General features: G+C 39.8%; 1 protein-coding gene across 1 annotated transcript; it reads left to right on the top strand.

The window, feature by feature from the left end:
* Nucleotides 1-20,031: 20,031 nt before the first annotated feature.
* Nucleotides 20,032-47,157, top strand: LOC114103270 (zinc finger protein 420-like). The gene is made up of 3 exons (XM_071601779.1): nucleotides 20,032-20,166; nucleotides 38,369-38,495; nucleotides 44,264-47,157. The coding sequence occupies exons 1-3, from the start codon at nucleotides 20,164-20,166 to the stop codon at nucleotides 46,456-46,458; spliced, it is 2,325 nt and encodes a 774-aa protein (XP_071457880.1). The 5' UTR covers nucleotides 20,032-20,163; the 3' UTR covers nucleotides 46,459-47,157.
* Nucleotides 47,158-72,089: the final 24,932 nt, after the last annotated feature.

The raw sequence follows: 72,089 nt of genomic DNA, 5'->3' as shown, positions 1-72,089 counted from the left end.
TATAGTTGTATTATTAAGAAAATTTGCAAAGGTAATGTTACATTTATGAGTGATGCAAATGTTTGCTTGTATTTTATTTTTTAAAATTATGAAAGTACCTTTGATCATCACGAGATAGTAAAAGGCCAGCAATTTGAGATAATTTTCTCACAGTCTCTCACGAGGAGCAAATCACATAATTCTTCTTGGTTTCTAACTATGTAAATATAAAATGTAAACAGATATGTGCACAGAAATTTTGTGATGTCACATAAGGGTGTGTGCACCCCTAGTTAAAAGTAAGTTAAAATGGATCCAAACATTAAAAAAGGGGGTTTCATAAGGTTTACATAATCATAAACTATATCTTTACTTTTTAAAAAATATTTATTTAGTTGTAGATGAACACACAGTATATTCATGCATTTTTATGTGGTGCTGAGGATTGAACCCAGTGCCTCACACATGCAAGGCAAGCATTTTACCATTTATACATGCAAGGCAAGCACTTTACCACTGAGCTACAGCCTCAGCCCCTACCTTTATTCTTTTTTTTTAGTTGTTGATTTTTTAATTTATTTATATGTGGTGCTGAGGATCGAACCCAGTGCCTCACAGATGCCAGGCAAGCCACAACCACTGAGCCACAACCCCAGCCCCCTACCTTTATTCTTAATGTATATTTTCCCAGATATTTGGATAATCTATAGTCCTTAATTCATAGAATAATTAAAATATGTCTATTTGTTTAATTATTATGTGTCTGTTTGCTTCTAATCATTTTCCTTCAACAGAAAACACATAATTTATATATTTCTTATACATGCATTTACTGATACTCTGCCTTTTAGTTACAGATATTTGAGATAAATGTATTTTACTATAAAATTTTTTTCTTTCAAGAGATAAAACAACCATCAAGTAATTTCTAATTCTCAAATTATGGTACAAACTTTTGTAAGATGATAAACAAATATGATTCTGTCTACAGAAATATCCAAGGGCTTTAACTATATTTTAATTGAGCTATTTCTTCTTATCAAGGTACAACTATTTATATTCTAAGATTTACTGGAATTATTCCAAATATAGCCCAGGAAAAATTCTAGAAGGAGAACAACATGCTTTAACAGACAGGAAACACATTGGAGGTCCTAAGAAGAAGAAGAAATCATCTTTGGGTAAAACAAGGTCTTTATATTCTAGATTTTAATGATAAAAAATTCTTAAAAAAGAAATTCTTATGTCATTATCTACACAGATAATATAGAAAGTTAAAAAAATTGAGAAACAGATTTATGTATAACTGGACTGACTGTAAATATAGACTAATCAATTCTAGGATATTTCAGGCTATTACCCTGATCTTATTATGCTGATGTGAATTAAGATTTTGTCCATATTTTGACTCAATAAAGACCTATAAAATGTCTTAATGTTTAAGACAAGGATTAATTTTAGTGAATAAATTCACATCCTTAATTAAATAATAAACATTTTAAATACTGACTCAAATTCCAATTTTGACATTTCTCCTTGGAGACTAAATTTGATTCTTGCATATTACTTCTGTTTGTTGGATAGTTGTAAGATTTGAGAAAACATTTTATTAGGACTGATCTTCTTCAAATTAAAGTCGTATGTTAGTTTGGAGCAGTAAAATTTGCAAACTTTGTTGGAAATTCATTGGTATTATATAAGCTCTCTGACTTGGATATGGATACTCTCTGACTTAATATCCATAAAAAAATATGGTAAGATTTATATACTACTCCCTACACTGGGAAGTAACCTTAATCATATTTTCTAAAAGACAATTAAGAGACATCTATTTAAAGGATAATATTCTGAGATACAGAGATATTTTGAGATATGATATCTTCTCTCAGAAAGAGATTGAGGGTTCTTTTTAAATTACCAAGATGGATCAACTAGTGTATATACTAGAAAATTACAATAATCAATAAAAGATATCTCATTTTCATATCTAGCCTCAATTACTATTAACAGAGAAGGCCTTAAAAATCACCTACTTGAAACTAAGATCAGAGGGGACCTCTCAAAATTAATATAAACTAGAACAAATTCAGGGAGATTTTCAAAAGATCCAAATACATGTATTGTAATATTTCAAAATTTATGCCAGATGTCTAATCTTACCTAAAGAAATATTATGGTATTACTTATCTAAACTTTGAAATAGAAGACCATCTTGAAAACAACTTTAAAGGAAATTTATCTTAACTATGTCCCAGTAACACAGAATAGGGACAAAGCTGATTGTCTGTCTGAAACACAGACAACCCCCCAAAACAGATATCCAACAGATAAACAAAATGCCTAAAAAATAATTTTAATAAGCCTTTAGAAAAATCCTGATATTTTCATAGAGAGACTTAAAGAGAAAATACAACACCTAAACTTATAGGGCCCACCCATTTTCTAAAGAATCCAGTTAACCCTAGACATTCCAAGGGATTTACAAAGGGTTAGCATAATTCTAACCAAGTTTAGTCATTACACCATAATTAAATGGAGCTCAAATGAAGAAAAAGAAAGGTAAACATACAGAGATTAAAATGCTAATCTTACCCCAAGAAAAATAAGCTTTCTGATTAAAAATTTTACTCCTCTTCTAAGTTAAAAACAGATTTTAGAAGCCTCTAAACATTGAAACAGGGCCTTACTTCAAGCCCCTATCAACAGTTTGTCACCTGAGGAAAATAACACTAAAAATAGTTACCCCTAAAATATCAGACAGCTATAAATAAATCAGCTCAATAGCTGATAGATAATTTTAATTAAAAAAATTTTAAAAATGATAGACCCTTTTCAACTTTAATAATATGAGATGATGCCCTACATATATTGATATTTTTAAATTAGCAAAGTCATACATAATTATTAGAGCTAATTTTACTACATTAAATAAAGTTACTAAGGATACTCATAGAGCTATTTATTTATACACAAAAATTGTTTTGACAATAATCCCTCAAGATGTCATTGCTAGGTCAGTGTAACACAAATTCTAAATTAGATTATTTTCTTAAACAACACTGTTAACTTGTTTTTACCCATTAATATTTAAAATACTAACTCCTCCTCCTTAGGTCAACACTAAACTTGATAACAGTAATGATAGTTTTTTATAGATTCATAAATAAAAACTATTTGTTTCTCTACTTCATTCTTTTTTTTTTAAGAGAGAGAGAGAATTTTTTAATATTCATTTATTTTTTTAGTTTTCGGCAGACACAACATCTTTGTTTGTATGTGGTGCTGAGGATTGAACCCCGACCGCATGCATGCCAGGTGAGTGTGCTACCACTTGAGCCACATCCCCAGCCCTCTATTTCATTCTTTATTAATGATAAAAACCAAAACACTGTCTCTGGACTTATTTAACATATATACTTCCTATTTTGGATGTTTATATAATTTCTCATTGCCCCTAGTAAAAGCCACCATTCCTAAGTTAAAAAGTCTGTTTCTCACTTCATTCCAAATTAAGATAATTAAGTTAATCTAGAGCTAATTTCAAACTACAAATTTTTATATACAAATTATTATATTCTTTATTTTTGGTAATTCTGTTAAAGTCAAAATCAAGTCATACATTTAATAAAGGCTAAATTTTTATTTATCATGATACCTTTAAGTGACTTTTGCCAAATCTCATGACCAATTAGAGATAATAAATCTTTTCTTATTTAATTACTTGTACTATTGTCGATAATTTAAACTAATGATATTATGATTTATACCAGCCTTTCACTCGATGTTAATATAGTAAAACAGGGGGAAACAGGACCCATAGGCACATAATACGTCTTACAAAATATTTTTAAATTTTTTCTTAAATTGTAATATTGAGAGTCTTACTGCTGCTGAACATGATTCAGTAAATTAAATTAGATTTCAAAGATGGAGCTGAAACCGGTCATCAAGGAAATGTTGAAAACACAGGAAGGTACATCTCCCAACTGCAGAGTTTACAGCCATGCTGCTTTACAGGCTCGTCAGGTAAGTAAAAATTATGAACAAAGTTCTATGGACCCATTTCTCAGGTCCACCTTTAATATACCTTGCAGTGTGAACTTAAAAGTCCACCTATGTAACTAGATTAATCATACTGACTGTAATGGTCAGTTATCCCTATATGTTGATCCTATGGTAAACAGGTTGTTTGGGAGTATCTTTTGAGAAAAAGACAGCATATGAGAAACCTCAACCAGCCAATTATGCTGGTCCTTAGAAATTAAGACTATGTATCTGGACAATTGTCAAAATAGAGAGGTTATTGAAATGGAACTTTCTTATGCAGGCCAGTTATTTACATAAAATATCCACCAATGTATTATTGCCCTAATCATTCTATAATAGAAATTGGCATATTTCCTAAATTGATAAATTGTGCAAATGTCTTGCAAGTACAACATAAAATATCTAGAAATGGTGGATATATTTTAGGCTGGTCTCCTAGAATGGACAAGTACAATTGCAGAAGGTTGCAACGACTCCTAGAAACCTTAACCTGCAGTGAGATGGCACCCAAAAGGATGTTTGATGTTTGACTTTTGCCTTCAGAGTATTTACATTACTGACAGACCTAGAAGACTCCTTAAATGTGAGAAGTGAGAGAAAGGATGATTAAATATTCTGTGACAACTTACTTAGTTTTATCGCTAGTTTTAGTAGAGGAAAAGGACATTGATGCTTCATCAATTGCCAGCTAGCATGCTGAAGTTAACATTCAGGCCTTGAAACAGGTGCATGTCAATTAACCAGACCTAGGCAACCTCTTGATCTTATGATCCTTGAAATGACTACTCGAAATATATTCATTGTTCCTACAATTCATGGCTATGTTTTAAAACTTACAACATATGGATTTTCTTAATAATTTGACTTAAATTACTTCCAAGATCCTTCATGGTCAGATAAGTGCTGATGGAAGGATTGGAACTAAGTTAAAATTCTGTGGAAGACACAGTGATGAATAATGTGAATGAGCCCTCTGCTCTATGGTTTGTGGAAAGGCTTAAATGCCATGGCAAATAAATATGTCTATGTCACGGGGCCAAACACAATGCTTCCCAGTAAAATTGGGAAAAGATTAAGAATCTTCTGATGAGTGTTTGACAGAGTAACAATAATAACCTGGATCTTCCAAGTTGGTTATGTTATTGAAATGATGTTTTCTACTAATTCCTTTTGTGTTTCAATAATAGATCGTGATGACCTCAGACCAAGAATCCAGTGACTGGAAGATATAATTCCCCAGTTGCCTTTTTTTTTTAAAAAATATTAAGAAGATGGGAGGATGTTGGGAGCTGCCCTGGATGCAATCCTGATGCCCCAGCACACTGATCAATTATTTCCTTTGGTGCCAGGCCTCACTGTAACTTGGGTGTTACCCCAGCTCGGGTAGCAAGGCGTGCGTGGCTCCAGGTGTAGGTGTCATTCTCAGGGGTTGAGCTACACTCACCTGATCCTTTGTAATCCTATTCTTTTGCCCTTTTTGGGATAGAATGTTCCATGGACCCTCCCCTTGTGTGTTCCCTGTGTAAGAATAAAGAATTCAGTGGCTCGCTCTCTTTCCACAGAACTTTAAGGTTGCAGAGCCATCTCCAGAATATTGAAAATGGCATTTCTGTGTGGTCGCATGCTTTCTTTGTCATTTTCTTGAGTTATTGGAATAGTCAGATTTTGTGAACCCAGCATTAGGTTGCCAGCTGGGACAGATGGTGAAAGCCTGCTTTCAATCTGACATTAAAATTCAGGCTCATCTGGAATTCCAGATAGGTGACTATTTTACAAAACTGAGCCTTTTTGGTGGACACCTCATATCCACATGAGGTGGGTTGTTTTAGTGCAGCAGCAGTATTTGAGAGGCAGTGTTCTTGGTGGGGGCTGGCTGTAAGCAGGTCATCCACATAGTGCTCGAACCCTCACAGCTAACACTTGTGTTAGACACTCATTATAATATATAAGAATATAGAAAAGATTTTACGTCCCTGACATGACGCAGTCTGGAGATACTGGATGTGTTATTTTCATATTGAAGTCTTGTCACTCAAAAGCAAACCATAATTAGAAATTTCTTTTTTAATGGAATGCAAACAATTCATCTCTTCAATGTAGTGCTTTGAACCACCGTAGTTACCTGGCCCTGCAAATAGCAGAGTGTATGAATTAGAACCTGTGGGCTGAATATTATAAACAATGTTAGTTATATCAACAAGACCCTTATTGCACAAATTAGTATTCATCAGTGTGAGGTTTTGTTTTTGTTTTGAACAAGCAGGGCTGGAGTATTGCAGCAAAGCCAATTCCATTCTGTTTTAAGAATTTGTCCACAAGAGGCTGGATCCCTATTAGCACTTCTGTTAAGGGGGTATTGTTTCTTCCAGGGCAGGTGACCTCCTCCTTAAACAGCATTGTATTGGTGATGACATTGATCCTCCTCCTCATTGTCCCTTTGGCCCACACAGCCTTACTCACTTTTTAGCTGAACTCCAGAAGAGCTGGCTGTTTCCTTTCCTGAGACTGAATAAGTGCATATTCTGGTGGCACTTGCAAGTGGAGTTATGACTTATTTGGGTGACGAGTTCACCTGAGAACTTAATTTACACAGCAGATCTCAACCAGGAGCTGCATTGGAAAACCTGGCATGTACCTGCTCTGTGGGCAGATGGCAGGACCCCATTCAGAGCCATCTCTTTCAGGAAGAAGCTGAGGTTCAGTACACACATGGTGGGGGAGCTTGCACTGAAGGCCCTGTTTGTCCTCAGCCACCCTGGCCTTAAAGTGACAGTCAGTGCCTGGGTGGTTGGACCTGGGCTCTGAGGCCAAACATGTGGCTCCTATGTATCTCCACATGGGCATGAGCCCTGTGCTTGTGGTGCGGCTGCAGTGCAGCCTGGGGAGCCCAGGGTCTTTGGCCTTTTTAACCAGAACTTAGCTGCTGCTTTTGTCCAGAGCTTATGAGGCTGGAGATTTCTCTCTACTATAGCCATCTGCTTTTCTCCACAGCTGGTTTTCCTTTCTGCAGTTGTTTTTCCTTCCTCACTTCAGTAAGTGTTCATGAGAGAGTGGTATGAAATCTCAGTCTCCCTGGCTTCCTGAACAGCAGTGGGGCCTCTGAATCCCCTGTTTTCCTCCGTTGCCACCCACCATGATGGGATGCACCAAGAGAGCCCTTAGCAGAGCTGAGGTGGTCCAGGTGCCATGCTGTGGAATCTTCAGAACTGTGAGCAAAGGAAACCTCTTCTCTTTATAAAGTTAGCTTGCATTGAGTAATTTATACCAAAGAAAGCTCTTCTAATAGGTATGCTTTTATGAACAAAAACTTACCTTCACTTCCTCCTTGACCCATCTAAGATTTAAATTTTTTTCATAATTATTATTTTAGGGGTATGCATTGATTTATATAAATCCAAAAGCATGTGTTTCTCCTCATAACAGAATACAATTTGAAACCTTAGTTATATTACCAACATGTTCAATGGGATGTCATATTTAAATTGTTAACAGGTTTTTTAGAGAATGTTATACTTGAGTCTGTATGGCTATCTAGCCACAAGAGACTTTTAAAAGAACAATCAGAGATTATTATGTGGTCAATCACTATTCTTCCTGCAATTTCACAAATAATCAGGCAAAATTGATAAAATTTAATGGGCCAAGCCAGGATAAAAGGATCCTATGCCATGCACTCCCTGTGGAGGTGACTGGTGGCCTGGGATGTAGGATATCTGGACCCCAATCCTGTAACATGATTCAATGAGAATCATGAGAATCACAAGTTTATTACATACTTTTTGGTAATGTTTTATTTTAATTTCTGTTTGAAATCCCACTTAAAAGTAATCTAGACCATATTATTTATCCTTTCATTATTGATACATATTTGAATGGTTTCCAAATTGTACATAATGTTGCTGTAAACATTCTTTCACATGGTGAACACAGGTCGGCATTTCCACTGGGTGTATGTCTTAGAGCAGGATCTCTGAGCATCAGCTACAGTCTACTTCCATCTCAAGAGAGGCCACCTTGGAGGTTTTGGAAGTGGTTGTACCCATTTGCATGCATAGCAGCGTGCAAGATTCCAATTGCTCTACAGTCTTACAACTCCCATCAGTGGTTTTAAGCCATTGCATATTTGTATCATATCGTGGTCTTTCTTTTAAATGAGCTAAACCTCCAGCCCTGTATTGCAGTTTTAATTTAAATGTAATTATTAATGATGAGGAGCAGCTTCTCATATACATGGGGGTAATTTTGTGTTGTTCTGTGAAATGGCTCATCAGATACTTGATTAAATACTTGTCCATTCCCCCAACCCTCAATCATCTCTTCTTATTCACAGCAGGAGGAGTCTGGATGTGGGGTAAATGCATAGGGATTGCCCTAAGGCCAAGACCTTTGTGCTTGTGCAAAAGTGTATGGTGCTGTAAGAGACCTGGGTATTCCAAAACTCACGTCCATCTGCAAAAGCCATGTGAGAAGACTGGTAAACCTGCACGTGCCTGCCTGGCCCAAGTTGGCACATCATGCAGTATTTATGGAGCCCAAAACTATGTCCTCATTCAGTATGTAGATATGCTGGTTCACATCAAACCCCTCATTGTATTATCAGAAACTGAGGCCCAGACATAAAAAGGGACTGGTCTAGAAACAGGACAACAGCTTTCAGTAGGGTGCTGTTCCCTCCCATAATGTTTATTTTGGAATGATATCACCTGTCATCCTGGAAATCTCTTCCTCATGTTGTTGTGTTGACCTTGTTTTTTCATTGAGAATACACTGTACTTCTTCACATGAGCAATTTTCCACTCCTTACTCACCTATGGGTAAGGAGTGCATACACACATACATACGTGTGCATGTACACATACGTGTGTGTACATAACACATGCGCAACTTCTAAGGTTGGCACCCTGACATTGGGGACAGAGAGGGAGAAGACAATAAGGGAGTAACTAGTGGGAAAATTCAGCTTGTAGGTATGCCATCCATGGGGCAGTGACATCTAAAAGGTTTTTAGGGATCTAAGGAAGACAGGGTAGGATTTTATATTCTTTCTACCTAAAACTAAGATAAGTCCATCTACCCTGTGTAAAAAAGAACAAGAGAAGATAGAACTTCAGTTTCTTCCCATATGAGCTGGGTGTTTTAACTGGATGACTTTATGCTTAGAATGTGTTGACCTTGTTTTTTTCACTGAGAATACACTGCACTCTGATTTTTTAAAAATATTTATTTTTTAGCCCCTGCACTCTGATTTTATGGGGAAATCAAGACTGAGTTCCCTATAAGTCCTTCAGAGTAATGTGAGTCTCTTGAAAGAGAAATATTTATTACTGGACCCCCTCCATGCTCCAGAATTGTTGAGAGTAAATTGATGTTGTTCTTAAGCTACGAAGCCTAGGGGACTGTGTTGCAGTGTCCACCATGCGACCAGCGCACTGGTTTCATTAATGAGGTTCTTGGCATAAAAGTTAACTAGTGAGATCGAAATAAACACACAGACTCAGTTACCTTTTTCTATGACCAGGTCCGAGATGGCTCCCCTCTCTGGTTCCCACCTCGAACCACCCAGTAGGGCAGCAAGGATTACTCAGGGCTAGCAGGAGAGAGAGAGAGGGAGCACGCCAGGGAGTAGCCTTTTATTGGGGAACAAGAAATTCAGGGGAGAATTCCATCCAATGAAGGTTGAGGGGGGCCGCACTCCAAGGTCAAGGTCAGTGATTGGCCCCCGGGGTCAGTGGTCAGTCACACCCCCACACGGACAGGCTCTCTCATCAGGAGAGGGCCGGAAAAGCTCCCACACAGTTAGCCAGAGCGCCTCAGACCCAAACCGGGAGTTGCCTAGTCACGTGTGAGAATGGCTTCCCACAGCAGTGAACTGTATTTTCTGGTAGAGAAGCAGTATCCCTTCGATTCTATTGCACATTATTGTTAAGAATTGAGTCACTAACTGCCTAGTGTTGGGACCCACTGTGTGTGCTGGGCCACACATCCATCTAATTCTAAACATAGCAGGATAACAGGGCAGGGTTTATTGTCAGAAGATAATTGAATGTGAGCTTCATTTGATTTCAACAACTATCTTGCTGATGCAGAATGCAGTTAGTCCCAGAGGAGGAGGACCTGCACAAGATCTGCTAGAACTGTGACCTCTAGATGTTAGTCTCTGGTGTTTCTCACCTGTCGTGAGCCATCCACGGGCTGCATGTGGACTTTGTTGGCATTGCAGCTGAGTGGATAGGAACATCTGGTGTCTGGGAACGTCCAGCGGACATTTCCTCTGTGTAGGACTGCCTAGAGACATTGTGCAGTTCCTATTCCACTCTGCCATATCCCACACAGCACCTGAGATGGGTGTGACCTGACAAGATGCCAATCAACCTGCTGACTGCAAGACATCATGAAGCAAGACTTTACCCTGGCAACTTTATCTCTGCCTCTGATCCACCCCCTTAAATAAACCTCTGGAGCCATTTTCTTTGTCTAGCTCCAGCACTTGTGTGAACTAAAGCTATCAGCAGTTCCACTTTTGAAAATAGTCTTTTGTTCTTTACTAATTATTGTTAGAGTCTGTAAACAAGTCAGGATGGCTCCTGGCATTTTGCCAGAGAAATGTTAGAGTCTGTAAACAAGTCTGGATGGTGCCTGGCTGTCGCGACCCCTTGCCCACAAGGAAGACGCAACTCAGGAATCTTCTTTCAGCAGTTTATTCAGGCCCTTGATATTTCTTCTTCTCTCTCTCGGATGCCCCTCCCAGCCTTAATAAAGCATCTCAAGCTCCAATGCAAAGCTGCCACGTGGAGCTTTCTCATAGGGTGATAAAGGATTACGTGCCAACTCTCCAAAAAAGGAGTTGTTTATCACAGGCCACAGTGGAAGCCGGCGCCATCTTCTAATGGCGGCCACAGTCTATAGGAATGGCTCACCACAGTTCCCCCTTCTGTTTTATAAAACAATGCAGGCGAAAGTAGAGGTCCTATCCCACTGTGCAGAAGTGGCTGCAATGTATGGTTCAGTCCTAAGGAGGCGCCTTCCCCAGACCTGATCCCATATCAGCCGACGCCTTTTTTCGTAGGGCGGAGCGTGGACGTCAAACCCGCATGCAATAGGACATGCTTTCCTTGAGGTCCGTTGAGGGATCACTCAAGTGCAGTGCCTTGCCTCGCATCCTGCATCGTGACGACGATGAGAAGTAGGATAACACAGGTAGCCTGGTAATGATGACAAAATTTAAGTTGGCAACACAATCCCTAAGCCCCAGAGGAAGGTAAAGAGTCTGTAGCCGAGAAGAAAGACCAGTCCTGAAACCCATCTGCGTGCAATGGTAACAAGACCTGCAGAGTGCAAGGGCTATTCAGTACCGGGAGAGCATAAAGAAGAGGACATGCCAATCCCAGTGCAATGTGAAACTAACTTGGGGTGCAATGGCCATGCCCAGAAATCACTGTTTAAGATGTGCAAGCCAGATTTGTGGAGAAATGCCATTTTCTAAAGCTGCAAGAGCTTGTACAATCATAGCTTTCTCTTGCGCATGGCGAGCTTTAAGGCGACAGAGAAGCCACAAACAAAGTACAACACCGAAGCAACACATTGCATCAAAAATGCCTACCCCCACCCACTCTTTGAAGAAGGAAAAAGCAGAAGATATCCAATCGGTGAATTGACCCAAAGTCACGGGATCGACACGGGTACTATTCAAAACAGCAATCTGAGTTAGTTGAGACTGGATCAAGTCTTCCGCTGCCATGGACCAATTTCCGGCCAAATATTCGCCAATGATGCGGGAGGCATTCCTGGAATCATTAAATCTGACAGAGGTTATGCATAAATGTGCACGTTGGTCAACACAACCCAAAAGCACCAAGTAGGCCAATTCTTCTACCTGAGCTTGGAGTAAATCTATTCTTTGGTTGGCAGCTAAAATCCCTGACAAAATATGTTGATTAATTGTATTTTGGGATTCAAGTATGGTGGAAGTTTGTTGAACAACTTGATTAATGGTGGCAGCAGTTTGTACTTGACTGGCCATGGCCACTCCGGCCGTAACCGCTGCAGCAGCAGACACTGCCACAGCTGTCACTATAGCTGCCGTAATTCCAAAATCCCTGCGGACTCTAAGTAGCTCAACAATGGGGAATTTATCTGGGTCCGCAGTGACTGGGATTGGGACAAAAGTTGGAATTTTCATAACCACTGCTACAGTCCAAGAACCATTCCAACACTCAGATAAGAGACAGGTAACACTAGAACAATTAAGCATCCCCTGTAATGTAACATTAGCCAAAAGAAACAGGAACGGAGATTGGAGACAGACTGCTGCGGAGGGTAATGTAGCATTAGATAATTGTGAATTATTTGCAAAAATTTTAAGCCTCCTACCTCGCTCCGAGTCTTGGGTACTGCCAGAAACATTAAACAGCCAACTTTGGACTCCTAATATTTCCCTGGGGAAACACAAGCGCGGACTAGACTAGCCCAATCTGAGGGAGTCATACAAAATCTAGTAAGTCCCTCCACCTGAGTGAGAGTGAAAGCGGCATCTATGCCATAAGTGCGGACGGATTCTGCCAAGGTTTTAACTATCTTAAAGTCTAAAGGCTCATGATATCTTCCCCTATTATTGTCCTGAAATACAGGGTATGCAAGTCCCATATCTATATTAACTGTCCTCCAAACTTGCGCATGAAAAGACCTCCCGGAACCTTGGCTCCCCCCCACATATGGGGGTGGGGCAACAGGCATCATATCTTCTTCTAAATTTTCAACCTCCTCCTCCTCAGAATTCTGTTGACCAATATTAGATCCCTCCCCCTTCTTACAGTAGGCATGCGCGCCTTGTGTCTCCTTTTTCTTCTTTTTCATTTTTATCTTATGTAGTTGTTGCAACAATATATCAAGGTCCTCAGAACACTCTGAGCCGCTTGTGTCCTCAGATGTTTTGAATTCGGTCAAGTCTGGATAGAGCCTTCTCCTATTTTTATCTTCAGGCTCTTTTGCCTTCTCACTACTGTTACTTTTGATACTCTCTGCCACTTCACTATGTGATCCTTCAGATTTTTCCTCATGTACTTGTTCAAGAACGGCCTGACCCTCACTCACAGCCTCTTGGCATTTACCATCTGTTATACATCCTCTAACTAACTTCCAAAGTGGTATAACACCACCCTCTAAGGTGCCTTGCTCACAAGCAAAGTCAAGATCTTTGCCTAATTTATCCCAACTAGGTACAGTAAGGCTGCCCGAAAATGCAAACCACGGTGCAGCGATATCTATCTTCTGTAAAAATCTCTGTAAAGTACTATGTTTCACTTCCAGGCCCTTGGAACGCAACAGGCCATTTAGGGCCAGGAGAAGCGGACTTGAAGATGCGGCACCCATGACACAACAACAAAAGAAGCACAAAAAACAAAAGCGAAATGACACAACAAAAGAAACACAGAAAACAAAAGCGAAAGTAGAAGCGAAAGTACACAGTGCAGCTGCAATAAAATGTAATGCTCTCTCTTTCTTTACAGAGGAGCTGCCCCGCTTTGGTCGCGGATCCCACTTACTAGGGACTAACCCCGCTTTGGTCGCGGATCCCACTTACCTGGGACTAACCGGTGCACCACCCCTGACTGCTGAAAGTTCTGGTTCCCGGGTCTTGGCACCACTTGTCGCGACCCCTTGCCCGCAAGGAAGATGCAACTCAGGAATCTTCTTTCAGCAGTTTATTCAGGCCCTTGATATTTCTTCTTCTCTCTCTCGGATGCCCCTCCCAGCCTTAATAAAGCATCTCAAGCTCCAATGCAAAGCTGCCACGTGGAGCTTTCTCATAGGGTGATAAAGGATTACGTGCCAACTCTCCAAAAAAGGAGTTGTTTATCACAGGCCACAGTGGAAGCCGGCGCCATCTTCTAATGGCGGCCACGGTCTATAGGAACGGCTCACCACACCTGGCAAAATGCCAGAGGGAGTGGTTTGTGAAGTAACACCAGCCAGCCATTAAGTGTGGAGATTCTTTATTGGTTGACTGATGTATCTAGTTTATGCTAATTAGATAAGCTGTGTGGAATGTATAAATACTGCTCCTGTCCTGCAATAAACGGCTTCCACTCCTGCTGTATCAATCTACACAAGTTCTTCGTCACTACCCGGTTATTTTGCCCAGCCAGCCGGGCTGCGGCAAATTATTCTAGACTTTAATTTCTCAGGTGGATTACAACCTCCTAGCTGGAAGAAGAACCCCCAACAAGATGCTGGCCATCACCCCATACTTACCCATTGTGATTCTCACCTAAGTTTCAGGATTTTCTATGGTTGACACCAAATTGTGAATTGAAAGGGTTTATTTTATTTATGTTTTGTGATCTCCCCAGGAAGTAGATGCCAATGTGATCCCCATTGTGTGTGGGGGGAATGCCTGAAAATCATGATCACTTCTCTAGGATCACAGGAATGGTAATAAAATGTAAATTCTGAAGCCAAATCTGTCCACTAAGGCCCTTGGCTGCATTTATGACTGCCCAAAGGGGTTGAAAGGCCATCTGTGTTTGCATACTTTTATATCGTTGAGAAGATTAAAAAGTCAGTACCCCAAAGAGTACTTGGGGAGTCCTAATTATAGGAAAAGGTTCACTGAACTAAATTGTGAAGAAGTGACCTCAAGCTTTTGGCATTAGAACCCAACAGAACTTAGAACTCTTTTAACCAGGCACACATTCTAGACACAGTCCCTTATCCAGCTCCCATGAAGGAAGATGCTCAAGAGAGCAAGCTGTTTTCTTCATGTTTCCAAAACTTCCAAGGTTGTAGCCACAAAAATGTCCAGAATGGGAGCATTTGTAGATGTTGACAAGGCCAAACACCAGACCCTATGGGCATCAATCAGGAAGCACCCACAGGTAAAAGGGGGTGGATCAGAGAGGACCAATCCAGAAAAACCCCTTCTGTGGTCACACCTGAGAAGTCCTTGTCCTTCCCCTTATGTGTGTGTGTGTGTGTGTGTGTGTGTATGTGTGGGGGAGAGGGGAACTGCAGGGGACCTGTAATGACAGGAGGAGATTACCAGATGCTGGAACTCTAGTGGTCTTCCACTGGGCATGGCTGGCCAGGGTGGATATTTAGGCATTGGATAGTAATTTTTCTACTCAGGTATTTATCCAGGGTTCTTATTCTGGTGTCACCCCTAGATGGAGGTCTATATGTATATTTGTAAATTCCTGATTTGGGAATAGATTTTTTCAATGGAAGTGTTTCCTCTGGGGCCAGCCAGGGTCATCAGTGTTATATGTTGTACTGAATGTCAGGTGATCTGTTTGCAGAGTGCCACGCAGATCATCAGGGAGCCATTTTTAACTGTGTCTACTTGAGAAAAGATCAAGTGCAACACATAACCAACAATAATATCTTTGGACTGAGGTTAGATGACCCTTCTGGAGAAGGGTTTCCACAGGCAGGTACTTGAGATGGCCAGGATAGGGCAAGTTATAATACCCGGTATGAGGACTTCTCTATATTCTGTTTGAGCACTTTACCACTTAAATGACCTGCATTTTCATTCCAAAACGAATCTGGACTGAATTTACTACCCTGGCAGTATAGTAGGTATAAATCTTCAGATCACATACTTGTAGAAATAACAGAGAAAGCATTTGGCATCATTTTCAATTTGTACTGGGCATTGGGTATTTTTTAAATTTTATTTTACTGTTACTAGTTTTTGCTTCAGTATCTGGCCCCAGGTAGCCAGTGTAGCGGTTGACTCCACTATGCTTCTAGTCCTTCTATAAGACCTAAAAACTAGCAGCCTTACCAGGAAAGTGTTTCCATGAGGAGGACTGAGGGTTACACAAACAAAGGGAGTCAAACTCTGCTGCATAGTTTTTGGAACTGTGATGTATCACAAATCACATTACTATGTTCCCACCAGGTAAGGAGCTGATTCCTCACCTGCCTTCAGAATACTCCAGTAAGAAAAGCCATTTCTTGCAGCAGTTCAGCCTTTCAGTGCTGGAGGAAGGTGATATGATCCAGTTGCATCTTCAGTCAGCCATGCTGCAGGGACAGTATGTGTGTCCTAGTGGGCTGCCTCCATTTCATAAGGCTGCCATAAGACTGCCACAATGGTGGGCTTAAGGACAGTAATTACTTTGGTCCTTATTCCAGAGGCTACTCATCAATGTGCTTGCTGGAATGATTTCTTTTTTTTAATATTAATTTTTTTTAGTTGTAGTTGGACACAATACTTTTATTTTTTATTTATTTATTTTTTTAAATTTTTTTTGTTTATTTATTTTTATGTGGTGCTGAGGGTCGAACCCAGGACCTCGCACAGCTAGGCGAGCACTCTACCACTGAGCCACAACCCCAGCCCCTACTTTTATTTTTTATCTGCTGCTGAAAATCGAACCAGGGCCTTGCATATGCTAGGCGAGCACTCTACCACTGAGCTACAACCCCAGACCTGAAATAATTTCTTTTGAGACCCACTCTGACATGTATCACCATCTTCTGTCTCTACATTTGCACAACATTATTTCTATGCTCCTTTGTGTCCTTATTGTCACTTCTTATAAGTGGGACAAATGGATTTAATTAGATTAGGCCCCACACCAAATAACTAGATTAACATTGATTATGTCTTTAAGAATCATATGTGCAAACAGTCACAGTCTGAGGCACTGGATGGTTAAAACATCAACGTGAGATTTAGGGAGGGGACACAATTCACCTGAAAACGTAAACTGGTTTCCTAATGAGGGTAGAATCTGAAGAAAGGGAATACTGAGTGAAAGAATATGCACATGTAACATTGCAGTAGCTACAGGCAGAGCATGGTCACATTGAAGCTGCAGCTCTTACATTGCCACCAGAAATCTCTGACTGTACCTGCTTCTCTACAGGCAGAAATCCCTGGGCTTTGGCCTCCTTTTTACTTTTGGCCAATCTCTTGTCCATGTGGCAAATAAAATCACACTGTTCCATTCATTTCCAATTTCCCAGCTGATCAGCTTGAGTCATCTTTCAGTTAATTCTCAGTCATTTAGGTTTGTTCTTCCCTGAGTCAGATTCTGGACCCTGTAATGTGCTCTGTTGCACCTGTAGTCTCCAAGCATCTGCCCCTAGGAGGAACCTGGGGTGACAGCTCTGTCTCTGAAGACCTCCCATAACATAAAAGGACAAGCAACTGTGCCTCTTAAGACAAAGGTTCTCCTGGAATGTTTTCTCTAGGTGCTCACTTCTAAATATGGAGGAGAGAGGTTTTCTCCCTACAGGAGCAGGTTTGAAGGAATTTCATACAGTCGTGTGTCTGGGCAGTTCCCAGTTGGGATGCATACTGCCAAGAAGCCATTTGACATGTAGAAGCCTACATTTTCCCTGTATTGGGGATGTTTTTGGAGGACTCAGTTGGATGAAGATCCTCATGGAGGCTATTAAACACATATGTGCTGTGGCTCCATCACTGACAAAACCCTGGAAGACACCTTGCAAATAATAATTATTTCACCACTATCTGCCACTCATACCAGTTTTCTTTTGCAAGTTTACTATAACCTTTTCTTAATAGGGACTAATGCCATCCACACACCCAAATACAACATGTTGAATCTTCCTGGTCTGAACTCCAGATTCCTATATCAGATGTTTCATGGCACTGTCCCCTTGCCCTCCTCTTATTCTATGCCTACAATAAAGAAGTTTTTTTTTTTTCCTGCATTTCTGTATAGCCCATGTCCACCTGTGTTTGAAATCATAGGACTTGGTGGTCTTTTACATCCCTCTAGAGCAGCCTGTTCCATAATTCATAAACCTACCACATTTTCAAAATCAGCCTATATTTTTATTTGCAAAGGGGAGTTGAGATTAATTCTAGCTGGTGTTTGCCCTTGATGTAAACTGAACCAAGTTTTCCTGGATCCTGGATTTGGAGTCTCATGATGACTCAGTATATAAGAAGGTTCAATTTGTATTATGATGTGTAACACATAGTACTGTGTTCCATATACATATAATCACAAGTGCTGGGTTTTTTGTTTTTTTTTTTTAAATATTTGTCACTTTCCAAGTTTTTTGAGAATAAGCAATGTTGCATGAGTCCTTTGGTCTGGTGGAGGGGTTTTGGCTTTGGAATAAGGTACAGCTCATGCTGAGTCCCAGTCCAGCTGCTAATTAGCCATGGGGCTTTGGCCACAGGATGAAACAGACATCATAGCCTGGCCATTAGGTCTAAGGCCAAATTGTCAAATAAAAAGTATTCATTTCATGTTTGAAACAATAGAGTCAAGTCTGTGGACAGATCTGAAGACATGTGTCCCCCACCTCCTAGGACCCCATTTTCCTTTGTTTGCTCTCTGATAGCTGCAATGGGAATGGACCTGTGGCCATCTTCCAGTGGGAGAGAGTGACCTACTATGGACACTTCCCTTTCCTCACTCAGGGCACTGTCTCCTGGTAGGTTGGGTCGGAGGAGAATTATTAATAAGAAACTGTGTCTCTCATCTCTGTCATAAAAAACAGGTAACCAGGCCCTTCACATTTCAGAGGACAGGGCACCTATAGCTGTCAAATCTTGAATGTGTTTGCTACAAAATGAGATATGCTGGAGGCTTTAAGTCCAGTGAGTTTGGGGATATACTTCCTAATCTACATATGCTTCATTGATGATTTCATATGGGTCACACTGATGCAGGACAGATGAGGCCTGAGTCTCAAGGAATTTGCACACCTCAGATTGATTAGCTTTAGTGGTCCAGAGGAACTAAGGCTGGATAATCTCTGATCCAGGGTTGATAAATCCTTTGAGATTCATCTTCAGTGGGTGTTTACATAACAGTGGGTGGTTACATAGCAGAGAGTCTTTGTCCCAAATTTTTGGGACAGGCAGGTTTTTCCAAGGAAAACAAATAATAACATTTTTACAGCAAGCTCTCTTGAGACAGAGCCTGTTACAACAGTCTGCAAACCTGGCATTTACAAGAAAGATGAAGCTTCAAACCATAATGAGCTCTCTGAAAGAAAAAAAAAAAAAAGAAGAAGAAATCCTGCTACCATTCTTTTGGGGTTACATTAGCACAACGATAATAATCTGGATAATATTCAGGATATATTGGTTTATGTCGTTACAATCAATTTCACCTGTTTTAATTTTTTAATGTGAATATTAGGAAATTTTAAATGACCCTTGTGATTCACATAGGATTTTCATTGGCCATTGCTGCCTTAGGGGATTGCTTCCCAGGCCAATCTGCAGACTCACAGGGCGAGAGAGCAGGAAAGTTAAGTGAAATTGCAAAGTGATTGTCATTATATTATTATATTATTTCCAGTGAATACAATGCAGACATATGATTCATAAGGTGAAGTCACCTTGTATGCGAGGTTCATCGCACACGACCTCTGGCGCTGCTAGATCACTCTTTTTTTTTTTAAATTTTTTATTGTTGGTTGTTCAAAACATTACAAATTTCTTGATATATCATATTTCACACTTTGATTCAAGTGGGTTATGAACTCCCATTTTTATCCCATATACAGATTGCAGAATTACATCAGTTACACATCCATTGATTTACATATTGCCATACTAGTGTCTGTTGTGTTCTGCTGCCTTTCCTATCCTCTACTATCCCTCCTCCCCTCCCCTCTTCTCTCTCTACCCCCTCTACTGTCATTCATTTCTCCCCCTTGTATTATTTTTCCCTTTCCCCTCACTTCCTCTTGTATGTACTTTGCATGGAAATGGAAGGAGACCCTCAGGGTTATACAAAAGTAGATCACTCTTTTAAGAGGAAAATTCGCCTAGGATTAGCTGTAGCCTGAGGCCCTCTTGTTCAATTCACAGACTTCAGGAGGAAACTGCCGCCAGGAACCTGTCATTCTGGCCTCACTGATTCCTAGGTTGGACGTCATCTACTGTCACTCAGAAAGAAGGTCTGTGGGCTCAGCCTGCGGGGCGGGTCTGCAGCCCTGTGCAGTGGAGAGCACTCGGGGAGAACCGTCCAATCCTGGCACAGCCAGGGCGGCTTCCGCGTCTGGCCGGGCCCTTTCCTTCTGAGCCGCCCTTCTCGCGATTTCGGCTTCCGTCGCCAGCCCTGGGGTCCCGCTGGCTTTGCCCTGAGGGTGCTGAAGATCCCTGGTAGCCGCCTGGCTCCCGAGCGCCAGGAAATGGTGAGTGTGGCGGGGCCTCTTGAGCCCGGGGAAGGAGGTCGCTGGAACCGCGGGACGGCTGCGGTGGGGCCAGAAGCTGCTGGGGACTCCGGGGTCCGCGGCCTGAGCCCTCCTCCTGGCAGCGCCCCCTCAGTCCCCCTGGCCAGCTAGGTCGGGAGCTTATCGGCAGCAGAGCTCCTGCCCAGCCTGCTGCACCCGCTCAGCTAGCCCTAGAGAGTCAGCAGCCCGGTCTTCCCAGGTGGGTGGTGATTGACAGGCGGGATGGCGGTTGGAGAAGTCTCTCCACGTGGGATTTTCCTGCAGGAGAGGAGCAGTGGCTCTGGGCTTCGCTGCCGCCGTCCTCCTAAGCTAGCTGGCTTTCTTGCTTTTTCTCCCTCCTTCCCAACCTTCCTTCCGCAGGGTGCTTTACCAGGAGCTCCATCCCTGGTTCTGATGTAGGGCAGAGGGGGCGGCACCTGAGGAATTCGCGGGCAGCAGGTTTACTTAAGTTGCAGCCGTCCAGATGGAGCAACGCAGGGACCCTGGTAGGGAACTTCTCTGAGATTTATAGTCAGTGCGTGGTTACAGGGCAGCTACTCCTTGTCCCATATTTGTAGGTGACACAGGTTGTTACCAAGGGAAACAAAAATGAAGCTTCTGTTCAGCAAGCTCCCTGAGACAGTCTGTGACATCTGTCTGCAAACTTGGCTTTTACAAGAAAGAGCAAGCTCAACCCACAGTGAGCGCTCTGGAGGAAAAATACTGCTGACATTCTTTATAACAATCTTGGTGACAAGAAGAGAAACTTAATTTTGCTAGTGGTTGTTTTGGGGCTACATGAGTACTTTTTATTTTTTATTTTGAGACAGGGTGTAGCTAAATTGCTGAGACTGGCCTAGATATGGTCGGATTTATACAGACCTTTCTATTGGATTTAAGAGTACAAGTTTCAGCCGTGAAAGGACACTTGCAATGTCCAGGCAAAGTCCAAACACCAGGCCACAGCCCGGAATCCCAAGCCAGAGCTTTATTGTCAGTAGCAGGAGGCAAAGCCTCAGCCCTCCCAGGGCAGGATTTAGCTGGAGGAGGAGTTCCTTAAGCTGCTTAGGGGTTTCATCATAAGCTGGGGTGGGGTTGGATCCTTCAGAGCTCACATGTTCTTGTGGGAAGCTAAGCAGTGTTGCCTCAAAATGGAAATTTAAAAGCCTCTAGATAAAATGGCTCCTGACCTAAAATGGTGAATCTGATGCCAATAAACTGGGCTCGGTGATGCGCACCTGTGATCCCAGAGGCCCTGAAGGCTGAGGCAGGAGGATTGGGAGTTCAAAGCCAGCATCAAAAACTTATCAAGACTCTAAGCAACTCAGTGAGACCACATCTCTACATAAAATTTCAGAAAAAACAGGATGAAGCTTTGTGGTTAAGCACCCCTGGGTTTAATCCCTGGTACCAAATAAACAAACAACAACAAGACAAAAACAATTATATGGATTCATCTATGGATTTTTTTTTATACTGTGAATCCTTGATTATTATGGTAGTGTTATAGTTTCATGATATACACTATCTAGTAATGATAGCTACTTCTTTTGCTCTTATAAGTAAAAGGTTTCTCTGCTGTTATGCTCAAATTCAGGACCCCCAAAAGACCACCAGAGACCAAGATCGATGTAAGCAGCAAAGAGGTGTTTATTGCAAGCTAGCTCGGTCCTCCGCGTGCACACAGCAACTGGTGACGCTGAGAGGCCCCGAGCCCAGGGTTTGAAGCAGTTTTATACATTCTTTGGAGAAGGCAGGGACCCCCACATACATCATAGCATCTCTTAGCAAATCATCATACACCGCAGGAAAATCAAATAACAACTCTAAAACATTATTAGTACATTCACTGGCGGGAACAAGTTGGGTAGGGGTGATTGGTCAGTACAAAAGGGGTATTCATTTGAACTGATTGGTTTAAGCCAAGAGGGGTGTTCGCGCTGAACTACATGGTTTCCCAACATATTATCAACCACCATAAACTACTGGGAGGGTCATCTGGCATCCCAGGTATTTCCCTGTCTCATGCTGATTGGTGGCTGCTAGGGGGTTGTTATGGATCCCCACCTAGCCTGACTGAGTCAGGGACACCTGGCACAGCAGATCTCTCCTGTTATTTGTAGATAAACAACTTAACAGGGTGGGAATGTGCCTAGGAGTGCTCTGTGGGTCCTTCCAAGGACAAAGGTGATGTCCCTTCCTTGGACAGGCTTTGCTCTGAGGTAGAGGCTGGTTTTTCATGCTAAGTCAACATGTGTTTAACTTAGTGGATAAATTATAGAAACTTATTCTTTCGTTCCTTATTCCATTACAAATAAAGCATGCTGATTTTTTTTATTAGTGCATTATAGTCATACATGCTGTTGGGGTTCATTTGCTGTAATTATTCAAGCATGAGTTTAATTTGCTCCATTTTAGTGGTACTTCCCCCTTTCCCTCTCCTCCTAGTTCCCCATTCCCCCTCCTCTCCTGGTCTTCCTTCTATTTATTTATATTTTAAACTACTGCTTTATAGATAAACTTAACGGTGAAATTCACTGTGATATTTTCATATATGTGCAGAGCAGTTTTGATGGGATAATATAGATAAGTATGGGGGAAATGGTCATTGCTGTAATGATGACTTTTGTTACTGGTGCATGGGATGTGTAATGGAGTCTTTTATGGACTTCTGTATATTTTAGTTTCTCATAAATCCTACACATTTCTCTTAACAAATATGTTCCCATGTGAGATACAACATTTATGTGAATCTTTATGAAAGTCACGTGGTGTTGGGCTTGGTGGCCCTGAGTCTGTTATAACAGTCTGTAATCCCAGTGGCTCAGGAGGCTGAGGCAGGAGCATCCTGAGATCCATCAACCTCAGCAACTTAGCAAGGCCCTAAGCAACTCAGTGAGACCCTGTGTCTAAATAAAATACAAAAAAGGGCTGGGATATGGCTCAAGGGTTGAGTGCCCCTGGGTTTAATCCCCAGCACCAAAACAAAACAAAACAAAACCAAAAAAACCTCAGGTAGTGTAAACTTGTGTGTGTCCATCCTCACCTTGTCAAGATGACTTTCCCCCATGTAGACTTTATGTCACTGGGTTCTTATTATGCCCTGGACCCATGTTTCAGAACTGCCTGATGTGAGGATCTCACAGCTGTCTAAGTTCTCTTGGAGTGTCTCATGAACATCAGTACCTGGGTACATTTCTTTTTTTTCTTTTCTTTCTTTTTTTTTTTTTTTTTAGTTGTAGATAGACACAATATTTTTATTTTATTTGTATATTTATGTGATGTTGAAGATTGAACCCAGTGTGCCCACTGTATACTGCCGCAGTCCGGCTGCAGCAAAATAACCGGGGGGTGACGAACAACTTGTGTATGTTGATACAGCAGGAGTGGGAGCCGTTTATTATAGGACAACAGAGGTAGTTATACATTCCACACAGCTTATCTTAATTAGCATAAACTAGATACAGCAGTCAACCAATAAGAAATCTCCACACTTAATGGCTCCTGGCCTTACTTCACAAACCACTCCCTCTGGCAATATGCCAGGCGCCATCCAGACTTGTTTACAGACTCTAACACATACGAGGCAAGTGCTTAACCACTGAGCCATAAACCCAGCCCTAAATACATTTCTTGATGTGGTTGGATGTGTAGGCCCTTCTGTTGCACTTAACAATACAAATGGTTTTGATATATATATTGATGTATCTGTGGAATGTTCTGTGTTGTGATTCTTGGGTCTTTATTATTGTAATAATATAGTTCACTCATATACATTAGAGTCAGGAAATGATAGCTGCTGCTTTTGCTATTGTAGGTCAGAGATTTCTTGGCTAATTGGACACATAGTTATCCTTCCAGAAGAATGTCAGAACTTTTTGCTGTGGTCCCTTCTTTTATTAAAATAAAGCATGATGAAATTTTGATGGAATATTATTCTAGATTAACTTGGGGAAATGGTCATCTTGATATTGAAGAGTTTTGTCATCTATGCATGGGGTATGTAATTGAGTCTTTTATGTTCTTATGTGTATTTTATTTTCTCATAAATTCTACACATTTCTTTAAAAATATGCTTATGTGTTAAAAACAACATTTGTGTGACATTTATTGAAAACTGACATGTTGTATACTATTTTAATAATTTTATGTACTATGACATAAATGTGTCTGGCTCCTGAAAACCATTATTTCCTACAGTTTGTTGTTCCTCTTTCTGAGTGTGCAGGCTCCTTAGGCACACCCCTGGGCCTCAGGCCTTTGAGCAATACAGCTGTGTCCTTCTATGTCATTAGGGTTCATGTGTGCTGCCATTTCTAGGAGCCTCTGTTTCTGGTGGGGGAGTATCATGTATCTTTAGTGGCAAAATAGTTTCCACAGATAGATAATGACAACTTAAACTCCACCTTCACTTCATGAGTATTCATTGACTTCATATGTTCTTTAATACTATTTAGTTTTGTGTGTATGATGTGATTTTATTTTACATTTCTCTAATTTCCAAAGAGGTTGAGTCTTTTATGATTATTGAACACTTAGATGTCTCCTATAAAAAGTTATTTTTCAAGTCTCTTGCCTGCTTTTCTTTTGGGGTGTCTCTCTAAACCTTTCTTCCTGTGTTTGATTATATGTGAGGAAATTAGTTTCTTTGACTCTGTCACTTCTCTTTGCACCCTTTAATGACACCATTTTATGAATAGGATTTTCATTTTAATATTGTATAATATGAAATTTTAAAAATATTGTTTTGTGTAACTTTGCAGAGAAATAGGTCTCTTTTTTATTTGTTGTTATTCTTTTCCCCTTCTACTGTGATACTGGGGATTAAAGCCAGGGTGTTCTATCACTGAATTGCATTCTTAGCCCTTTGAAAAGTTTTACTTTTCCTCAGGGTATTGCTGAATTGCTGGGGCTGGCCTCACAGTTGTGATCCTCTGGCTTTAGCCTCTACAGTAACTAATATTGCAGGCATGCACCATGACATACACCCTAGCCCACCCTTTCTTACATTGACTTTCCAATGCTTTATATTTTCTTTTTATTTCAGAACTTATTGCATCTGAAATGAGTTCTTATGTGGTAGGGGTGAAAGGTACAATAGCATTTTTATTTTCACACAGGTGTCCCATTATTCCTGTATCACTTTCTTTGGAAAGAATGCCATTTTTTCCTTCCCTGCACTGGAGTCTCTATCATTTATCATTGTCTAATAGCAAGAGGTGTATAAAGGGTTTTATTTTTAATTCCACAGCCTAATAATTCCTTTCATTACAAGGTCTACCACTGAACACTGTAGCTCTGTAACATACATGGGTAACCTACATGGTGTTTGGGTTAGGGATAGAGTTCAGGTGCACTGGCTGTAGCATATAGCCTATGCACACAGTGGTTCATACCATCTAGGGCTCGTCATTACTCTCTATGATGACAGAATCATCCCACAATGAATGTTCTAGAATGTATCTTCATCATTAAGTGAAACATCATTGCATATGTACATATATGTGCAATTATATAATATATATTTAGCACAATTTTTCTTGTCAAATTTACCAGAGCTCTTTCAATTTCAATTGTTTTTTAAAAACATAAACATTTGACATTAGTGATCCTCTGTGTAGGTTCATTTTTCAATACCTTCAAATTTTGCTCTTTTGCTTAGGATTTTCTTTACTCTTATTTTCATAAAGTTTGCTTCTTCTAAACTATTGAGCCTGATTACTTGCTAATAAATTCTTAGTCCTTTTATAGCTAACTGGTTAAAGACTGTATATTTTCCTTTTTAACCTCAGCTTTAGATGCATTCCACTTTTTTACAGCCTTATGGAGGTTTGATGAACATATACCTACATACATCAAAGGTTTATGTTTTTATGTTTAGGCATATGTACACACCCATGCTATAAATGCTCAAAAGAGTTTAATCCTGACAATAACCCCGCCAGGAAACTTTATTACCCCCATATTTACAGAGGAGGAAGCAGATCCTAAGAGAATAAATAACTACCCAAGTTCACACAGCCCAGAGTTATGAAGTGGCCTTGTGGGAAATCATGCTCAAGACTTCTGGCTAGGAAGCCTCTCTTCCCACCACATCTGAGTCCATTTAGATTCACCACACTTAAGAAATAAGTGGATTGCAATCAACAATTATCATATCCATTACTAAAAGTGTCCTCTAGTGCCCATTTAAATCCCTCCTTTATGCTGTCACCCAAACTTTTATGTAATAAATTTGATCTTATTGAGCAAGAAGAGGGCAAACTTCAAAATGATAAAGATCCTTGAATTACCATGGAGGGAGCACTTCCTGTCTCTACTGCCTCCAACAAGACACAGAGCATTGATGATCCCCAACAACCCTCCCTGCCCTCTTCCTCTTACCACCCTCCATTCTCCCCAGTGGTTAGTGCTGCTTTCCTTTTTCATGTAGTTCTAGAGAAGTGTTAGTTAAAGGCAAAGCAAGCAAACAGTAAAAGAGAAGTGTGACTCCCTCTTTACTGGTTCATAGAAAAAGGGGAGGAGAAGGGGGCAACAGTGGGCTGGGCTGCAGCACTGACCCCAGCCCAGCCGAGTGCTCTCTGATAGGAGGCATGTGAGGTGAATCCTAGGATGAAGGAGAGGCTGGGCAGGACATGAGGCTGTGGTTGCTAGGAGAGGCTGGCAGACTGCAAGCTGTAGGAGTGGGGAAAGGAGCAGGGAAGGGGGTCACCTGGGGACCAGCTGGAGGCTCAGATGCAGCAGGCTGGAAGGTGTAACTGTGGCAGAGGGAGGGGGAGTGCCAGCACCTGGGGAGGTGGAGATGAGAAGGCTGGTGTGAACACAGAGATGTGGGATCAAGGGCTGTGATGAAGGGAGACTAGGTATTTCAAAGTGTGAGGAAGAGGACTCAAAATCCATGCTGAGCTCCCTGAGTTTGAAGAACAGGGTCCCTGAGGTTTCATTGTAGGATCATAGAAGATATGAGTATAATAAACATTGCAGTGGATATATTGTTTAAAAAATGCTTCTGGATAGGACTTGGTCAAAAGTGAAGTAATTAGAAAGTATAAATTTGCAGAAAGATTATGAATTGTTCATCTCCTATCACCCAGCTGTTTTATTTCATTGTTTGTAGAAGTTTTCAGTGTAATAGAATCAACCGAAGACTCCCAAATTTGTTTAGTGAGTGACAGATTCAAAGAGAGTGAGCATATTGTCATCTAATTTATCATCAAATTCAATGTAAAAGAGGGACATGGATTTTTTTATGCTCTAGATTACTTTTCTTAAAAATTAAAAAAAAAATTTTTAGTTTTAGTTGGATACAATATCTTTATTTTTTATGTGGTACTGAGAATCAAACCCAGTGCCTCACTCATGCTAAGCAAGTGCTCTACTGCTCAGCCACAACCCCAACCCCTATATTTCTTGTTTTCAATTGGATAAAATCAGGCCAAGGAGCAAGTTTCCTAGTTTATTCTTTGTTTCTTTTGTTATATAAATTTATGTTGTTTAATAGTATGTTTAGCAATAAATATAAAGAGAAAAATTAGTTATACAGGTAACCAATTTAACATATGCATCAGAAAGTATGTTGTGTATTCACAATGGTGTATTATTATCCATCCATAGACAAAGATGGTATCCTGTCATATCCAGCAAAATAGATGGAACTGAATACTGTAATGCTAACTCATGAACGACAGGCACAGAAAGAGGTATCACATGCTATCTATTAGACATGGCAGCTAAAATAAAACTGATATAAACATAGAGTGTTGACTCTGGCAGGAGAGGGCTCTGGGTCATCAGGAGTGGAAGAAGGGTGGTTGGACATGGTCAGAACATGTGCGTGTGTATATGAACATATGAAAACATCACACCAAATCTCATTAATAAATACAGTGGATACGTGTTAATAAAATTTATCATCTCCTATAATTACTTTATTCTGTAGTAACAACATCTAAACTTTTACTCTTTGGAAGTTCTGGTATATGATACACCATTATTAATGATCAACCTCTAGTAACCACAGTTCTCTGTGCATTCAAAAATTTCTCCCAGATTCCACATACAGAGTATGCAAAATGTTTCTTTCTGTGTCTGGATCATTTCACTTACCATGATGTTCTTCAGCTTCATCTATGTTATTTTAAGTGGCAGCATATTTGTTTCTTTTGTTACTGGGGTTTGAACTTAGGGTTGTTTGGCCACTGAGTGGCCACTGAGATGTATCCACAGCCTTTTTTTTTTTTTGTACTAGAATTTGAACGCAGCGTATTTTACCACTGAGCCACATCCCCAGCCCCTATTTTGTATTTTATTTAGAGACAAGGTCTCACTGAGTTGCTTAGCACCTCACTTTTGCTGAGGCTGGCTTTGAACTCATGGTCCTCTTGGCTCGGCCTCCTGAGCTGCTAGGTTCAGTGTGTGCCACTGAACCTGGCCCCGGTTAATTTTATTTTTTATTTTTAAGATAGCATCTTGCTAAGTTGCTGAGGCTGACCTTGAAATTTTGCCACTGCTTCCAACTATAATATAATTTAGTATAAAAGCTGAATGATAAGCCAGGTGTGGTGACACATGCCTGTAACATCAGGTATTCAAGAGGCTGAGGCACAAGGACCACAAATTTGCAGCTAGTCTCAGCATCATAGTGAGACCCTCTGCATCTTTAATAGACCCTGTCTCAAAATGATCTTAAAAAGTGAACAATTGTATGTAGGTATGAATTTTTATATATTTGACAGGAAAGCTAAGAATAACCATTGGATACTCAGATTTTTGAAAAATATTGGTGTTTGGGATGTGGCTCAAGCGGTAGCACGTTCGCCAGGCATGCTTGCGGCCCAGATTCGATCCTCACACCACATACAAGCACAGGATGTGGTTGAGCCTGACATGTCACTTTACCTTTATCACAATGTCATCACCTTCAGGTGAGGCCCCAGTGTCAGTTGTACCCAGCATCTCCTGCTGGGCCTGTTCTTACTGTGGCATATTTTTTAATATAGGGAGGCCTTTCCCGTGCTTTCTTAAGGCTTCATTGATGACCTCTTTGTTGGGGCTGCCAATAAAAGAACTGGCTTTACACACCTGTAATCGCAGAGGCTCAGGAGACTGAGGCAGGAGGATCCCAAGTTCAAAGCCAGCTTGAGGAAATGTGAGGTACTAAGCAACTCAGTGAGACCCTGTCTCTAAATAAAATACAAAATAGGCTGGGGATGTGGCTCAGTGGTTGATTGCCCCTGAATTCAATCCCTTATACAAAAAACAGGGGGTTGTGGAGCTGGCTTTAGTTTCTGTTCTTTGCAGGCATTTCCTTAAAGACAGAATCAGTTAGTTGTGAGAGGTTTATGTCAGTTTCCTTTTCCACGCATTGTTCAAGTACTCTGTCTAATGAAGGTCACATTGACCATACAGAGATTTTTTTTTTTTTTTAAACCAGAGATTGAACCCAGGGTCTCTTACACACTGAGCCATATTCCCAGCCTTTGTTTTATTTTCAAACAGGGTCTCCGAGGCTTTTCAGAGCCTTCTAAGTTGCTTAGAACCTTGCTAAATTACTGAGACTGGCCTCAAATATGCAATCCATCTGCCTAAGCCTCCCAAGTCATTGGAATTATAAGCATGCACAATCACATATGTCGCGTTCCTCATGACTAAATCACTCAGGGTCACTCCAGGGGAACTGGGCTGCATAAAATAACCACACAAGAGACAGAGATACATTTTTCTTTGGGGGTTCTGTGATGGCTCCTCTGACCTTAAGGATCCAGAGAGAGAGAGAGAGAGAGAGAGAGAGAGAGAGAGAGAGAGATCCTGCTGACCCCTTTTATTGTGGAAAAGCCATTCAAATGAGGCAAGGGGTCAGGTTTCAGGGGGCTGAGTCTAGCTTTGTGATGCCTGCTGTTGGCAGGTTGACTGACATCTAGGAAGGCCACACCCAAAGGCAGAGCAAGAGAAGGGGGCACACAAAGGATGTTTCCATGGAATTTTCTATCCCAAACAGGGCAAAGGGGTAATATCACAAAGGAACAGGTGAGTGTAGCTCAATCCATGGGTGACACTCCTATGTCTGCAGATGCATCCTCAAACTTCCAGGATTGGGGCAATGTCCAGGTCACCATGAGATGTAGTGATGGTCAGAGCCTCTCCACTCCAGGATGGAGACGCAAATCATTCAGAGTGGCCTCCCACATATTCCCCTTTCTTAATTAAAAAAAAACAAAAACACCACCAACAACTGGGGAATTATATCTTTCAGTCACTGGATTCTTGATCCGAGGTCATCATGATCTACTATTGAAACACAAAAGGAATTAGTAGAAAACATATCATTTCAATAACACCATCAACTTGGAAGATCCAGGTTATTATTATTATTATTATGACAAACACTCATCAGAAGATTCTTAATCTTTTCCCAATTTTATTGGGAGACATTGTATACGGCCATAGTAACAGACATTTTTATTGGTATGGCATTTAAGCCTCTCCATAAACCTCAGAGCAAAGAGCTCATTCCCATTATTCATTACATTGTTTTCTAGAGCATTGTAACTTAGTTCTCATCCTCCATCAGCTCTTATCTGACCATGAAGGATCTTGGAAGTAATTTAAGTCAAATATAAAAAAAAATCTGTATGTTGAAGTTTTAAGATGTAGCCACAAAGGCTGTAATTGAAGAAGCAAGAATAATATTTAAAGTAGTCACTTCAAGGTTCATGAGACTACCAGCTTGCCTGGATTTAGTAAATTGACATGCACCTGTCTCAAAGCCTGAACATTAACTTCAGCATATTATAACTCTGAAATATTAGCTGGCAATAACTAGTGATACAATAAATTGTATTCTTACAGGCTGCAGGATATTTATTATCTTTTCTCTTAATTTTCACATTTAAGTAGTCTATTAGGTCTGTCAGTAATGTGAATACTCTGAAGACAGAAGTCAAACATCAAACATCCTTTTGGATGCCATCTCACTGAGAGTTAAAGTTTCTAGGAGTCATGGCATCCTCATGTGATTGTTCTTGTCCATTCTAGGAGACCAGCCTAAAATATATCCACTATTTCTAGATATCTTGTATTGTACTGACAAGACATGTACAATCCATCCACTTAGAAAAGGTATTAACTTCTATTGTAGAATGATTAGGGCAATAATTCACTGCTGGATATTTTATGTAAATAACTGGCCTGTATAGGAAAAATCTATTTTAATAATCTTTCTATTTTGACAATTGTCCAGATAAGTAGTCTTAATTACTAAGGACCAGCATAATTGGCTGGTATAGTTTTCTCATAAGCTGTCTTTTTCTCAAAAGATACTCGTAGACAGCCTGTTTACCATAGGAGCAGCATGTAGGTCTAACTGACTGTTACAGTCAGTATGATTAATCTAGTTTCATGGGTGGATTTTTCAGTCCACACTGCAAGGCACATTAAAGGTGGACCTGTGAAGTGTGTCTATAGAAGGCTCTTTATAATTTTCACGTACCTGACAAGCTCATGAAACTACATAGCTATAAACTCTGTAGCTGGAAATTTACCTTCCTGTGCCAGGTTTCTCAGTCATTTTCATGATGACAGGTTTAAACTCTCCTTTGAAATCTGATTTAATTTACTGAACTGTGTTCAGTAACATTAAGACTCTCAATATTACAATGTAAGAAAAATTTGAAATATTTTGCAAGACCTAGTATGTGCCTCTGGGGTTCTATTTCCCCCTTTTCTTTATTTAATAAAATTGAGTAAAGGCTTCACATAAGCCATAGTATCATCAGCTTAAGTTATAGATAATAGTACAAATATTTAAATGATAAGAATTGATTTACCTTTTATTGATTATTGTAATTTCCCAATATAGACTAGTTGATCCATCCTAACCATTTAGAATTCTCAATCTCTTTTTGAGAGAACATCTCTATATTTTAGAATATTATCCTTTAAATAGGTGTCTCTTAATTGTCTTGGGATTTACAGGAGTGGTTGGGAGGCCACTCTGAGGCCGAGGCCTAGAGCACTGGGTGGGCACAGGGCCCGTGATCTTGTGTAGGAGCGGAAATATTGCTGATTTGTTTTCTTGTTGTCTCTTTCATAAAATCTTGGTGTCAAACATTCCAGTTTATCCACATACTTGAATTTTTTATTTTTTGATATAGGTTTAAGATTTTTAATCATGGTTTAAAAATAGGAGTGAATTAGGTGAAATGCTCTGAAGAAGCCACGGTAATTCTTTCCATAAAGTAATGCTGTGTTTCAATAATGAGAACCTAAACACCCCTGGGGTCCTCATTAGATAAACACATGGGCTTTGGCATTTCTGGTGTGTCTCATGGACCTCCTCTTCCTTCTGCACACAGAGATAATGACAGTCCTGTGACTATTTAGTCACTGCTCATAATTTTACCATGTATTTCTCAAAATCATTTTTTTTGTTTTGCTTGCTTGATTGTACTACTTTTGAGTTTTGCATAACTTACTTTTCCCACTGCTATTCCATTAGGATTATGTTCAGAATTTCTTTCTTTTCTTTTCATTTTCAACCATTTCTTTGCCTGTGTCTCTTGAACACACTCTGTGGTGCTGCTGTCTGGGGCTCTGTTCTTCTTAATTGATTCCTTAGTTGTACTGCCTGTGGATCTTGAATTGTTTCAAATTTGTTTTTTGATCATGTTGACAGTGTTTTTTTTTTTTTAAAAAACTTTTCCCCACATATTAATGGTTCATGAATATTTTAATCCTTGGGAAAAAAACAGTGGATTGTGTATTATGCATAAATTCAGATCTACTGGTAAATGTCAGTGAAATGTGCCAATCATCTGGGCATGCATGCATGTGTGTTTGTTCCTCATGAACATTTACTCTTACTTATTTTGATGTTGTTTTACATTGCTTTTATTCATAATCTGACATTGAGCACTTTTCTTATATGGTTTTTAATTTAAACACAATTTCCATCATTTTATTACATTTAATTAATTTGTATGTTTATTACTTCTTCCTGTTTTACATATTTTACTGACAATACATTTTTTACCTATATTTCTTTCATATAAATAACTTCTTATGAAGCAGGGTCTCTTTTCACTTCATGCTACATTTTTATGGACTTCTCTACATTTTAATGGAGTTGAATTGATCAATCTGTTTTTTGGATTTGCTTGATTTTCTTATATAAATTTCTTGGAGAACAGAAGGTGGTGTTGAGCTCCCAGAGTTAAATCTTTAGTTTCCAAGCCTCAGCTCCAGAGACTGATTCATTCTGGGGATACATATCACCCATCCATCTGTCTCCGGAGCTTGTGAGTTCTCCATACAAGTTTATTCCTTGGCAAAAAGATTTTCTTTTTGAAATCTAGGTCAAACAGACTCCTTACATGAGCTAGCCAAAATATTTGTTTTCTTGCTTTTAACTCTTTTTAAAAAAATATTATTGCTGTACAACTCCAATTTTTATGTGTTAATTATTGTATTCTTTTTGGGATCTTTATTTGCTGTGGTGAAATAGACCAAGAGAGAAAGTGTCAGAAGCCTTGATCAGGCAGGCACGAGCCTCACCTAGCTCCCTCCTTCCTGGTGTAGCCAGGGTTGGCTTTTGCTGTTCTCCTGTGCTGAGGCCAGAGTTGGCTTGCTGCATCAACTGAGTTGTAATACGACATCATCACACTGGGAGAAGCTGACTTGGTGGATGTGGTCTTTGTGTAGGAGGTGCTTTGTTGAGAGCAGACGTCAGATTTTCCTTTCTTCCCAATTCTTCTCTGATTCTTTCACAATATGAGAGGCAGGATCTCAAAATTAGATCCTCTTCCCTCTATAGCTGCTCACAGGGCTGACAACAAATCCTTTATTTTTGAGTTTCCTCCACAGATTCCAAAATATCAATTTTATCTTTGCAGATCACAGGATTATTAACAGTTTTTACCCATGCAATATTTGAAGCCGACACAGTATTTTAATTGTCATATACCCCTCAGTAATGGATGATGGTTTTGAAAAAGTTTGTTTTCAGGAGGTTAATGTTGCACATGATTTGAGGGCAGAGAATAATCTCCAGACTCTGCTTTTAAAAATCTTTGTGCCTACTTTTTTCTTCCTTAGACACAGTCATCACCATATTTTTAACAAGTATTCTGGTTTATATCTGGGATGTCTCCAAAATCTCACATGTTGAAACATGGCCCCCAGTTGTGGCAAGATGGAGAGATGGGATTTTAGACCATGATTGGATCTTGGGGGCTCTGACTTCTGTGGACTAGTCCAGTAACAACTGAATGGATGATTGGAAGGGAACTAGTTGGAGGATGTGGGTCACTGGAGCAGCCCTGAACAGGACCATCTTCTTCCAGCACCTTCCTCCTTCTCTGCTGCCTGGCAGCCATGAGCTGAAGAGCTTTTCATGCTCTTTTTCCCTGATGTTTCTGTTTTGGAGTGAGACTACCATGGCTTGAGTGCTCTGAAACTGTGAGCTGAAATAAATGTTTCCTCTTCTAAGTTGTGACTTTTAGCTATTTATGTCAGAAATGAAATGCTCACTACAACAGAAAACCTACTAGTTGGCATGTCCTTATCCAGTGTCCTATTTTTTCCCTGGTGCTGAATTTAAGAACTTCCTGGTGATGACACTTGGTACCTACAGGGGTATTTCACTAAGATTGTCTGTAGACCATCAGCCTCCTGGGCATCTCTTCCTAGAGGACAGGCTGAGGATTGGGGTGGAGACTTGGGGGAAAACTGGCTGGTCTGGGGCTTAGAGGCATCTCCTTTATCCATTTGTATTTACATCATAACCCCTTGGAACGTGAATATTTTTCCTGTAACTTCCATTACATGCAGATTTTTGTTGGCCTACAAATTGGATCATGGTGTTGAGGGGAAAATACAGAATTCCTTCTCCTCTCTGCATTTTCTCTGAGTTGTGAATACAAGGAGAGTATCCCAAAGTTCAAGGAAAACCCACACCCTTCAGGTGTACAAGAATCCACACTGTACTTCAGTAAGAATGGGGTGGGAAAAGGTCCAAGGTGTCAGGATGCCTTGACTTTAACCTTGGGTCTGACCTGTCTGTTTTACAGTCAGCTCTGCTCTTCCTGGGCTTGTCACCTTGAAAAGATTTCTTTACTTACTTCAGCTTCAACTTTTCCCTAACTGTAAAATGTATTTTACTAATAAAGCTTCAAACATAAAAAAATATATCCAAAGCTACAGTATACAGTTGTACTTTAGGAAGGAAGTCAGTCTTATGTTATGTTACTTTATTAAAATGTTTTATTTGCCTTTCTTCTCCTTCACAGTGTTTTTCATGGGATTTTCTTGTGCTCTGTGTTTGGGAGGTGATTTTAAATGGAATTCCCAGGCTTAGCTTTGGAAATTTTACCAGAAATAATAAATAGGGAAAATCTATTTCCCATTTTGGCAGCATAAAAATGAATGTAGTTTTAAAAAACTGATTGGTAGCTGCCAGGGTAAATCCCATATACCAAGTCATCACCTCCTCATCTATGAAACCATGTGATAGTCAATATGTGGTAGATCTTATCATATCGATATTGGAGTTTAATACTAAAACATGTGAGATAAGGTTTGGCAGATCCTAGAATTATTCACATGATTTGTGTTTAGTAAATTATTTGTTATCATGGAGATAGTAACCAAATATTACATTTGTTTTCTGAAAAAGGTGGATGTTTTTTCCATTTCAGGTATGAATGTAAGTCCTTTACACTTTTCTTGCCTCCCATGGACTGAGTTTGGCCAGACATTGTGAGTGATGCATGCCTGGGATGCCAGCTACTCAGGAGGCCAATGCAGGAGGATTGCATGGTTTACATCAGCCTTAAATGCTTAGGGTCACCATGACTCAAAAAGTAAAAAAGGGCTACAGATGTTGCTAGTGGTAAACCTGTAAACAGTCCCTAGATGCAATCCCAATCAGAAAACAAAATCCCACTGAATGTGAATACTTTTACCTATTAAGTAGTGATACTTTCTCATCTAAAACTAAATGAATAAAATCGGGAAGCAGAGAGGTTTGAGTTAATAATCTTAAGCTTACAAAGGAAGGTCCTTGGGACCCATTTTTTTTTCATGAGTCCCATATTTTCCAGATATGGGTTTGAATGGTAGGTTATCATTCCTGAGAAGGAATCCTAGAGAAGTAGGAGGAAGATGTAGTTGTTTTCCAGGAGTTTCCCAGGTCAGGGGCAGCTTTGAATTTTCCTCCCAAACTACTATGGAACATGCAGACTGTTACTTCTCCACTGTTCCAGTATTGTGTTTAACATGTTTAAATCCACTTTGCTTCACTTTCTTATCACAACAGTCAATTTGAACTCTGTTTAAAACATACATGGTGCACATGTCCTCCTATATCAGGAGCCCTCTGTTCTTTCACTTCATCAAAGCCAGGCCAGGCATACGTGACCTGCGGGATTCAAAAGGTTTTCTTTTTGGTAAATGGACATCAGATTGTCTTGGTATCTTAGATTCCCATTGAGGATGTTTCTGGGTCATTAGAAGAAGTGAACCCTGCTTTGTTTTCATTCCATCTGGATGCTCCACTATCTATAAATACACAAAAGTTAATAAAATGCACATTCATTGCCCCAAAGAACGAAGTAAGTCTAAAAGAACAGAATGATTAGAAGAGACTCAATCTCTACAATGCCATGGAAAGTCTGCTGAAATACTTACTATGTCATTTAGTTTTGATTTGGCCACAGACATCACAGCAGTGATGATGTGTCCTTTTATATTGATTGATACTTTTTACCAACTTGTTCCATTTGTTCTTCAACTCTTTTAACCTTATTTGCTTTGTATAAATGCTGTCTGCCACATTTTCCCTATAATGTTATATGTCTTTCTCTTTGTCTTTAGGTGTTTTGGTAGGATTTTCTAAATAATCTACATAAACCATCATATTTGATACAAAAACTCTTCTTTCTTAATAATTTTTCTTCATGGCCTGCTTTGGGTAAAGCAGCCTCTGCCTGTCTTTTGTTTAATGGAGACACTGGCTTTATTAACAGAGCTCCTGAAGCAGACCACAATCCTGTAGGCTTTCATTTTATTCTACCTGCAGCTCACAATCATAATCTCATAACATCTTGCATTTTCCATGAAAGAAATAAGAATTATATCTTTCCAAGTGTGTGAAAATTGTAATGTCTTCTTCTAAATAATTTTTTAGTAACAGGGACAACATGAAGAGTGTAAAAGATTCAGTAACTGTGGCTCTTATTTTATTCCCTATCCTTAAAGGTGTCTATCTCAATGCCTTTTAAGACAGCATTCATCCAAAATTGATTTATGTTTTAGAACCAGGAATATATGTCATATTTACATTTACATGAAAATTTGTCTGTTTTTTCAATGTATAAAGATGACATATCTACTTATGTATACATGAAACATAAATAAATATCATTTGATCAATCTGATCCTGTTTCTATTTAACATTTTTCAATTAGTCCTCTCATTAATAATCACTGTCCTGCTCTGAAAATTCTAATGCTAACATTTTATGTTGACTTTAAAGCTCCCCGTGCTTTTATTTTGAATTACAGGTCAAATAGACTTGGGTAAAAATCAAGCTCTACCATTTATTGGGTGTTTGACAAATTGTCATAAAAGATGAATACCAGTACTACTATCACATTCTTTTGGTTTTCTTCATTAAGACCTGAAAAACTCTTAGTGAGAAGTATAGATTTGCAATGATCTGTGAATGATCAAATGGTCAGTGTGCTATTAATTGATCTATTCTTATTTCAGATTGGAATTACTGCTACATTTTCAGAAAATCAGGTCATATTTTAGTGAATCTCTGATTCATGGCTGTGCATTTGAAAATTTAGAATTACCCTTCTTACTCACCAGAACATTCTCCTTTGAGAAATAATTGATCTTATGATATATAAAATCACAATTAAAATGTATATTCTTGTGTTGATGCCTTAATTTTATATTTTATTTTGTAAAGTTGGAGTATATAAACTTTTTGTGGACTTATAATACTCTTTCCTCAGAATTAGAGAATATCACTGTTACAAAGTATTTTCTTGAGTAATTAAAGTCACTTACCTACTTGAGAACCAGTTCTACTAACTCTCATATCATCTTCAGTCAACTTAGAAGCTCTGTGAATGGTTAATTGGTCAGTGTGCTATTAATTTACCTATTCTTGTTTCAGGAACTGTTGACATTTAGGGATGTGGCCATTGATTTCTCTCAAGAGGAATGGGAATGCCTGGAGCCTGCTCAGAGGAATTTATACAGAGATGTGATGCTAGAGACCTACAGAAACCTGGTCTTCCTGGGTAAGCAGAGCTTCCTTTCAGTGATATGGAATGATGTGACCTACATGTCAAAATCCAATTTCTTCCCTTTATGGTACCAGAATAGAAGCATCAATACTCTCAGTGATAATTCCAACAAATAGTTCATTTTGCAATGAACACATTGCCTCTAAGCTGTATTTGGACACCCTCACCTGGTGCAAAGGAAAGAGCCCTGAGCTATGTACCCAGCTGGGCAGAAATTCATGAAACAGAGGACACAATTGAGAGGTCCAAGGCAAGGAGGAAGCCAAATACAAATGTTAGTGGAAAAGTTATTATGCCATAGAAATGGTCTTCCAGCAGCTTAGGTTTATTTCTAGTGCTGTCCTAGAAGGACACATACTGCCCTATGTTGAACATGGTTTCCTTTTTAGTCTCCTCCTTCTCCTCCATGGATGTCTGTGTTGAGTCAAATCAACAGCCCAAGCACTCCCCTTTGCCTGTGAGGTCAGCATGATCTGACGGCATTTTCATCATTTGACGTGTCTGTCAGAAATCTGTGCACAGTTCTGGAGACCTCGAGGTGAATCCATTTTAATATATTAGTATCATACAGCAGTGTATCTGATATCACTTAAGTATTTATTAATTAAAATTCCCATATCAAAACTCATTATGAATACTTATAAAGAATATTCTGTGGAATTTTTCTGCCATAGAGTGAATGTCAGTGATTCACAGTGGCTGTTCATTTTGGTTATATGGTCACAGGGGATAACTACAATTATATAAAAGGGTTTGCAAAATAATCCATCCATGGGTATTCAGAATTTTGTTGGTTAAATTTTTTTCTTTTTTTCTTTGCTGTAGTTCATTTTATAGGTTAGATTTCAAGATATAGTATAGGTTTCCTCACATCAGTTAATGTTTCCATCTTTTTTAAACCTACATTTTATAGTTCGATGGCCATCTCCAATATTTCACAAATTAGGGCAGTGTAAGATGAAATTAAGTTATGGGGCTGGGGATGTGGCTTAAGCGGTAGCGCGCTCGCCTGGCATACGCGCGGCCCGGGTTCGATCCTCAGCACCACATACAAACAAAGATGTTGTGTCTGCCGAAAACTAAAAAATAAATATATTAAAAAAAAAAAGAAATTAAATTATGCCTGATTCTTGTTTCCATTGTCAATACAATTATATTTGCTTCTGTTATTTTATTTTATTTTTGTTTCTATTGCCAGTAAAATTACATTTGAGATAAAATATATTGTATCTCAAAAATTTTTGTTTTAAAGTATGTTGCACATATGATAATTATTTCTGGTCACTTTTGTGTGTACTATTCATATACACCTTTGCCTTCACATTGCATCTTTAGATTTAGTCTCTGGTAATCTGCATACAGTTGTCATTTTTTAAATAAGTTTCCTCTGCTTCTTTTAATTCTTTTCCCTTCTTTTTAAATTGGGTTATCTTGTGGTTCATGAATTGTTATCATGACATTATTTGATTCCTCTTTCACTTCCCTTAATTCTATGAGTATTTTGTCATTTGCTTTGATATTTTACAAAAATAATTTTAAGCTTACAGTAGGTTTTTAACTGGCAACAAATTAACTTCAATTTCATAACAAAATTCAGTATATTTATGTATCCTTTGAAAATTATGTTATTGATGGCACAGTTATTTTTATATTCCATACATATTTAGAGTTTATGATGATTTTTATGTTTTTATACTTCAAACTCTATTGAAAAAGTGTTTTATGACCCATCATTCCCATAAAATTAAATTCTATATTGGTATATGAATTTTGTAGTACCTACCATGAAAACTTTAAAATTTCATATGACTTGTGTTGCTGTGCACATTTATTTTATTTTTCAAATGGGATGATTCACTTTAATATTTTTTGAAGGAGAGGTCAAGTAGTTATAAATGGCTGCATTTACACATATTTAAATCTTTATTTTTACTCACATGAAAATATAGTATTTCTTTTTTAAAATATTTTATCTTGTAGTTATAGTTGGATACAATACCTTTATTTTGTTTATTTATTTTTATGTGGTGCTCAAGACCAAACCCAGGGCCTCATACATGCTAGGCAAGCACTCTACCGCTGAGCCACAACCCCAGCCCGACATGAAAATATAGTATTTCTGATTATAGTATTATCAGTTGGTAATTTTGTTGTTTTCCCTTTTGATGCTATTCCTGAGTTCCTTTCTGTATTGCAAGGTTTCCATTTCATCTCACTCCAGCCACAATGGCAGCTATTAAGAATACAAACAACAGTAAGTGCTGGTGAGGATGTGGGGGAAAAGGCACACTCATACACTGCTGGTGGGACTGCAAAATGGTGCAGCCAATACGGAAAGCAGTGTGGAGATTCCTTGGAAAACTGGGAATGGAACCACCTTTTGACCCAGCTATCCCATTCCTTGGTCTAGACCCAAAGGACTTAAAAACAGCATACTACACAATTCACAGTAGCTAAACTGTGGAAGCAATCTAGATGCCCTTCAGTAGATGAATGGATAAAGAAAATGTGGTAAATATACACAATAGTATATTACTCAGCAATAAAAGAGAATAAAATCATGGCATTTGCAGGTAAATGGAAGGAGTTGAAGAATATACTGCTATGTGAAATTAGCCAATCCCCAAAAAACAAATGCCAAATATTTTCTCTGATATAAGACACTGATTCATAGTGAGGTTGGGAAGGGGGACATGGGAAGATTAGAAAAACCATAGGACAAAGAGGAGGGAGAGGAAAGGAGGGGACAAGGGTGTAGGAAAGATGGTGGAATGAGATGGACATCTTTACTCTAAGTACATGTACAAAGACATGGATGGTGTGAATATACTTTGTATATAACCAGAAATATGAATAATTGTGCTTTATGTGCCGCAGTCTGGCTGGGCACAAATCACGAGCCACTCAAGCAGGAACAAACTTTATTTCTGAACTCTCGCTAACGCCACCCATGCAGCCTTCTCCAGGACACACCACATACAAACCGGAACTCCCTCCACTGGAACTTCACTAACCAACGCGAACTCTCCAGGAATCCCCGCCAGAGCTCAACCGGAACTCAAAGGGAACTCTGTAAGAACTCAAAAGTACTGGCAAAATGCTAGGCGCCATCCCAACTCGGCTGTGGCTCTCAACATTTATGTGTAATATGAAGTATAATGCATTCTGTTTTCATATATAACAAATTAGAATAAAAAATTTTAAAAAAAGAAATTGACTATTGACTATATTGAAATTATATTCAAGTACCCTTTTTAGTTACACAGTTTTCTTTTGGTTCTCTCAAGGTTCTCTCTTTGTGAATGTTGAAAAATTAAGTGCAATGCACTTTGAGTCTTTTTGGGTTTTTTCTACTTAGGAATAATTGAACTTCTTTGATTTTGATTTATTTTTTTGCTCATATTTATCATTTCTCAGGCTGTTAAAATTGATACTGGAGATTGAATTCAGTTGCTTTTTCACTGCCCTTTGCCTTAGCTTTTTTCATTTTTAATTTCTGACAGTCTCACTAAGTTGCTGAGGCTGGCCTCAAACTTGTGATCTTTCTGCCTCAGCCTCCCAAGTTGCTAGGATTACAGTTGTGTACAAACCCTCCCCCACCACTCTCTCAGACACTATTTCTTAAGAAAGTCTTCAAGTACACTAGTTTTGCTTGTTTGTAGTAATAATTTTTGTCTGGATTTTATTCAGTTTTCTGTGTTCTGGTTTAGTTCACTAGACTTATATACTACATGCCAAATCATGGCATTTGTAGGTAAATGGATGGAGTTGAAGAATATACTGTATTTGAACTTGGGATCTCTTTTATTGCTGAGTAATATACTATTGTGTATATTTAGCACATTTTCTTTATCCATTCATCTAATGAAGGGCATCTAGGTTGGTTCCACAGTTTAGCTATTGTGAATTGTGTAGTATGCTGTAGTATAAGTAGTATAAGTCTAGTGAACTAAAGATTATTTAGGTTCCTTGTGTAATTCATAATTCCTACATTCCCAATATTCAATTCCTTGTGTTTCATTTTACCCCTGATTAATCAAGTATTCATTTTTTCTTTGCATACCATACTATTTTTGATCTGTCCATATAAAAGCCAGCCTATAGTAGATTAATAGTCATTTTGGAAAACAATATGGATGTTAGTAAAGAACTGAAAAACAGGAAGCACTGTGCCACATGTTTGAAATTCCAGGTAATTGGGAGGACTTGCAAGAGGTGTGTCACACCATGTCTCAAAATAAACAATTTTAAAGGGGTTTGTGTTTGTAAGTCAGTGCTGCAACACTCTTGGGCTTAATATTAAGCACCACACATAAAAAGTTAGGAGTAGAATGCCCCTGTGATCCAGAAAAGCAAGTTCCAAACAGGTAACCAGAAGAGATTAAGTCAGCATGTTGCAGAGAGGGCTCCACTACTGCTTCAGTGCAGACACTGTTCACAGTACTCAAGACATGGACTCCACCTATGTGCCCATCTGGGGTTGGATGGGTAAAAAATATGATATTTATACACAATGAATTAATAATAGAAAAGAGATATCTTGTCAAGTGAAGTGACATGGGATAAATATGCAGGGCTTTACATTACATGAAATAAGGAAGTCACAGAAAGTAATTTGCAGCCTCTTCTGACTCACATGTGGAACTCACAAGTGCAGAGAGTAAAATGGTTACTAGCTCCTATGTATTAGGAGTGTTGGTCAAAGACTGAAATACATTATTTTAAAGGACAAAAGAAATATTGATCCCAGAAACACTTAAATATTGAGCCACATCCCAAGCCCTTTTATTATTTTTTATTTTGTTACAGGGTCTCACTAAGTTACTTACAGCCTCAGTAATTTGCTGAGGCTGTATTTGAACTTGGGATCCTCCTGCCTCAGTCTCCTGAGTTGTGAGGATTCAGGCTTGTGCCACCACACTGGCTAATGTACTGTATTCTTGATGAATGCTAAGAGAATGAATGCAATGTTTTCTAAGTAGTAAAATGGTGATTATATAAAATAACAAAATGTTTTTTAGCTAGATTTAGTCATTTCACCATGTATTTATATTTTCAAATACCATGAAATACTTGGTAAATACATGCCATTTTATTTGCCAATGAAATGAATCCATGAATAACCAAAATTATAAAACTTAAAAAGCAAGTCATTTGTCTTGGTCTCCATGTGTTGACTTCATCCAGGTAATACTGACACAGGGTGTGTTGTGTGTGTGTGTTTATCATTAAAAAGATTAGCCCATTTTTCTCCTTAGACACAATAGGTTCTTTGTCCCTGTAGAATATCTGTGTTATGGTCATTCAAAATCTGTTATAGACAGGTCTTTCTCATGGTAGACAGACAGGGGTTTTCAGACAATCCCCAAGAAAACCAGAAATGTTCACATTTTACATTTTCCTTTTCTTATTGAGAGAGAAGAAGGGAGTTGGTAGCTTTTCCCTAATTGTACAATGGTGCATTCTAGAGGAGGAAGGCCAGGAGTGGATAAAAATAACACACTTTCCTTTCCTCTGTTATATTACTCTTTAACTATATACTCCTCTTGGACACTGTGAATTCTCAGATGATTTGGATAATTCTCACAAAGTAAATTTGTCTGTCCATTGTTATTTAGCTCATATATTTATGGAGTAATTATGGTCTTTGATGTACTATTCTGCCACCACATTGATGTCCTGACAGCTATAATTTCATGTTATATTTTAAAAGTATATTCTCAGTCTAATATGTAAAATAATTATTATTTTCATTTTTTTAGGCATGACTTCTCATCATACCCAGGAAATTTTACCAGAACCCATCAGAGAACATTTATTTAAAAAAGTGATAAAGAGAAGATATGGAAATTGTGACCTTGACTATTTACAACAAAAGAAAATACAGAACAGTGTAGATAACAGTGAAGGTCAGAAATCATATTATGAAGGACAAGACCAATTAATAGTGACTGTCCTTAATACCATCAATAGTCCTCAAGAACATTTAATAGCTCAGAAGAGTATTCAATTTATAACTGAAGGACAAGTTTCTCAAAGTGTTGATTTTGAAAATTTCTTTACAAACTGTCCATTATTCTGCAGTGAACAAAGAATTCCTTCTTGGGCCCAAACATACACTTTTAATGATGGTGGAAAGGCTCCTATATACTCCATACTACTTAACCAAAATTCAGATTTAGATTTCGGCAAAGTGTGCAACACATGTAATGAAACAAGCAACACTTTCAGCCAGGTCTCTACACTAAGCAATTACCAGTGTCCTTATGTTGGAGAAAAAAAGTATGAATGTAGCAAAACACAGAAGAACTCTAGCTTTGGTTGCAATAAAAGAGAACATCAGTGTGGCCATTGTGCACAGAACCTTTACAGAGATGACAAATGTGGGAACATCCTTCTTCAGTGCTCAAAGCACCATGGGAGTACTCAGAGCCAAGAGGCGCCTTGCAAATGTGAGGAATGTGAGAGAGCTTCTCACTCAACTGCAAGCCTTCCTCAATACAGTGGAGCTCATCCTGGAAGAGAGCCCCCCAAATTTAAGGAATGTATTCAAGCAGGGAGTTCCACACCACTTTCTAAACATCACAGGTACCATAGTGATCAACACTACAAATGTGAAGAATGTGGCAAATCCTTTATTAATTGCTCAACCATTTCTAAACACCTGAGATGGCATAGCAGTGAGAAACCCTACAAATGTCAAGAATGTGAAAAAAATTTTAAGAATTTTTTAACTCTTACTCAACAACAAAGGATTCATATGGGAGAAAAGCCCCACATATGTGAAGAATGTGGCAAAGGTTTTACTAAAAGAAGACAACTTACTCAACACCAGAGAATTCATAGTGGAGAGAAGCCCTATAAATGTGAAATTTGTGGCAAAGCTTTTAATAAAAGATCACATGTTACTCAACACCAGAGTACTCATACTGGAGAGAAACCCTACAAATGTGAAGAATGTGGGAAAGGATTTACTCAAAGAGCATATTTTACTCTACACTATAGTATTCATACTGGAGAGAAGCCCTACAAATGTAAAGAATGTGGGAAAGGATATACTCAAAGAGCAGGTCTTACTCAACACCAAAGAATTCATAGTGGAGAGAAGCCCTACAAATGTGAAGAATGTGGGAAAGGATTTACTCAAAGACCAAGCCTTATTCGACACCAGAGTATTCATACTGTAGAGAAGCCCTACAAATGTCATAAATGTGGGAAAGAATTTACTCAAAGAGTACATCTTACTCTACACCACAGTATTCATACTGGAGAGAAGCCCTACAAATGTAAGGAATGTAGCAAAGCTTTTAGGTGTAATTCATTGCTTACACGACACCAGATAATTCATACTGGAGAGAAGCCCTACAAATGTAAAGAATGTGGGAGAGGATATACTCAAAGAGCACACCTTACTCAACATCAGAGAATTCATACTGGAGAGAAACCCTACAAATGTGAAGAATGTGGGAAAGGATTTACTCAAAGACCAAGCCTGACTCTACACCAGAGTACTCATATGGTAGAGAAGCCCTATAAATGTGAAGAATGTGGGAAAGGATTTACTCAAAGAGCCAACCTCACTCTACACCAGCGTATTCATACTATAGAGAAGCCCTACAAATGTAAGGAATGTGGCAAAGCTTTTAGGTGTAATTCATTGCTTTCTCGACACCAGAAAATTCATACTGGAGAGAAGCCCTACAAATGTAAAGAATGTGGGAAAGGTTTTATTCAAAGTTCACACCTTACTCAACACCAGAAAATTCACACTGGAGAGAAGCCTTACAAATGTGAAGAATGTGGGAAAGGATTTATTCGAAGAGCAGATGTTACTCGACACCAGAGTATTCATACTGTAGTGAAGCCCTACAAATGTAATAAATGTGGGAAAGCTTTTAGGTATAAATCAAGTCTTACCCAGCACCAGAGAATTCATAATGCAGAGATTCAATGTTAAGAATGTGGGAAAGGTTTTAATGAAAGAGTATGGCTTATTCTTCACCAGACTAATCATAAAAGGGAGAGGTAATGCAAGTGTAAAAACTGTTGCATATCTTTTAGCAATTGCTCAGGCTTATCACTGGAGAATTCATAGTGTATAGAAACCCTAACAATGTAAATACTGTGCCCAAGTCTTTACTCAAATTTCAAATTTTCCTTAACATCAGAAACCTGATACCTATAGGGGATGTGGAAAGACATTTGCCTGAAATATATGCCTTAAAAAATAGCAAAATATCAACAGTGAAGAAAACACCTTAAGGAATATAAAAAAATATAGCAAAGCTCTTATCTGTACCTTGATTCTTGATGTATGTGAGAGGGAAATGAGGAATTGCCTTTAACATTTGCTTAAAATTTGTTAAGCATCCTTACCTGCTGGGGTAGAAATAAAGAAATTCTCACAAGTGTCATAAAATAGTGTAGAACTCTTGTCTCTGGAAGAAGGTAAATTTATTGTAAATCAAAGATTTCTCAATATTTTCACTTTTGAAAACTGGAGGAAACAATTGTAACTTAAATTCATTTATCAGAAGATGACTTGTTTCTGAGAGTTGTCAATCTATAATTTCAACTATTTACAGTGGATTTTGAAATACTTTATTCACATTATTATGAATTTTGTCACAAAATAAAAGTAAAATTTGTTAATGTATTAGTATTGTTAGGTATTTACTCGTGGTAGTATGTCACAGGTATTACAGTGTTCTTCTTTACTAAAAGTTCTGTGCAACAGATAGTAAAAACATATGTTATAGTTAAAGCTTTGTCCTGGGGTTTCATAAACTGACTTCCAGACCACTCACGTATAGTCAAATCAAGCCTTTATTGAAGCACACCGGTGGCCGCTGACCAGAACTTAAAGCTATTCCCCTGATCAGCCCGAACAATTGCAAGGGTGCTCCTTATAAGCCTGAAAACCGCAAAAGGGATGTTTGGGGGTCTAGCCAAGGCAAGCAAGCCAGGTTACAGAGGTGGGAGAGTACAATCAAGCGGCTGGAAACCTAACCAATCTCAGCCCAGTCACCCCAGTTACAGAAATAGAGCCCCATTACCCTAGTTACAGAACAATGCCCCATTAGGTAGTTCCCTGTTCTTAAAGGTTTCTATAGCAAAAGGAAAAAGAACATTTTGCCCTGGTCATGACCCTTCTACTTGGCATGGTTGTTTTACAGGATGAAGTCATAATACAAAATGGAGTCACATTTGCTTCTCCTATCATGCATACTAAAAAATGTCCATGAATCTTTTTAGAAACATCAACTCATTTGGAGAATAGTATTCCCCCAAATCAGAATACTAATTATGTATTATGGTGATCTTAAGACAGTTATAGGTAAGATATAAGAACAGGAAAATAAACCCCAAATTTCTCTATCTTGAATTAGTACTTTCAAATTTTACCCTACAGGGGCTGGGAACAGTGGCACATACCTTTAATCCCAGCAACTGAAGAGGCTAAGGCAGGAACATCCCAAGTTTAAAGCCAGCCTCAGCAACTTAGTGAGACCCTGTTTCAAAATTAAAAAAACAAAAAGACCTAGGAATGTGGCTCAGTCTTTAAGCATCCCTGGATTCAATCCCTGGTACCAAAATGATTTTTTTAACATTATAGAATAAGAGTAGTCCTAAGGGCTCTGCAATTTTGGAGAGCAACACAGCTTTCAAACATAGGGACTTTAAATACCCCAGAAATTAGGAGCCACCAGTGCGTATTTTGTAAAAAGAAGGGCCATTGGAAGAAATATTCCTAATGGTTGCCCAGGAAGCCATGTGGACAGCTGGACACTGACGCATCCTGGCTCCTGGTATGTTGGTAGAAAACAACTAAAATACTGAGGAAGCCAAGGAGTTCCTCACGAAGAGCCCTCTGAGGGGTCTTGACTCACATCGAAAAATTTAGAAAACTATTTTTGCCCATTATTAAATACCTATTTAGCCTTGGACAACCAGCAGGGAACTATAACCAGAAACAAGTACCCAATAATGGGGGGAAAAGAAAAAGAGCCATACTAACAGAGCATCTAAACTCCCACATAATTATATATCATTTCACTTTGGCTACTTTTTATTTGACTCTAAAATTTATCATAGTAATTATACATCGGGGATCAAAGGATAGAGAGTACATGGCACAGGCTGACACTGAGTCCTGATGAAGTATCCAGATTACACCTGTCCCTTTTTAGGTCTTACAGGAACAGGAGCACATGTCATTACAGAGAAGAAAACAAAGGTCTTGTTTAGATGAGCCACTGGAGTATATATAAGTCATGTTCAAAAGCTAATCCCAGGGCTGGTGATGTGACTCAAGCGGTAGCACGCTTGCCGGGCATGCTTGCGCCCGGTTCGATCCTCAGCACCACTTACAAACAAAGATGTTGTGTCCGCCGAAAACTAAAAAATAAATATTAAAATTCTCTCTCTCTCTCTCTCTCTCCAAAAAAAAAAAAAAAAAAAAAAACAGGGAATGGTGGTATATGCCTGTAATCCCAGCAGCTCAAGAGGCTAAGGCAGGAAGATCTAAAGTTTACAGCCAGCCCCAGCAATTTAATGAGGCCCTAAGCAAATCAGTGAGATTCTGTCTCTAAATAAAATACAAAAATGGGCTGGGGATGTGGCTCAGTAGTTAAGCAACCCTGGGTTCAATCCTCGATAACAAAAAACTAAACACAAAATAAAACATATTACCTTACATTTTTTCTTTGTGTTAGCCCTTTGGATCAATGGAACAGCAGGGAGTTTGGGGATATACTTCCTAAACTACATATGCTTCATTGGTGATTTCATATAGGTCACACTGATGTAGGACAGATGGGCCTGAGTCCCAAGGAATTTGCAAGATGCAGGTTGATTAGCTTTAGCAGTCCAGAGGAACTAAGGCTGGAAAATCTCTGATCCAGGGTTGACAAATACTTTGAGATTCAGTGGGTGTTTACATGACAGTGGGTGGTTACATAGCAGTAAGTCTTTGTCCCATGTTTTCAGGACAGACAGGTTTCACAGGTTTTTCCAAGGAAAACATTATTTTTTTGTATAGCAAGCTCTCTTGAGACAGGGTCTGTTACAACATTCGTCTGCAAACCTGGCATTTACAAGAAAGATGAAGCTTTTGGGGTTACATTAGCACTTTGATAATAATCTGGATAATATTCAGGATATATTGGTTTATGTCATTACAATCAATTTCACCTGTTTTTAATTTTTTAATGTGAATATTAGGAAATTTTAAGTGACCCTTGTGCTTCACATATGGTTTTCATTGGCCATTGCTGCCTTAAGGGATTGCTTCCCAGGCCAAGCTGCAGACTCACACCAGGAGAGAGCAGGAAAGTTAAATGAAATTGCACAGTAATTGTCATTATATTATTTCTACTGGTGAATATTATGCAGACATATAATTCATAAGGTGAAGTCACCTTGTATGCGAGGTTCATCGCACATGTCCTCTGGCAGTGCTAGATCACTCTTCTAAGAGGAAACTTTGCCTTTCATTAGCTGTAGCCTGAGGCCCTCTTGTCCAATTCGCAGATCTTTGGTGGAAAAGTAAAAGCTGTCACCAGGAACCTGTCATTCTGGCCTCACTGATTCCTAGGGCTCTCTGGGCTCAGCCTGCGGGTGGGTCTGCAGCCCTGTGCAGTGGAGAGCACTCGGGGAGAACCCTCCAATTCCGGCACAGCCAGCGAGGACAGGGCGGCTTCCGTGATCTGGCCGGGCCCTTTCCTTCTGAGCCACCCTTCTCGCCATCTGGCCCTAGGCTTCTGTTGCCAGCCCTGGGGTCTCACTGGCTTTGTCCTGCAGATGCTGAAGATCCCTGGTGGCCGCCTGGCTCCCAAGCGCCAGGAAATGGTGAGTGTGGCGGGGCCTCTTGAGCCTGGGGAGGGAGGTCATTGGAACCTCGAGACTGGCTGAGGTGACACCAGGAGCTGCTGGAGACTCTGGGGTCTGTGGCCTGAGCCCTCCTCCTGGCAGTGCCCCCTCAGTCCTGGCCAGCCAGGTGGGGAGCATGCCATCAGTGGAGCTCCTGCCCAGCCTGCTGCACCCCCTCAGCTAGCCCTAGAGAGTCAGCAGCCCCGTGTTCCCAGGTGGGTGGTGATTGACAAGTGGGACCGTGGTTGGAGAAGTCTCTCCACGTGGGATTTTCCTGCAGGAGAGGATCAGTGTGGCAGTCCAGCTGCAGCAAAATAAGGGGGTGGGGGTGAAGAACGACTTGTGTAGATCAATACAGCAGGAGTGGGAGCCGTTTATTGTAGGACAGGAGGAGTATACATACATTCCACACAGCTTATCTTAATTAGCATAAACTAGATACAGCAGTCAACCAATAAGGAATGCTCGCTGGCATTACTTCACAAACCACTCCCTCTGGCAAAATGCCAAGTGCCATCCTGACTTGTTTACAGACTCTAACATTTCCCCCTTTTGTTTAATTTAAATAAAGACCATAGTGGTTTTTACACAAACACCATAAATAATCTGTTACAAGCAGAAGGGGGGGATACAAAATGCCACAATACCAAGCCAATTGATGGCTCCATGCAAGAAGCCCTTGGAAAAATTATACTAGCAATGACACCGTTAGCAAAGATACCGAGTTACAATTTGTTGTAGATTACAGTTTGTTGTCTCAGTCCAGGTAAAGCAGTGTCTCAATAGATTAACTCACAGTCCAGGTAAATCACCGTCCAGGTAAGTTCTGTAGGCAGCTAGCTTAAATCACAGTCCAGGTAAGTTCTGCAGGCAGCTAGCTTGATCCTAAGTCTTGTCTGGTTCTCAGCAACACTGGAAATTCTTCCACTCTCATCCTCACCTGCACTGGGATGAAGGCAGGAACTCCAGCAATGATGCTAAAGAAAATCCTGTAGTATTCCACTAAGAAAACAACCTTCTGAACAATTTAGTACATTATCTCAAGTTTTTTTTACATTTGAAATAAGCCTTAATAGTGCTCATTACTCATTAGCTTCCAGGTGTGGGAGAACCATTGTAGTTACTGGCCTTGGAAATGATCAAACTTCAGGGATGCAGGCCATCTTCCACCTGCAGCAATCCGGGCAGCCCCAGGTGGCCCCGGGGAGAGTCCGGGGAGTGTTCTGGACTCAAACTGCCACTGGGCACAGGGAGCAAGAGCCTGCGAGACTGTGCCTCTGGGTCAGGTTTGGATTTGGGCTCTCAGTGGCGTCCTGCTCCCGGGGCGGGGGGCGGGGGGCGGGGAAGAGCCCGCTGCCGCTGCTTGGAAAGTCCTTGCTGCACCAAGACCGGCTTGCGCACGTGGCAGCTGCCGTGCCGATTCACGCACCCTCCGGTAATGAAAAGTATTCAGTAATACCTTTTTGCTGCAACTTTTTTCCTGATAATCCTTCTTCTTCTGAACTTCTTTTTCTTTCTGACTAGAGTCCCTGGGCTTTTATCAACACATGCTCTAATTGCTCTTGGTTCCACTGGGGTGCCTTCTTCCCTTGGTAATTTACTTCTCACCCCTTCCATATTTTCATCACAAAGACAATACAATACACCAAGACAAAACAAGACACAAACATACTGTCTCAATCTTCTGCATTTTCTCAAAATGGCCATTTTTCCTCTTGCCCTATCTGCCTAGGGACAAGCAGATTTGCTCCCGTCCTATCTAGGGACGGGCAGTTTTTTTTTTTCGTCACTTACCCCCAGTGTCCCGGGGCTCCCCATAACGGGCCACCATCTGCCGCGGTCCGGCTGCTGCAAAATAACCCGGGGGGGGGGGGGGGGGGTGACGAATGACTTGTGTAGATCAATATAGCAGGAGTGGGAGCCGTTTATTGTAGGACAGGAGGGGTATATATACATTCCACACAGCTTATCTTAATTAGCATAAACTAGATACAGCAGTCAACCAATAAGGAATCTCCACACTTAATGGCTCGCTGGTGTTACTTCACAAACCACTCCCTCTGGCAAAATGCCAGGCACCACCCTGACTTGTTTACAGACTCTAACAGCAGTGGCTCTGGGCCTTGCTGCCGCCGTCCTCCTGAGCTAGCTGGCTTTCTTGCTTTTTCTCCCTCCTCCCCAACCTTCCTTCCGCAGGGTGCTTTACCAGGAGCTCCATCCCTGGTTCTGATGTAGGGCAGAGGGGGCGGCACCTGAGGAATTCGCGGGCAGCAGGTTTACTTAAGTTGCAGCCGTCCAGATGGAGCAACGCAGGGACCCTGGTAGGGAACTTCTCTGAGATTTATAGTCAGTGCGTGGTTACAGGGCAGCTACTCCTTGTCCCATATTTGTAGGTGACACAGGTTGTTACCAAGGGAAACAAAAATGAAGCTTCTGTTCAGCAAGCTCCCTGAGACAGTCTGTGACATCTGTCTGCAAACTTGGCATTTACAAGAAAGAGCAAGCTCAACCCACAGTGAGCGCTCTGGAGGAAAAATACTGCTGACATTCTTTATAACAATCTTGGTGACAAGAAGAGAAACTTAATTTTGCTAGTGGTTGTTTTGGGGCTACATGAGTACTTTTTATTTTTTATTTTGAGACAGGGTGTAGCTAAGTTGCTGAGACTGGCCTACGTATGGTTGAATTTATACAGACGTTTCTATTGAACTTAAGAATACAAATTTCAGCCAGGTGCGGTGGGGTGGTGCATACCTATAATCCCAATGGCCCGGGAGGCTGAGACTGGAGGATTGAGAGTTCAAAGCCAGCCTCAGAAACTTAGCGAGGCCCTATGCAACTCAGTGAGACCCTATCTTTAAATAAAATACACACACACACACACACACACAAGGCTGGAGATGTGGCTCAGCGGTTAACTGCCCCTGCGTTTAAACATATGTATATTCATCTGTATATTTTGTTTATACTCTGATTCTCTGATCATTATGGTAATATTATAGTTTCATAATATACACTACCTAGTAATGATAGCTACTTCTTTTGCTTTTATAATTAAAAGGTTTCTTGGCTAAGTTAACATATATTAAACCTTGTGGATAAATTTTATAAACTAATTCTTCGTTCCTTATTCCATTAAAAATAAAGCATTCTGGGGCTGGGGTTGTGGAACAAGTGGTAGTGTGCTCACCTAGCACGTGTGAGGCACTGGGTTTGATTCTCAGCACCACGTAAAAATAAAATAAAGATATTGTGTCCTAAAACTAAAAAATAAATAATTCTTAATTTTTTATTAGTACATTATAGATATATATCGTGTTGGGATTCATTAGACATAATCATACAAGCATGAGTATAATTTGCTTCATTTTAGTGGTATTTCCCCTTTCCCTTTCCTCCTAGCTTCCCATTCCCCCTCCTCTCCTGGTCTTCCTTCTATTTATTTATAGTTTTAAACTACTGCTTTATAGATAAACAAAGAGGTGAAATTCATTGTGATATATTTATATATGAACATAGCAGTTTTGATGAGATAATATTATAGATTAATTTGGGGGAAATGGTTATTCTTGTAATGATGATTTTTGTCATCTGCACATTGGGGTGTGTAATTGAGCCTTTCTTTAAAATATTTTTTTCAGTTGTTGATAGACCTTTATTTTATTTATATGTGGTACTGGCAATCAAACCCAGTGCCTCACACATGCCAGGTAGTTGCATTACCACTGAGCCCCAGCCCCAGCCTTATAATTGAGTCTTTTATGGACTACTGTATATTTTAGTTTCTCATAAATCCTACACATTTCTCTTAATGAACATGTTCCCATGTGAAATACAACATTCGTGTAAATCTGTTTGAAACTCATGTGGTGCCGGGCTCAGTGGCCCTGAGTCTATTACAACAGTTTGTAATCCCAGTGGCTCAGGAGGCTGAGGCAGGAGCATCCTGAGATCCATCAAACTCAGCAACTTAGCAAGGCCCTAAGCAACTCAGTGAGACCCTGTGTCTAAATAAAATACAAAAAAGTTGGGGATGTGGCTCAGGGGTTGAGTGCCCCTGGGTTTAATCCCTGGGTTTAATCCCTGAAGACAATCTCACATGGTGTAAACTTGTGTGTGTCCGTCCTAACCTTGTCAAAATGACTTTCCCCTAAGTAGAGTTTATGACACTGGGTTCTCATTATCCCCTCTGATATTTTCCTGATCCCATGTTTCAGAACTCCTCAATGCGAGGATCCCACAGCTGGCCTGTCTAAGTTCTTTTGGAGTGTCTCATGAACATCAGTACCTGGGTCTTAACCTATTAGAAAGCTGTCTGAATTTAGGGGTGTAGTCTCTCAGGAGTAGCTAAGTGTCCTGCAGGTGGGAGGAATCTCCTGGTGCACCCTTTATCCAAAAGACACTTTTTTCCTTACCTTGGCTACTGTGTATACTGCCAAGTGATGATGAGTATGAAGTCTTTTATTAGTAGAGGGATTCCAGTTCCTTTGGCTGTATACCCAGTATTATTATCACTGTATCATATAGTAGTTCTATATTTAGGTTTTAAATAGCCTTCATGCTACTGGTCACAATGTCTTCAGTCTCTATGTGACAACTCCTAGGGCTGTACCTTGCTTCTCATTCATATAGAGTCTTAACACCTTTTTGGGTCAGGCAGGCCTAGGGCAGGGGGCTGTCATGAGGCTTTGTTTTAACCTCCCAAAGACAGCCTTATCTTTCTGGTGTACAATCATGTTTAATTTCTGTTCCTTTTTGTTCTTCATACAGACATTTAGCTATTTATCTAAAATTAGGGATCCAAATATGGCAGAACCATGACATTCTCAGGAATAAACCTGTCTCTTGATCCTGACTTCTTAATATAGCCTGCTTTCAATCTGACATCAAACTCAGGTTCATTTGCTAATTTAATATTTCAGATAGGTGACTGTTTTACAAAACTGAGCCTTAGTAGTGGACACCTCATTTCCACATGAGGTGAGGTTGTTTAGTGCAGCAGTAATATTTCAGAGGAGGTGTTCTTGGTTGTGGTTGGCTCTAAGCAGGTCATCCATATTTTGTGGCATGTTAGAAATAAATCATTTGGTCAGTCTTGAAGTAGGACATGGGACTTTATTTGTTGGTGAGTCAGAACTGCAGAAGGCAAGTCACCTCTGCAACCTTTGATATCTTGCAGAGGTAGTAGGCACTCTTATAGCAAGAAACTGTAAGCCACCAGTAAGTCAAAACCATAGGGAGTAGGTCAGAATGACCCGGTACAGTCAGGTACATTGCCCCCCCAAAAGGAGAGCAATTTTACATTGTAAAAGAATAAAAGAAACATTTTCTTTTTTTAAAAAAATATTTATTTTTTAATTGTAGTTGGACACAATACCTTTATTTCACTTATTTATTTTTATGTGGTGCTGAGGATGGAACCCAGGGTCTCTCATGTGTGAGGCAAGCGCTCTACTGCTGAGCCACAACCCCAGCCCTAAAAGAAACATTTTCTAAGGTTGTGTGTTTCTAAGCAGGGTGTGCTAAGCCGAATCATGTTCGCAGAGGCACAGTTTTCTCATTGGAGAAGCATTTCCTATATGAAATGGAGTCTCAGGGTAAAATGGAGTTTGTCTGGTGAAGGCATGTATATACTGGCCCATAACACACACATTTCCAAAGGAGTCCTTTATCCAGCCTTAACCCTAACAGCTAACACTTTTGTTAGACACTCATTCAACAAAATAGAAGAGATTTTAAATCCCTGAGGTAAGACACTCTGGTGATACTGGATATGTTAATTGTATTGAAGTTCTCTCAGTCAAAAGCAAACTGTAATTAGGAATTCCTTTTGAGGGGGATACAAAAGAATTCATCTTTTCACTGAAGTGTTTTGAACCAGCCATAGTTACCTGGCATTGCAATTAGCAGGGTGTTTGAATTAGGTCCTGTGGGCTGAATATCCCAAGCAATGTTAGTTTTAGCTCTTAGGCCCTTTGAACAAATTAGTGTGCATTAGTGTGAGGTATTATTGTTGTTGTTTGTTTTAATCAAGCAGGGTGGAGTACTACAAGGTATTTGACAAAGCCAAATCCATGCCTGTTTTAAGAATTTGTCCACAAGAGGCTGGATCCCTATCAGCACTTCTCTTAAGAGGGTACTGTTTCTTCCTGGGCATGTGACCTCCTTAAACAGCATTGTGTTTGTGATGACATTGTTCACCTCCTCAGTGTCCCTTTGGCCCTCACAGACTTACTCTCATTTTAGCTGACCTTCAGCCCAGCAGTCTGTCTCCTTTCCTGGATGGCAACGGAGACTGTATCAGGACATGTTCTGGTGTCACTTGCAAGTGGAGTTATGGCTTTTTTTTGGATGAGAAGATTATCTTTTTATGGTGAAATTGCAGTAAATCACTGGGTCAGTCCTGAAGCAGGTCCTAAGACGTTTATTCACCAACTGGCAGTCTGGATTCACCAGCTGGCGGGACAGAAGGCAGACTGCAAGCCTACATTCTCTGACTCTTCCAGAAGTTAGAGCAAACCTTTTATACCACAAATGAAGTATGTCAGTATATTAATCTTAAGTGGTTGTTGCTATGATTCAAGATAATAAATAAAAGTCATGAGATGTAAAATCATAAGCAGAAGGGGAAGTGGGTCATTTTGAGTACAAGTTAAAAATGGTTACTAATGTCTACACAAACATTAACTTTCTATGTGGTTAGGGTACATTGCCCCCTCCCCCCACAATGGAAACCAAAAAGAGAACAATTTCACATTGTATAAGAATTGCCATTTTGTGTTGCCAAACATGTTATGCTAAGTAACAATTAATGGGCACAGAGGTGGAGTGTTCCCATGGGAGAAACATTTCTTACATGACATCAAGTCTCAGGGTAAAATGGAGCCCATTTGGTCATTGCCAATATGGCCAGGCCCATTACAATTTGAGTACTTATTACAATTTGAGCAGATCTCATCCAGGAGCTGCGTTGGACAACCTGGCATGTACAAATCTCTGCCTTTGTCTTAATTTCTCTGGTGGTATTCTAGGGGTTGGAGCACAGGGTCTGGTTAAGACTGACTGGTCCCTATTATCATTATCACAATTTCATCACCTTCAGGTGAGTCCCCACTGTCAGTTGCACCCAGGGGCTCCTGCTGGGCCTGTTCTCAGTGTGGGCATGTTTTCCATGGAGGCAGGCCCTTCCCATGCTGTCTTTAGGCTCCCTTGATGACCTCTTTGTGGAGGCTGCCAACACAACCCGAGGTGGCTTTAGTTTCTGTTCTTTGCAGGCCTTACCTTAAAGACAATGTCAGTTAGCTGTGGGTGGTTTAGGTCAGTTTGCCCCCTCCACCCACTACATTTTTTTCTCAATGTCCAGGCTACTTTGTCCAGTGAAGGTCACATTAAGCACAGAGACATTTTTGTTGTTGTTATTTATTTATTTATTTAACCAGGGATTGAACCCAGGTCCTTTAACCACTGAGCCACATTCCCAGCCCTTTTTATTGTTTTATTCTCAGACAGGATCTCATGAGTTGTTCAGAGCCTTGCTAAGTTCCTTAGGGCCTTGCTAAATTACTGAGGCTGGCCTCAAATGTGCACTCCTTCTCCACCATCCTCCCAAGTCACTGGGATTACAAGTGTTCAAAACCACACCTAGTCCATACAGAGATTTTTTTAAAAAATAATTTTAGTTGTTGATGGACACACAATGTCTTTATATTTTTGTGTGGTGCTGAGGATCAAACCCAGCGCCTCACACATGTGAGGCAAGCACTTTCCCACTGAGCTACAGCCCCAGCCCCATACAGAGATGTTTTAGGATTCAAGAAGCAGGTGCCTGCATACAGGGGTAAATAGCTCAGGGATTCAGGACACAAGGTGGGGAGCTTGCACTGGAGCCCTTGCCTCTCCTCAGCTGCTCTGCCTCAGGTGACAGTGCCCGGGAGGTTGGACCTTGGCTCTGAGGCCAGCAGGCTGGTTTTGATTTATTGCCACATGGTCCTGGGCCCTGTGCTTGTGGTATGGCTGAGGTGCAGCCTGGGGAGCCCTGGCCTTTGGCCTTTTTGTTAGAACTTAGCTGGTTCTTCTTTTGTCCAGAGCCCATGAGGTTACAGATCTCTCTCTACTGTAGCCATCTGCTTTCATCCACAGCTGCTTTTCCTTTCTGCAGTTATTTATCCCCTCCATCTTCCTGTACATTTAGGCTGATGGGATACTATCTTAGGAACAATTGCTCTGCCTCTGTGCTGAGTGTCCCTTGAGCAAATGGAGTGTCCTATAAATCTTAAACAGGAGATCATCCCTGTCCCCAAGTCATAATCTAGTGGTTCTAACACCCATTGCCATTGTCCTTTTATGTCTCTTTCCCCAGCTTGGGCAAAAGAGGTAGAAGACATTTACTTTTCTAAACCCCAGCAGCTTTTCTGGGATTTTCTTCTGACATAGGGCTGGTTTTCCTGACCCACAGTGGGATGATCTGCAGCTGCCTGGGACTGGGCTGAGAAACAGTGCTGGGCACACTTCTGTTTTCTGGTGCCTTGCTATCCTTGCACACCATGAACTTTGTATTTTTACATCATGAACTTCATCTCAGGCCAGTCGGACTCCTTATGCAACTGTGTGGATACCTGCCCAGATAGGATTTCTTCCACTCACCTATCTCTGACAGACCAATTCCAGTAGCAAGATTATATAACAATTCAGAAAGTGAGTCCCTGGCACGTCTCTACTCTAGGGCAGCAGCCTATTTTCTGTTCGCCCTCTCTTCCACCTAAGTGTGTGCTACCACCCCATGGAAGATTTGGTGGATATGGACATGAGCCCCTGAGACACCAGAACTATCATATTGACTACTACCATTCTGAGGAGTTTTTAAGTGCATCAAACCTTAATTGTAAAACTTTGTGCCTGACTTTGAAGTTGTGAGCTAAAGGCTGACAAGAAGTGATTCAGTGGATTGATAGAGTAAAACATCAGCTTTTCCTTAGACATATCTATTTAAGGACCTGTTAGCCAGGATTATTCCCAAGAGATAAATGCAGGATTGCCCATGTGTTAAAGGGCCAGTAACATTTGACAAAAAACCCAGAGACAACCAGAGTGAATCCCTCAAACCAGGGCCATCAGAAGAGATCCTTTAAAACAGACCAGTTGGGGAAACACCTCTAAGTCCCCTACTGCCGTGTAAGCACAACTCTGACACCAATAGTGCCACAGATGTCCAGACAGAGGTACCTGATGCTCCCCTGTAGAGGACCTGATGTGTGGAATCAAGGGTCTCAATGTGCACACAGGAGGAACTTGCCAGATGTCCATGTTGGCATGACTTCACTGCATTCAGTTTCCTTTTTCCCAGAGTAGGCCCATGGTGGAGCCCCATACCATTCAGGGAGAGCAAGAGACCCCTGAAGCCAAGGGGCCTTGGCAGCTGCTTGGAAGGCCCCTCAGACTCTCCCTTTACTTACTGGAACAGTTCCTCCAGAACAACCTGAGGCAACACACCTGTCTCCTAATTCTCCAGGCTCAGCTGTCAGTGAGCTCATCAGCCTGCTTGCTCCTCAGTGTGGAAGTGGGGTTGCTCAGAGTGCCAGACCTGCCCAGAAGGGCTGGAGCAGGACACTCTGAGTTTTCTCCCTGGTGACCAAATTTGATCCTGAAAGTTTGATCCTTGACCCCAGTAGTGATCTAATAATAATAACATGGTGTTGAGAAAAAAGAAAATTAAGTTTTATTGTTTTATTGCTTTGCTACCAAAAGAGAAACACAGGGGACTCCTGTTTCAGAGGCTGTGATTCTAATTGCTAGTGAACAGAGGTCCTTTAAAATGGTGACTCAAAGACTACCTTCCAGCTGTTCCCTGTCCAGAGTCATAATTCCCTTGTAGCCTCAAGAGAGCTCTTTCTAAAAACTTCTTGTGCAAGCTCTAACGTCTAGATTTCTTGGTTCCTGTGGTGCATGAGCTGAAGGACCTGTAACATGGCTTAAGTCCTGACTTAATATAGGAAGAAGTTAATCTAATTTTTCCCATGGTTAGGGAGGCATAGAGGGAAAGGTAAAGGATAAAATAAGTCAGTTTTAAGACAAGCCACAGTGGTAGAGCAGCAAGGAGTATGTTCAAAGCATGAAGTGGACCCTGTTACATTTCTAGGGAGAAGCAAATAGAACACCTGGCAGATGGGAATGGGTACGATTGATGAAGAATAGAAAATTCAGATCCAGCTGGCATCATGATGGATGCCAGTAATCCCAGAGACTCAGACAGAGGCAAGAAGGTCACAAGTTTAAGGTCAGCCTGGGCAACTTAGTGAAACCAGGAAAGATCAAAACTACAGAAAGAACTGGGGATATAGCTAAGTTGTGAAGTACCTCTGGGTTCAGTCTCCAGGACCATGGGAAAAAAAAAAGTCAGAGGTAAGATGGAAGAATCCTTTACCATGCAGCCAGCATATACTTAGGAGGGGACAGGAAAAGTGTATGTGTTGGCTGAGGCTGAGGTGTGTCAGACTCCATGGGGCTTTAGGTAGGAGGGAAATTTAGGCCAATTTTTAGTTAGCAAATATTTTGTGTGGGCCACTAAAAGCAAACTGTTCAGTTCACTGTTTATGAATGTTTGGATTGTTATAGTTAGTTCAGGAGGACCATCAAAGTCATAATGGGAAGGGTGACTTTTTTCTTTTTTCTTTTTTTTTTTCCCTTTGGATACCAGGGATTGAGCCCAGTTGTGCTTAAACACTGAGCCACACCCCTGGCTTTTAAAACATATTTTATTTAGAATCAGGGTCTCACTGAACTGCTTAGGGCCTTGCTAATTTGCTGAGCCTAGATTTGAATTCATGATCCTGCTGCCTCAGCCTCCCAACCTGCTGGGATTTCAGGTGTGTGCCACCATGCCCAGCTTGGGAAGGGTGACTCTTTAGTAAGCTGCTATAGAAGAACACTAAGGATGGGACCATATTTTCACTCAGCTCTTCCCTAGGATTACCTGCCTGCTGCATCTTTTTCTGCCACATTCCATACTCTGTCCATCTTTTCTGTGTTAACTTCCTGAGTTATGAGAAGCTGGTATGCATAGTCAGTGTTTTCCTTTATTCTGAGTAGTTATGTCAAATTATTCAACATATTAGGGAGTACCAAGGTTCCTCAACTTATAGGAAATTGGTAAGAACTATAGATAATATCCTGGGGCCTGTAACTGGATTCCCAGTAAGGTGAAATACTGCAGGTTTGAGCCTCGAGTAAAAATGACACCATCAACATCATCAAAACATAAACTTGAAACAATCCAAGATCCATGAAGCAGAGCAATGAGTGAATCTCTTGGGTAGAACAAAGCCCTGGACAGCAGCACAGCAGCATGTGTTCAAGAGACACAGGCAAATAAATGGTTAAAAAAGGAAAAAAAAAAAACTTTTAACATAATACTAATGGAATAGTAATGGTAAAAATAAGTTACAGAAAACTCAAAAGTAATATAACCAAGGAAAACAATGATTCTTACTCCATGATCTTTCTGTCTTGGAGTGAGACTACCATGGACTGAGTCCTCAGAAACTGTGAGCTAAAGTAAATATTTCTACTTCTAAGTTGTGGCTTTTAGCTATTTAGTTCCCAGAAATTAAATGTTCACTACAACAGAAAACTTACTAGTTGGAATGTCCTCTTCCAGTGTCCTATTTTTTCCCTGGTGCTGGATTTCAGAACTGCCTGGGGTGACACTTGGTACCCACAAGGGTATTTCTCATAGAATGTCTGTAGACCATCAGCCTCCTGGTCATCTCTTCCTAGAGGACAGACTGAGGATTGGGGTGGAGACTTGGGGTAAAAATGGTTGTCCTGGGGCTTAAAGGAGTCTCCTTTTTTCCACTTCACTGACATTTATAACCCCTTGGAAGATGAATATTTTTCTAGTAACCTCCATTTCATGAAGATTATTGGTGACCTAAAAATTGGATCATGGTGTCAAGGGAGAAATACAGAATTTATTCTCCTCTCTGCATTTTCTCTGAATTGTGAATAAAAGGAGAATATCCAAAAGTTCAAGGAAAACCCACACCCTTCAGGTATACAAGAATCCACACTGTACTTCAGTGAGTAAGAATGGGGTGGGAGAAGGCCCAAGGTGTCAGGATGCCTTGACTCTAACCTTGGGTCTGACCTGTCTGTTTTACAGTCAGCTCTGCTCTTCCTGGGCTTGTCACCTTGAAAAGATTACTTTACTTACTTCAGCTTCAACTTCTCCCTAACTGTAAAATGTGTTTTACTAATAAAGCTTCAAACATAAGAAAATATATCCAAAGCTACAGGATACAGTTGGATTTTAGAAAAGGAAGTCAGCATTATGTTACTTTATTTAAATGTTTTATTTGCCTTTCTTCTTCTCTGGAATGTTCTCTATGGGATTTTCATATGCTCTATATTTTTATGGGTGATTTCAAGTGGAATTCCAGGGCTTAGCTTTGGAAATTCTACCAGAAACAATAAACAGGGAAAATCTATCTTCCATTATGGCTGCAGAAAAATGAATGCAGTTTTTAAAAATTGAGTGATAGCTGCCTAGGTGAATTTCAGATTTACCAAATCATCACCTCCTCATCCATGAAGGCCTGTGACAGTCAATAAATCATACATCTTATCATCTGGGTATTGGAGCTTAATGCTAAATCATGTGATATAAGTTTTGGCAAATCCTAGAATTATTCACATGATATATGTTTTAGCAAATGATTTGTTATCATGGAGATAGCAACCAAATATTACTTTAATTTTTTAAAAAAGATGGATGCTTTTGTTCTTCCTCTTGAGGTATGAATGTAAGTGCTTTACACATTTGTTGCCCTCTGTGGACATAAACACTGAGTTTGGCCAGGCATGGTGGGTGGTGCGTGCCTGGGATGCCAGCTACTCAGGAGGCTAGTGCAGGAGGATTGAAAGTTTGAGATCTGTCTTGGCAGTTTGGGGAGACCAAAAGGGCTATGGATGTTGCTCAGAGGTAATTCTTCAAACAGATCCTGGATCCAGTCCCTACTACAAAACAAAATCCTACTGAATGAGAATACTTTTACCCAATAAGTTATGGGTCCTTTCTCATTTAAAACTAAATGAATGAAAATGGGAAGCAGAGAGGTTTTTGCTCAGTTAATCTTGAGCCTACTATAGAAGGTCTTTTTGCTTCTTGAGACCCGTGTTTTCCAGGAATGCGTTTGAACTGCCTGCACTCACTCCAAAAGGAAGCCTAGTGGAGGAGGAGGTGGAGATGGTTTCCAGGTGTGTGGCCCTGGCAGCGTTGAATTTTCCTCCCAAACTGCCTTCTATTGGAACATGCATTTTTACTTCTCGGCCATTCAGGTTCATGCTTAACATGTGAGCACTTTGCTTCCTTTTCTTCTCACAACCATAAAATTGAACTCTTTAAACATGTGTACACGTGTATCCCCCCTATCTCAGGAGCCTTCTCTGTTTACACTTTCATCTAACCAGGCCAGTCATATGTGACCTGCAGGATTGAAAAGATTTTCTTTGTGATAAATGGACATTGGAATGTCTTGGTATCCTGGATTCCCACTGGAGATGTTTTGGGGTCATTGGATGTTGCTGAAGAAGTGACCCATGCTTTGTTGACTTTCACCTGAATGTTCCATCATCTATGAATACACAAGAGTCAATAAGATGCACATTTGTTGCCCCTAAGAACTTAGTCCTGAAAGAACATAATGATTAGAAGAGACTCAATCTCTAGCATGCCAAGGAAATTCTACTGAAACACCTATTAAGTCATTTGGTTTTGACTTGGCCAGTGTTGTCACAGCACTGATTATATGTTCTTTCACATTGATTGACACTTTGACAATTTGTTCTATTACAGCTGTTGTAAACTTACTTGCTTGGTGTAAATGCTGTCTGCCAGATTTTCCCTATAATGCTATTTTTTTTTCTCCTTGTCTTTAGGAATCTTGGTAGGATTTTCTAAGTAATCTACATAAACATTCCTATTTGATATAGAAACTCTTCTTTCTTAGTGGTTTTTCTTTGTGCCTTGCTTTGGGGAATGCAGCCTCTGCCTTTGGTTTGCCACATTTACTCCTGGACGATTCCATCTGCAGCTCACGGACATAACCTCATAATCTCCTTGCATTTTCCGTAAAAGAAACAAGCATCACATTTTTCCAAGAGTCTGAAAATTATAAAGTGTACCTCAAAATAAACTTGGAATAACAGGGAAAAAATGAAGACTGTAAAAGCCTCAGTAACTGTGGCTCTTATTTTATTCACTGTCCTTAAATGTGTGAATCACAATAGTGTCTTCTAAAATAGCATCCAGCCCAAATTGATGTGTGTGTTTTACAAAATGGAATATATGACTCATTTGCATGAAAAATTGTCTACTGTTTCAATGTATAAAGTTGACATTTCTATGTGTGAATACATAAAACACAAATATAATTTGATCAATTTCATTTTGTATATTCTTAACATGTTTCCATTAGTCTTCTCATTTATAATAACTGCCTTGCTCTGAAAATTGATCTAACATGCAAACTTTATCTTGACTTTAATGCACCCCCGAATTACAAGTCAAATAAACTTGGGTAAAAATCAGCCTCTACCATTTACTGGTAGAGTGACACTACTGCTGTCACTTTCTTTTGATTTTCTGCACTAAGACATGAAAATCTCTTAGAGTGAGAAGTATGTATTTGAAATGGTCAAAAAGGATTGTTGTTTAGTTGCTATTTTAATAAAAGTGCATAAATACCTTAAAAATTGAACTCAAATTCATCAGTGGTTTTTTCCCTATAGTGATCTACCTCATTGCTGTTCAAGAGTTTCTCTTGGACCACTGCCAGTAGGATCCCTAGACTGGAATCACTGCTACATATCCAGAAAACCAGGTCACAGTTTAGTAAATCTCTGATTCATGGTTGTGCATTTAAAATTTTAGAATCATCCTTCTTACTCACCATAACTTTCTCCTCTGAAAAAAAATTGACAATTGATCTTATATAAAATCACAATTAAAATGTATATTTTATGTTGATGCCTTAATTTTACATATTATTTCATAAAAGTTGATATATACACTTTTTTTGGACATATGACACTCTTACCTCTGAGTTAGATAATAGAGAATATCACTGTGTTACAAAGTATTTTCTTGAATAATTAAAGTGACTCACCCACTTGAGAGCAGTTCTACTAACTACCATTTCATTTTCAGTAGGCTTTCAAGCTCTGTGAATGATCAAATGGTCAATGTGCTATTATTTTATTTCAACTGTTGACATTCAGGGACGTTGACATTCAGGGACGTGGCCATTGCTTTCTCTGAAGAGGAACAGGAATGCCTGGAGCCTGCTCAGAGGAATTTATACAGAGATGTGATGCTAGAGACCTACAGAAACCTGGTCTTCCTGGTTGAGCAGAGCCTCCCTCCAGAATTCCTAATTAATCAGAATTGCTAACTATGTAATTTCCTTCCCCTGCAGAATATCTTTGAGAGCTTCTGCTATTCATGAATGAATTTCAGATTCTTGCTTTCAAGAAAAAGGCTTGGGCAGTTTTTGTTACTGAGAAGAAAATGTTAATGCCATTCTTTTAGGTTAAGCCTCTCCCTTTCTTGAGGTGATATATACCCTTTACTTTATATTAGTGGTACTTACAGTAATTCAGTGATATGGCATGATGTGACCTACATGTCAAAATCCAATTTCTTTCCTTTATGTTACAAGAATAGATATAGGTTTCCTCACATCAGAATAGAAACATCAGTAGTCACAGGGAGAATCTCAAGATTTCATTTTCCAATAAACACATTGTCTCTAAGCTTTGTTTGGACACCTTCCTCTGGTGCAAAGGAGAGAGCCCCGAGCCATGTATCTAGGTGGATAGAAATTCATGAAGCCAAGGATACAGTTGAGAGGTCCAAAGGTCAAGGAGGAAGCCAAACTTCCAATAGTTGGGGGAGAAGTTGTTATGCCACAGAAATGGTTTGCCAGAAGCTTAGGTTATTTCTCTTGCTGTCTAAAAGAGCAAGTACTGCCCTATATTTAGCATGGTTTCCTCTTCTTTAGTCTCCTCCTTCTCCTGCAAGGATGTTTCAGTACATTGAAATTAATAGCCCAAGCACTCCCCTTTGCTTGTGAGGGTCAGCATGATCTGATAGCATTTCCATCATTTGAGGCATCTCAGAAACCTATACACATTTCTTGAGACCTCTAGGTGCAACCACTGTAATATATTAGTATCATAAAGCAGTTTCTCTAATATCACTTATTTTTATTCATTGAAATTCTCTTATCAAATATAATTATAAATACTTACAATGGATTTTCTGTGCAATTTTTTCTGCCATAGTGAATGTCAGTGACTCACAGTGGCTGCTCATTTTGGATGTATAGGCACAAGAGAAAATTGTAGTGATATCAAAGTGTTTGTAAAAATAACACGTCCATGGTTATTCAGAAATTTGTTGGTTGAATTTCCTTTTTTTTTTCCTTTTCTGTATTTTATTTTATAGAGTAAATTTCATCTTGTAGTATAGGTTTCCTCACATCAGTTAATAATATTTTTATTTTTTAGCCTACATTTTATGATTAGATGGCATTTTCCAGTATTTCACAAATTAGGGAAATATAAGATGAAAATAAGCTATGCCTGATCCTGTTTCCATTGCCAATCAAATTATATTTGCTTCTACTTTTTTGTTTTATATTTCATTTTTGTTTCTATTACCAATAAAATCACATTTGATAAAATAGATGGTATTGCATATAATTTTTTAAAGAATGTTATTCTTATGGTAATTTTTACCACCCAGCTTCTGGTCACTTTTTTATGTAATATCCTTACTTTTTTTGCCTTTATGTTGCTTCCTTAGATTTAGAGTTTCCAGTAGACTGCATACAGTTGTATTTTTTAATAAGTTTTCTTTTCTTCTTATTTTTCTTTTACTTTCTATTCTTATTACTTTAACTTGCGGTTCACTCATTTTATTCTTTGATTCCTCTTTTGCTTTCATTCATTGTTGCCGCAGTCTGGCTGGGCACAAATCACAAGCCACTCAAGAGGAACAAACTTGGGCTGGGGGTGTGGCTTCAGCAGTAGCACGCTGGCCTGGCATGCGTGCGACCCGAGTTCGATCCTCAGCACTACATACAAAGATGTTGTGTTCGCCAAAAACTAAAAAAATAAATATTAAAAAATTCTCTCTCTCTCTCGCTCTCTCTTTAAAAAAAAAAAAAAAAAAAAGAGGAACAAACTTTATTTCTGAACTCCACCAGCACACTCCACACACGCTCCCCAGGAACTCTCCCGAAGGCCATGTGGCTCCTCCAGGAACCACCAACCCGAAAATCCCTCCTCCGGCACTTCCCCAACCAATGGGAACTCTTCAGGAATCCCAGTGAGAGCTCAACCGGAACTCAACGGGAACTCCGCAAGAACTCAAAATCATCATCTTAATGGCTCGCTGGTGTCACCTCTCAACCACTACTTCTGGCAAAAATGCCATGCATCATCCTGACTCGGCTGTGGCCCTCAACACATTGTATGAGTATTTTGTCATTTACTTTGGTATTTTCTAAAAATCATTTTAAGCTTAGAATATATCTTAAACTGGCAAGAAATTAACTTCAATTTTAAAACAAAATTCAGTATATTTATATATCTTTTTAAAAGTATGTCAGCATTGATGGCAGTTATTTTTATATTATATACTCTGTAAGAGGTTTATGGTGATTTTTATGTTTTTGTCTTCCAAGTTTAATGAAAAAGTGTTTTATGACCCATCATTCCAGTAAATTGAAATCCATATTGGTATATTACATTTTCTTATCACATGACTTGTGTTGCTATGCACATTTATTTAATTTTCAATATGAAGGATCTACTTTAGTATTTTTTGAAGGACAGGTCAAGTAGTTATGTTTGGGCGCATTTATATATATTTAAAGTCTTTATGTTTCCTCACCTTTGAAGGTTAGTATTTCTGGTTGCAGTATTCTTAGTTGGTAATTTTGTCTTTGACCCCTTTGACACTATTGCTTAGTTCCTTTCTGTATTGCAAGGCTTCTACTAAGAAATTGACAATTATATTCAAGTTCTTTTCTCAGTTGCACAGTTTTCTTTTGGTGCTCTCAAGATTCTCTCTTTGTATCCAGGTTCTGTGGCACAGGATGGTGAGTTCAAAGCCAGCGTCAGCAATGGTGAGGTGCTAAGCAACTCAGTGAGACCCTGTCTCTAAATGAAATACAAAATTGGGCTGGGGATGTGGCTCAGTGGTTGACTGCCCCTGAATTCAGTCTGTGGTACCAAAACAAAGGTCCTCTCTTTGTTAATATTGAAAAATGAAGTAAACTGTACTTTAAGTCTTTTTTTTTTTCCTACTTGGAGCTAATTGAGCTTCTTTAATCTTGACTTCTGTTTTTTTGCTCATTTATAATTTCTTAGATTTTTTTCAATTGATACTGGGGATTGAACTCAGCTGTTTTCCATGGCCTTTTGCCTCAGTCCTTTTCAGTTTTTGACAGTCTCACTATATTGCTGAGGCTGACCTCAAACTTGTGATCCTACTGTCTCATCCAGTGAGGAGGTCCATAGAACAGTGCAGAGGAGAGTGTGGCTGCGGAGTTGCTATTTCAAGCATGTGGCACAGTGCTTCCTGTTTTTCAGGCCTTTACTAACATCCTATTGTTTTCCAAAATGACTACTAATCTGCTATTGGCTGGCTTTTATATGGACAAATCCAAAAGAGTACAGGACACAAGAAAAACGGACACTTGACTAATCAATGGAACAAAATGCAACACTAGGAACTGAACATTAGGAAAGAAGAGTTATGAATTACCCAAAGAACCTAAATAAACATTTGAAATAAGTTTAGTTTAGTGAACTAAACCAGAACACAGAAAACTGAATAAAATTCAAACAAAGATCATTACTAGAACCAAGCAACAATTGTGTACTTGAAGAATTACTTAAGAATAATGTCTGAGAGAGTTGGGAGGGGTGTTGTGCACAGCTGTATTCCTAGTAACTTGAGAGTAAAGATGAGAAAAACAGGAACAGCAAGCAAGCAGCTGAAACATCTGGGTGGAAGCCCCTGCGTCAGTCTCACCCTCGCTTAGTGGCAGAATCCTCTTGAGCACTAGGGTCTGCAGTGTCCGCAGTTTGGCATTCCATGCACATGGTTAAAGCAGTCCTGAAATCTTCTTGCAAGGCAGAGGTTGTCTTCCCATCTGAGGATGTTGAGGCTGGGGTAGGTTAAGTGCATGGGCTCTCTCTCATCCAGTGAGGAGGTCCATGGAACAGGGTAGAGGAGAGTGTGGCTGTGGAGTTGCTATTTAAGACCTCTGAAGACCAGGCTGGAAGCACGTTTGATTTTATTATACAGTTACCATGTGAATATACTTGGGCAGTAGCTAAGCAGATTACAGGCAGCCACCAATGCAATTTATTGCCATCTGTCCTGGCAGAGACCAGTTGAGGAGCAAGCTGTGGAGCAAGCAGCGGGACAGCAACACATGGCCTCACACAGAGGGGTGTGCCTAAGGAGTAAGGCCTGCCACTCAGGCACCCTTACCAGTCTGCCATGTATGCAGTACTCCATGCACTTTTCCCCACAGTTAAATATGGCTGCAAGTGGTGCAGCCATAGCTCAAGTCTTGTTCCAGGCAGCTCCAAGTCTCCTATACTTACTATGCTGCTTCTTAGGGACAATAATAAAAACAATTGCAGGTTTTCTTTGAACTTCTATGAGAACATACAACCAGGGAGTGGTGCATTTATCATAGCTTTATAGAGACATAATACATGTAGCATTCAATTCACCCATTAAAACTATTTAATTTAGTGCTTAGTATATTTGCACCACTATAATCAATTGTAGAACATTTTTATCATCCTCAGAAGAAAATGTAATCCCTTAAAATGAACTTATACTCATTTTCCCACAGCTCACTCAGCTCCAGACAACTGCTCATCTACTTCCCGTCTTTGTGCATTTGCCTGTTTTTGAAATTTCACATAAATGGAGTCATACAGTGCATGGTGACAGAGTGACTACAACAGGTCATTCCAGAAACATTCCTGCTCTATCTTGTATTAACAAGTGAGTTCCTTCTCAGTGGAGACTGTTACATTTCCCTCCACCCTGTGACCACTGCTTACTTCAACCCTCCTCCTTGCAACTGCCCTTGGTAAGGTCTGCACTTTGGGCCCCTAGTGGGTATTTTTAGCACTTCATCATTTATCTGTCTTTCTCACTAGTCTAAACCTTTGAAGTCAGAGACATTGTGTTGTTGATACTTAAGGTACCCAGCATGTGATCTGGCACTAGTAAGCCTTTCAGTGTTTGCTGTGGAAGTCCTCCTGCCTGGTCTTTTGGACCACCTGCTGCTGGCGACTGCCTCCTTGCCCCTGCTTTCATCTTAGCTGCACACATGACTGCCTCTCCCGGATTCCTCCTTGGCCATCTTCATGTGGACTTGCTGATTGAACTGCTTTCTCCCCACTCTTGCTGTTCTTTCCTGATCTGGTCTTTAACTTGTCTCCTGAGTAGGCCAGGGCTTTAGGCCATGGTAGAATCAAGAAGGTAGTCTAGTTCTGGTAGCTGCGTCCCTTGTCACAGAGGTCTGAAAATAAGCGTGTCTCTCTTGGACTGGAGATACCAAAGAGTACCTTCTTCCTCACTTGTTGTTGACTGACGCAGTATGGAAAGAGCATTGGATTTGGCATCAGAAGAGTCTTGGTGAGAGACAGAACTTCCCTACTACTTAACTCTGTGGCCTTTACAAATTCATTAGTTGATTCTTTTCTTGTTTGTATTAAAGTAGGACTAGTTTCCTCTTCCATCTTCATGGGGATTTGATGAGATTCATTTAGGCTGAAGTGTATTGAAATGTTGCCCTCAATTCTGGTCCTTTTTACACCATTTTACAAACATTTTCTGATATATTGACAGAAAGGTCATGTGACACATTTGCAGATGAGCCTTACAGGGAATGTGTGCTATAGATCAATGTGGAGCTAGGAGAAGGGAAAGGGTGCTGGATATTTTGAGGACTCTTTATTTATGGTGTGTTAGGTTTCAGGGAAGCATTTGCTACTGGTGCTTTGATATGTACCGGCAGTATGTTTTCTCTTTAAAGTCGGCCGCCCCCATAACATATATGTTCCATTTTTTCTTTTTATTTAGAATTTTTTAATGTGAATAGCCATTTTGGCAGAACTTCAGGAAAGGCATATAAAATAATTGTTCTGTATAACAGGTTTGAATCACAGTATTTTTGAGACATTAAATTGGATCATCACGGGAAGTGTTGATGTTCAAAACCCATCTCTCTAAGTTGTTTTTTTTAAAGGCCTAAATTATGTCTCATTTCAAGTTTTTTTTTCTTGGGTTATTTTTATAGGATAGTCTTATTACAAGAATGAAGAATTACCACATTGTTGAGATCTCTGGCAGTTAGTGGATCGAGCAGTGAGCATTCTCTGTGTATAAAGTGCAGATTTGTTTATCACCATCCATCATGGATACCTGGGTTGAGAAGGAGGTTTTCCTCAGAGGCACAAGGTTGGGAGGAAGGAGAGCGAGAGGAGAGCAGTTTGAAAAAAGTAAGTTGGAAGCAATCAGATGCAAATTAACAATGCTGGATTATCCACCAAGGTGTCCCTGAGTGGTTTTGGAGCCTAGGAGTTATTTTGAGTTGCTTTTTTCTCCCTCACTCTTCACAT

Source organism: Marmota flaviventris, chromosome 14 (genome assembly GCF_047511675.1).
Source record: "Marmota flaviventris isolate mMarFla1 chromosome 14, mMarFla1.hap1, whole genome shotgun sequence".
Classification (NCBI taxonomy): domain Eukaryota; kingdom Metazoa; phylum Chordata; class Mammalia; order Rodentia; family Sciuridae; genus Marmota; species Marmota flaviventris.
The sequence above is the reverse complement of the archived record's forward strand: the minus strand, read 5'-3'. Positions and strand labels throughout refer to the sequence as shown.

Excerpts from the sequence above, each read along its gene's own strand:
- LOC114103270 (XM_071601779.1), top strand. Across the intron at positions 38,496-44,263 it reads CAGAAACCTGGTCTTCCTGG|GCATGACTTCTCATCATACC; the intron begins GTAAGCAGAGCT and ends TCATTTTTTTAG.